Below are 72089 nucleotides of genomic sequence, written 5' to 3'. Positions count from 1 at the left end.
GAAACCTGGCTTACATAGTTCATCGAGTTCTAAACTCAATGCGTTTGACTTGAGTAATCTCTTAAGCATTACTCATACTTTAACCAAGTGTTAGTATTACCAGAAAAATTATGGTAACAGAACCTCTACGCACCTCATACGACATAATGTGGCTTGAAATAACGTAATCCCGTTATTTTCACTAGTTTAGTTAACTAGCACTATTCATCACTTCCATATATTATCGAATTCTTTATGGATCCGTTACTTTGACCCATTTAAAGGTCTTTAGTGAAATCTTTCACTTTTAGCAACAATTTCTTTTGTTTTAAAATTTATTTATTCGGTTCAGTTATACCGAATCCACCGCTTACAAGCAACCAAATTACTTAAATGACCTCAACCGGTCTCACTAACTAGACTTATTAGTCCAGTTACTTTTTACTCTTATTATTTACTATGGTTTACCTTATAAGGTAACCATTTAAAAACTCGTTATCTTTTAGTTAAAAGTTTTCATGTATACTGACGCGTACGTCTTTCATGTGTAAGGCCTCGCGGGCCGTTACTTACTGCTTATAACCCTTAATCTTTATTGACCGAGTTGTAACTTGACCACTCAGTCTCGTTAGTCTTTTAACAGGTTTATCACGCACTTGTCTTATATTGACAAGCGTTTTGTATTCTTCATGACATTTCCTTAACCTCGAATAGTTTTGCGGCTAGCCTAATTTGACGCCGTCACTTCATACCCCGTCACACGGGTATACTAATTTGCCATCTCCGGCCTTATGTGTGTCTAAGATTTTCTAAACCATCTTTTACTACTTATGTTTGTTAAAACATTGCTTTTAACTAAAAACTAAATTTTTAGTTTACATTTTCTCCTTGTCTTATATCTTTTTCTCATGTCTAGGAATTTCCGTTTTGAGTTTTATTCCTGACCGTTATTATTTTACACGGAGAATTGTAACCAGTTCCCCTTGCTTTACAATATTGACCCGTAGGTTTCTTTACTTAGCCTTATGGGCTATTTTTGATTAGACATTCACCTCTTTAAGGCGAAGTCCTTATAACTTCTTTCTAATCATGACCCGTGGGTCGTTTTGGTCCCGTAGACCTTTTGCTCTAATTAATACCTCGTAGGTTATGATGATCCCGTAGATCATCTTTTATTCGAGTCTTCCTTCAAATGTGTATACATTTATATACGCATACTGCGTTAAGGCACCATGTTTTTTTTTTTGCTTAACATCATTTATTATCGTTTTGATATTATCTTTGACCTTGACCGTAGTCTAAGGCTACATTCGTTTCTTTTCGGGCACATTTTCCGACTTTATGATTTCTCACGTCATTTATGCGTCGTTTTATCTTATACTCACCATTATCCAGTTTACATACATTCGTTTTTGATTATGTCCCATTGCCGGGCTCATTATTCTCTTGCATTTAACACTACCTTTATTTGGCTAGTGTTCATTTGTGCCATTCGGCGTTATATGGTATTCAACATGTTTGACCTATTAATGTGAAATCCATCACTTATAAACAATCCACTTTATTCTTTATTCGACCCATTCAACTTTGAATAGTTGAACATATTTACTCACAATTTCTATATACGAGATTTTTATAGTCATAACTCGTAATCCACGTTACTTTGATCTTTCAACCCACGTTCACGTCTCTTGGTTTACGCATGTGTTTAATTCTTACCCATCCACCGGGTGTTTTACCGAAATTGTTATTATTGCAACCCTCCCGGTATGCATTAAGACCTCGCTTCGGTTTTTATATTCTGACTTTATCCTTAAGTTCGACGTTTTACAAAAATGACCCGTTAAGGAACATATTTGCATTTTCCGGGTTCGAGTGTAGGTACACCCCCTCCCAATGCATATCTAACTCATCTTACATGTTTACATTCTCCGGGTTCGAGTGTAAGTATCACTCCCTCCCAATATTTGTCTAAATCGTTTTACACGCTTGATGTTTTCTGGGTTCGAGTGTAAGTACACTCCCTCCCAATACTTGTCTAAATCATTTTACATGCTTGATGTTTTCTGGGTTCGAGTGTAAGTATCACTCCCTCCCAATATTTGTCTAAATCGTTTTACATGCTTGATGTTTTCTGGGTTCGAGTGTAAGTACACTCCCTCCCAATACTTGTCTAAATCATTTTACATGCTTGGTGTTTTCTGGGTTCGAGTGTAAGTACACTCCCTCCCAATACTTGTCTAAATCATTTTACATGCTTGTTTGTCCCTTCACCCGGGCTCATTATCCTAATGTAATACGCTCCCGTCACTTGGTTGTGCGTTTACATTATTATCAAATATTTTGCTTATCAGATTCATTTGGGTACTTTTTAATTAGTCCCATTCACCCTGCCCTTACTACATCAGATGTAAACGTGTCCGCCATAAGAAGTTCATGGTATCATATGCCGCTACTTACTTGGCCAGAGTAAGCGATTAACACATGACACGCATGACCTTTTTACAGTTTTCACATCACGCCCTATGTAAGTAATACCTCTATCTGTTTTTCTTGGAAACAATATCCCGGATAGGTTTTCTATTCAGGTCTTTCCAAGTTTTCAATCTACATATGCAACTTTCAATCTCTACATATCTGTTGCATATTACTATTTATGCAATGATTTAAAACGTGCACCTGATAATGCTTGCCCTAACGGGCTTCTCTTGCCATTAGCCTTGTTCGCGGTCGTTACGCGATTTAGTCCTTGATGGGCATGTTCCTCTTGTCATGCCTCGGACTGTTCCTCTATCACATCTTGCATTTGTTTAACCTTTGCCATCTTTAAATGTAAGTGTCCTTCAGTCAAGACATTCACAAAGTTAGTAATGTCAACTTTACTAAATGCATGTGTCATAGTACAAGGCTTTTGTACTATATGTGTCAACGCACGAAATGTTGTTAACCATATCTATCATTTAATTTGGGGTAACGTGTATTTCACGATAACCCTATGTGTTGTTTTCAACACTTTAATACGCTAACGATTAACATACATACACTTACCGGATTTGCGATCAAGCCTCGAACCGAACACACCTTACTCTTTAACCTTGAGCTCTGATAACCAACTCGTAACACTCTAGTTATTATATTAAAGGTTTTCGTAATAATTACGAATACAGACATGTATTTAGTGTTATTTATCCTTAGGAAATTCCGAGTAAATTAAAACTTTTACAATTCATAAGCTATTCTACAAACGTGATTGGGTTCGTCGTTAAAATTTACAACGAGGCAATGTGCGGAAGCATGAGTCTTTATAGTGTTCGGTTCTTCATTGAGCTTGATCGTCTTCCGGCATCTAAAATGTACCTACATTTCATAAACATGAAATGCTTTAGTCATACGTGACTTAAAACGCGTCTAAACGAATTCGAGAAACAATTGATAACAAAACAAAGTTTTCAACCTGACCTCCACCGTAAATTACGGTGGCACCGTAATTTACGGTGGCCACTGGTAGTACAGGCCCCCACCGTAAACCAGGAGGGATCCACCGTAGCATTTTTCAACTCCACCGTAAATTACGGTGGACACCGTAATTTACGGTGGCCCCTGCATCAGCAGGTCTGCAGCTTAGTTCAGCTATGCTAGTTTTTACGGAAACGGCCATAACTTCTTCGTTATTGATCCGTTTTACCCGATTCCTTTTCCTACGCGTCCGTAATTTAATCCTCCATCTTATGAGGTTAAAATCCGACATTCGACTTAACAAAATTTAAGACTTCTAAGTTTTCGGCTTATTTCCCTTTTTTGCCAATTTTGACCCGTTTACGAGTTCACCATCAAACATGTTTATTTGACCCTTATGTCACATATACTTCTTCGACTTAATGTTTTCCTATCATATTAGATTTTAATCGCCGGTTTAATTACTCGAATTAAACCCATTTTTACTCGGATACTTATTTTGACCCGTTACGGGTATTTAAGCATTTTCAAGCCTAAAACGCTTTCGAATGCTTCTATATTTATTCTAAGTATTTACCTAATCATAGAACTCATTTCCAAACAACTTTTAAAGGTTGTTTGCTCGAATTAGCCAACAAGGGCGTTTTGGTCGATTATGTTCTTTTTACTACGAAAGACTCTCTATCCCATTTATTCGACCAAAATAGCATTTTAAACTACGACATGAATATGCATACCTGGCCCGGATCAACAAGTAGACCCGATTTATAAATACCTTGCTTTTTAATCGCTAAGTAAGAGCGATGCGAGTATTCATTGGATTTCTATTTTTGTAAGCATATATCTCGACAAAAGATCATTAGTCAATATTGTCAAAAGGTGATGTCTACACCTTTTGACCCGTTTGGCCGAATTGACCGTTTGTCTTTTCGAGATGATATTTATTATCATCTCAACTACATGACCCGCTCCGTTAACACGGTACGGTCAGTTTTACTTATAAACCTTTTATTACCACTTTCGTCATAATATGACCGAATTATCTATTTACTTCCTTTTTAACCATTATTATGGTTTCTTTCATCTTTGATTATCTAGTTCCGTACGCCTACACGACGGAACATCGTATTTTAATTGTTTAGTTATTCCATTCGTTATTTATACGCTAAGGGAATATTACACAATCTAAGACTAGTGTAAGCTATACTTACCTTGCATCCGAATAATGCTTTTCCACTATTCTTGCTTCGTTTGGCCCGCTTCCTTTCCAAGCCTCCACCTAGCTTGTCAAGCGTCAAACTATCATCATAATTCGTAAGACGGTTATATTAGTCATCATTAATTATGACTATTCCATCTTACATATTTTCTATCACAAATACCGTTCGATCTTATTAATGGTCGGTTTGACTATTCAAAAGTCAATTCACCAATTAACACTTATGATTGCACTATCAAGTTCACAAGACTCAATTAGGCACATTATCAACACTTAATTCTCAGTTAGGCATTTTAACAAACACCTAGTGTGCATGATTTTACATATTTACTAACTAGTCCATAACTAGTTATCTTTACCAAGATTTACATCAAAAATCAAACCTCTATGTCTAGTGTTCATGGACTATATCAAGAACTTATTTCAAAACAATCAATATTCATCAAATTAACACTCTAATTCAAGTGTTCTTCATATTGTCAATAAACCCATTTACCACACATGTAAGTAATCACCAAATCATTCAAGTCATAGCATCATATGTATGATTCTCACTTAGGGTTTCGTTCCTAAGCAAGTATTCATCACTAATCTAGCCATAGCTTCTCTAATTCATGCCTAATTCGCGATTAGGATGATTATCAATTTTTACAACTTCACGAATGTTAGAAATTCAACATACCTCACGATCCCCTTGACTTGGTGATCGTTTCTACACATTCATGCATTGATTTGGATCTTGATTCGAGCTTCAATTTGGTGAATTTGTTGATTCTAGGGTTAGCTCCCATGGAGCTTGTCTCCTGCTTCATCTCACGCACACACACACACTCTTGTGTGTGTGTTATGTTTTATTTTTTTAGTTTATAATTCCATTTTCAAGTTACCCGGCTTTGGTCCCTCATGTTTGGTTAGTTATTAATTAGGTCACAACCTAATTATTTTCAATGATATTCCCACTTATTAACTAGGTTTATTATTCCTAGTTAACTTAGCGGGTTCGGGAATATTTATGACTAAATTTATTTTAGGTCCCGTTAACTCGGGCCTTTTATCCATCTTATTCCTTAAAAGCTTTTATTCACTTCTTATTTAATATTAGGATTAATTATTTAAATCCTAATATTTACCGGGTAAGTTTTACCACTAACGGTATTTTACCCGTCTCTTAGTGCTAATGTGGTTTGATCACCAAACCCATTTTCGGGGTGTTACAGTAGCGTAGCGCGACCATCCCCTGCCTATTTCGTCGCGCTACGCGACGATCACATCTGGGCAGAAAGTTTGTTTTCAGCATCAGTTTGTAAATTCAGGGGCCAATCTTGCAATTTCTTTGTGTGGTAGCCAAGTTACCACCTCTCCAAGGCTTTGCACCTGCTCCTAACACTTGTATGGTTGTGATTCATTGCTTAATGGCTAAACAAACCACTTGTCATGATCTTGTTGATCACCAACAAGTATAAATAGTTGGCCAAACTCCTCAATTCTTTGCTCATTCCTCTCATTTCTCATCTCTTATCTGATTTGGGAGCTTTCTAATCTGCTTGGAACTTTATTCTTTGTAGAAAAGATAGTTAGGACCCTTTGTAAGTCTTCTTTCATGCTTGTTCTTTATGTTTAAGCAGAAAGTCAAACAGTTTGGCCAACAGTTTGACTTTCGGTTTTGACCATCAATTGGTCAAGTCAAAGTTCAATTGAACTTTGAAACGTGATTGTAATCACGATAGTTATAATCCTTCGTGATTATAGCCGTTGATTACCACGTTAGCTAGTTATAGTGTCGAGTCAAAGTTTCGGTCAAAATGCGTTTTAGCACGCATTTTGCCTCGGAACTACTTTAGGGTATCAAAACACTTTGTTTTGATACCAAATCCGTAGGTTAGACATGTTTTGACATGTTTAACTCGACACTATTAGTTTGTGCTTGTTTAGGGTCGTAAGGTAAGCGGTCTAAACAACCGCTTATACTTTCGAACCCGACCCATTTGGTCGATCTTTAGGATCCGACCAAGCACACTTAGTGATCATGATTACATAGGTAATAACCACTGAGGTTATACCTTATGATCACATAGGATTGGTTAGTCATATGCTTGTTAGCTTGTATGCCCATAGGAAATGACCAAAATGCCCTTTTGAAGCATAAATCCGTATTTTGACTATGTGAACATAATTTTGACATATAACCTGATTTAGTAACATGTTTAGGGATTATTGGGCATGTAAGACTTGGCATAGCACATAGTTAACCATCCGAACATAGTTTTACGCTAATGACGCCTTATAGTGACTTATGTCACCATAATGTGTCGAAACGGGTCAAAAGCACTTAGGTAGGCTTTCTAATCAGAATGTTGGGACTATTAAATCATACCATATGAGTTCAATTACTCATTTGATTTATAGAACCTCATTCTATCCTATCTCCCGATTTAGGAGCCGATTTATTAACATAGTTACTATACTAGGTGCCGGTTGATTCCGTGACCCTTGGAGCTTAAATTGGTCTTATTCTCAAGACTAATTAGCAATCCCAAGTGAGTACATAGTTCCCCTATTTTACTGTTTTCAATTGTTTTGGGGTGATTCATATGTACAAAACGAATTTCAAGGTTTAAACGATAATTTCAAAAACGATGGTTTACACTAAACTAATAACGATTTCAATAAGGTGAACAAGACTTGTTGGTTGTGATTACATAACGAATGACATTCATTAGCTTTGGCCGAGCCGACCAGTATTAGGTTATGGTACCATAGGATCTGACAAATCCCGTTATCAGACTACACCCATGGTTATGTGTGGGGGTTATGTAGCTAACGACCGAACCTGATGATTGTTAACTTACCCTTTGGTGGTTTGTTAATACGAAACGAGAAACGAGTTAGACGAGTCACGAAGGTTTGAATGTTGTTAACGAGATGACCAAAAGTAGTTTCACTATTAAAACGAATACGATTTTGGGACGAGTTAAACGATTTGAAACGAGATACACGATTTGAAACAAGTTAAACGAATTAAACGATTGGTTTTGGGTAGTGATTAGATAATGGGACGGGTGTAGTATGATAGAATCATGGTAGATACGCCGTTGGTACATCTTATATATAAGTGCTTCTATCATGTTACATTGCGTGTCATTATTTAGTTCACTGGGGAAACGATTTTGAAACGATGTCACACCACGAGGTTTTCGAAACGATATAAACCATACGAGTTTTATTAACGAGTTTTTACGAGATGTTTACAAGTTGTTATACTAAAACAAATATTTTTGAGTTAAGAGTCATGGCTACGAGATTTTATAAACTATAACCAATTTGATTTGTGTTGGTTATTTATGTTGCAATACACTTTTCAAAACAAGGTTTGTATTTTGACTCTTGTAGTCTAACGAGATACTGCAACATATAAACGAGCCATGAATCCGATACTCCCATAAAACCTATGTACTCGCCAGCATTTCTTTGCTGACTTTATTTTTACATATGTTTCAGGTGGTATTGCTTGATGTTGCTTGCTAGGAAGCGAGTTCACTTAGGATCTGGACAAGGCCTTAGTGACTTAAAAACAATTATAAACAATATGTAGTTTGTTTGTTTGGTTTAATGACAATGAACATTTCCTAATATTTCAATAAAACAAAACTTTTAACTACCATGGTTGTGGAACAATAATTCTGTCGCCTCACTCCCCGGCGTTTCCGCCGCGGTTTGTTGTTTTAACGCGGCCGGGGTGTGACACTGAAGCTTGTCGTCGATCCTCAATTCTTGCAACGGCACAACCAGTGACTCATCAGCTAGACACTTCTTTAATTGCGAAACGTGAAAGACATCGTGCACATTACCCAACTCAGCAGGTAACTCAAGCTTGTAGGCGACTTTACCGATCCGCTCCAAAATCTTAAACGGCCTAACGTAACGCGGATTAAGCTTGCCACGCTTCCCGAAGCGTACAACGCCCTTCCACGGTGAAACTTTCAACATAACCCGATCACCTGCTGCATACTCTAACGGTTTGCTACGCTTATCGGCGTAGCTCTTCTGGCGGTCACGCGCTGCTACCATGAGGTTCCTGATCTGAACAATCTTCTCCGAAGTTTCCAGTACAAGCTCAGGACCCGTAATCTGGCTGTCTCCCACTTCGGCCCAACAGAGAGGAGAACGGCATTTCCGCTCGTAAAATGCTTCGAACGGAGCTGCCTTGATACTAGTATGGTAGCTGTTGTTGTAGGAGAACTCTATCAACGGCAAATGTTTCTCCCATCCTTTCCCAAAATCAATCACACATGCCCGCAACATGTCTTCACTCTCAATCATGGTATATGCATCTACCAAAAATTGTTGAAACAATCTCCGAGCATTTAAAATTAGAGAAAAGGAAGTTGATCGATCCTGAATTCTATAAGCAAAGAATTCTCTCACTGTACACTTCGGTCGAATTTTCTTTAACGTACGTATACCATCTCTATGAGGAATGTCTATTCTATATCCAGCATCACCATTAGGAAACAGGATTGGATACTGAAGTGCTAGATATGATGGATGAAGTTCACTGATTCGTTGAAGACCTTCAGTGTGAGACTCAACAACATATATCACGATGATCAATAATTATATGTAGATCACCAACTATCAATGCAACAACTTCTGAAGTTGAGGGCAAGTTGTAAGTACGACCGTCAAGATCTCTGTTGTAAATGAGACGAAGCTTGAAATTTTCATTAGGATTCTCATTGAAGTGGTTTCTTGAAATTGTATAACTTTTAACCAACTCATTATTATGATCCAGGAAGTCTTTTAAAAACTTAATGAGCTGAATATCTAACTGCTTTAAATGCGAATCAGACTTATTTGTAGAGTCACTGAAAAAATATAAACGTATAAAGTAAATATGTGATAATATGTAACATCAAAATATTGGTATATTAAAAATACTAAATTAATATAAACTTTGGTGTAATATTACCTGAACAACCTTTTCCGATTTGAAACTTCATTATCAGTATCATAAATATAAAGCTGGGAGAACTTCGGATCTTTTCCAGGTGCAGGTACCAAACCACCTAATGTATGAAAATTCTGTCCACTAATACGAAATACATATGGTGCCTTACCCCTGTTGATGCTCGAATCTACCTTTCCACCCATTGATGTGAAGGAGAACATAGAATTGTATCGACGGATATTCTTTAAAAAGTACTTGTTGTTTTCATTAGAATTTCCAAATAGATCCTTGTATACTGAAGTAGGTTCTTTCAAATCTGGAAGCTCCACTTTGCCATAACCACAACATAAACTATAAGTTAACTTACCCAATGTAATTCTCCCTTTACCACCTTCGTCAGACCATAATAATGAATCACACATCTCACATCTAAGGCTTTGATTACCATGATCCAAGTAATCTGAAAACATAAGATTGATTGTCCAATTAAGATTAACAATAAATTAATAAAAAAAGATTATTTAACTTAAAACATATGTAACATTATTATTACATGTGGATACACCTTTAAAAGGGTCTTGAATGGAATGTAAATCTTCATTGTCGTCATCAGAAGTAAGATCTACCATTGGAATAGGTTCGATAATACGTTTTTTAGGTAAAACCTTTTGTTTACCAGATTTAAGCTTGGTAAACGTAGACGAAGATCGAAGAATGGTGTTACTGTTTTGTGTAACAATGTTTGAAACAATAGAAAACTGAGAACTGCTAGGTGTATGGGTTAATTGGTTATTCAAAGTAATAGCACCTGTGAAAGTCACAAATAAATGTTAGTAAAATAAACTTTTGATTTTACTTGTAATTTAATACATATATATATATATATAGATAGATAGATTTTCTTTTAAGATTTTATGAGATTACGTACCAGTTGTTATGCCACTTAAGGGTGTTGTTGTGGTTAAAGATTTAAAGTTACGCACTTTGTGAAAACTATTAGATGAAGAAGGAAGATTCGGATTATAATTTTCTTCGTCGATGAACTGGGAGTTGTTAACAATTTTAGAGGATCCTCTACCACTTGGTGCACTACTTCTTTTATTTGACTTTCTTCGCCTAGTATCAAGATAAATCTTGCGCATTTTTCTTCTATGAGCAGCAAGTAATGCTCAAATGTTCATATTAGTAATTTTTTAATAAAATAAAACAATTTATATATCAAATGAAAAAAACAAAAAACAATGTATAAACTATTTTCAGTCGAAAAACGTTACATTAACATATGACATACCGTTTGAGTTACATAATAATGGAACTGCATCATTTGTACCTAAATATATTAAAAAATACATTTCATCAGTACAATAAAAAAAATATTAAAGCAAAATGTTATAAGAAGACTTATACAATGTAAAATTTTACCATTGGTAATGTTCGACAATGGTGTTCTTCCAAGTGTACCTAAATAATTATATCATAATATAAGGGAATAAATAGATATTTAATAAAAAATGAAATATATTTAACCGTTAATGAAAAAGATAATGTTCAGACAAAACTTACTGTTAAATGATTCCGGAACTAAAGTGGTATCACTCAATGGGGTATTTTCTAATCTTCTCTTTTTTGCCATTTCCAATATTATATAATTGAAAACATATATAAGAATTAATTAAAATAATACAAAATAAAAAGAAAACAATAATCATCACATAGCCATTTATTAGCCTAAACCATCAAGTCAATATCTTCTCCCAAAAACAACTCATTATTACCATCTATACATCATTTCTCTAAAAAGCTATAACACAAAAAATCGTCTTCTTCAACATCTAGGGTTTTGAAGAAGCTTTCTACATAAATTCGAAGATAATCAAAGGGTTTGCAACATACCTTCTCGGATAATTTTAAACAAAAAGGTATGATTCTTATCATCGATATACTAATCAGTGACTACTCTTTGAATCATAATAATCAGTTAAATGTATAAGTAACTTAAATTCAGATGGAGTTAGAACAGAGTAACATTCTGAAATCATAAATCATACATATTTATAGGTTGCATGTTTTGAGTATCAATGATTTAGTGGATTGCTAAACTTTTTATATGATCTAACTCAAAAGAGGATTAAATACATGTTTAAATAACATTGACTCTGGTTAAAGTTATTAATTTTGGCTAAAAGTAGGTAACCGAATATGAGATTAACTTACAAAATACATTTAGGCATCAGATAAGTTAATAGTGAATGTCTCAAAAGAAATACTTAATTTTTTGAATAAATCATGATTAAGTTGTATTTGTCCTACACATTTTGTTGAAATACTTTGCTTTATACGTAAGTAATGTTTAATTATTAAATGTTCATAATATTGTCAAGTATGATTTTTAGTTAGAATATGATATTTATTTGGAATAAGTTACATTTATTTGTTCTTCATGTTTTAAAATAACTTTATAATACCAAAACGAACCATTTATTTGTTCAACTGATGGAAGAACCTAAATATCTTTCATTGGTATGTGTACTTTCCATCTCTAATTTGATTAAATTAAACATTGTATAAAATATGTAAAATTGACATAAGTATTTTTTTGTATTGCAAACAATGTTAATCCAGCTGGTACCTGTTGAATTTGTAATCAAAAAATGGGGAAAAGATTGGCAACACATGAACATAGAGGTTCCTCATGAAGACGGTAGACATTGGACTATAAGACTTAGACACATGAATAAGCTACCAGTATTAACATATGGTTGGAGGGCTGTTGTTAACAATCTTAATTTGTTAAAAAACACTTGGCTGCTCTTTAGAAGCATAGGGGACAAAGAGTTGGAGGTTTATCCTTTCTTAAATAACGTGTGTGGTGAATCATACATAACAATGAACAACTACGCAAAGTTGGGTCTTACGGTAAGCATACTGTTTAATAATTAATTGTCTGTCAAACTTTATAAAAAATTGATTTGAAATAGATATGTTAATAATAATACTTATATACTTATTTTAATAACTTGCAGGTAATTCCAACTGAGTTTGTTAGCATGTTTTACAAAAATCACGAGCTAAACGGCATTTACCAACTATATGCAGCTGGTAAGTACTGGGATGTGATGGCAGCCAAGGTTCATGTTACCTATGCTTTTACGGACGGATGGCCGAAACTGTGTGATAGGTTGGAAATTATGGATGTTGACACAATGATCTTTGAGAAGATTGATAATGTTGTATTTCAATTGAGGGTATTCAGGAATGGCATTGGCATTGAAGTTGTATTGGGTTTTCGTGAAAAATCCGAAGATAGTGATTTTTGTGAAATAATATCTAAAACAACATTCCAAGAAAGTGTTTGCTTTGTAAGTATTTTATTCTTACACACGCAATATCAAATAATTAAGATTGCTTATATTTTAATTTTTTTTCTAACAGAATTGAATCTGAAAATGAAAGGGATACAAGTGGAGATACATTGATGAATGAGGTACTGGATTATAATTTACATCTTGTTGATAATAGATTGATTAATGAACTATTATAGTATTGTTGCATTTTTATTGGTATATAAATGAAATTGAACACAAATTAACTATGAGGATAACATTATTGGAAATGAAAATGAGCAGATGTTGAATAGGACACAAGGCATTCTAGATTGTGACCAGTTTACATCACAAAAAATTAATGCTTCAACTTCTGAGGTTAACGTCAAAGATGAGGTCATAAACATTCAGTATACATTACTACAGCTTTACATATGATTAGTATATATATTATTTATACTTTTGATCTCTATAATTATATCTTTAATAGGTTTACAAGAAAGACAAAGACGTTGTAAAAGGGATTGAATCAACATCCAAAAAAGGAAAGGAGATTGACAAAACTCCAGAAGTTGTGACACCCGAAGTTCCAAACTATCGTTGATCATCAATCAAAAGAGAGGTAACCATTATTTTAATCACATGTATAATACACTTATCAGTGATTATTGAATACCATCAATTACAACTATTTAATGAATCTCATTAATATTTAATATGACAGATTATAAACTACAATGAGATGGTATCAAAAATTGGACAAGAAAAGAAAAGGAAGCGTAATAGTGGAACACAAACAAAGGCTGAAGTTGATACTGAAAATTATGAGTTTACTCGAAAAGGAGAAAACAGATTGGTATGAAAATTTAAATTCTAATGTATAACAAAATTTAAGTGTTTAATAGGGTACATTGTATTAATGCTATGTAACATATTTTATGTAGTGACTTCCTGTTGAGGTTGCCAAGAGATCAGGCCTTACTCAAGAACTTCATGAATTGAAGATTTAGACTTTGGAAGGCAAAATGATGTTTAATGAAGTGGAAACAGAACAAAATGGTGACGCACCGCGTTACAAAATGGTGAAGTGGGGTAAATTTATGTCTTCAAATAGTTTGAAGAATGGTGACATTCTACACTTCAACTTTGTTACTTCTAAACAGGTGCTCGAGTTAAAAAGTGTGGATCGAAAATAGTAATATGTGAAAGGATGGTAGTAGTGTTCTATTTTGATGGTTTATGGATTGTTAATGTTTAGGGTTTTTTGGTATATTCATATAGTTGGGTATGAAGACAATGGTGGTAGTTTTTTTGCTACATGAATAGGTAACATGTAGATCTATGGATTATGTTAAGTTAGTGGAACAATATATAAGAATATATATGAATGTTAATCATCTTGTTTCTGTGTTGCATTAAACTAACGAAAATATTGTATTTAAATAATAAAATGTAATAAACCATTGTCTATAAGATGAGCAGGTAACGTAATAAGAGTGGTAAACATACCTGAGAATAAATATTAAGCAGAAGGATTGATATGATAAGTAAATCAAGAGTCAAACAATAGGTAAATGGATGTAAACTTCTTGTTATAAGGATTCACAAGAAAAAACACATAATTAAAGTGAACAGGCTAAACCCACAAAAAAGTGAATAAACAAAATGATTGATGACATAAACTTATACACAAGTAGTCGATCATTTATAGAAAGTCGATCGACAAATTAGGCAAATTGATTATAAATTATAGCACGGACACTATGTAAATAATTAATTGATACTAATTATGATTACGTAAGTTTTTAATAACTGATATTTGTTACTATAAACTGATATTTTATAACTCTATAATTAAGCAATATATTTGATAATATATTTTAAGAAATATGCATAAGCTGTTATGGTTACATAGTGTACTAAGTTGTTGAATAAAACCGATATCTCCAATAGTAAGAACCATAATAAGATTTTTCATTATCCGAAAACCATATTATTTGATGAGAACAAAGTTGCTAATTGTCATCATCATAAACTTGATAAATAGTACGTTCACCATTTTCAATCACCACCATTTCCTCTATAACGTTTAAGTTTTTTTGACTTGCTTGTTGATCATGAAGGCCATAAAGTTCAATGAGTTCACGCGGCCACAACTCCATCAACACAGACGAAGTAATGAACAAACCTTGGTCTTGGAGCATTTCCTACAAAAATAGATTACAAACATATGAGATTAATGAGAAAGAAAGTTGTTAAAATAACTAATTGGATGGTACTGTAAATAATATAACACAATAAAAATTACCAGATAATCTTCAACATAACAACGACGTTTAAAAGCAAATTCAGGAAATGATAAGCCATCACGCCATTGTTTAGATACCAACTTGAATCGATGTATTGATTTGGTATCGATCTTGATTGAAATCTGGAAAAGTATCAAGTGAAAGGGAAGCTCAACCATTGTATTATTAATATCGAATACAAAAAGAATGATTTCATGATGCTATATATAAGCGTACAAAATTTCAAATATGGAATTGATAATGTCAAAAAGGGAGTTTTCCATAATTAAGATTTTAAAATAATAAGTTTAAATAAAAGATATACTAAATAGAGGATTTTTTTAATTTTAAGTATATGAAAAAAGCTTCTAAATTGATGATATATGATTCCAATTAAGTTATCAAAGACATTTTTACAAACAAATATATTCGGATAACTTATGTTTTTATAAAATTATTTTTTTTGTTATTTTTAGAAAATGATAGGTATCTATATATAAATCTAATCATGAAGATTTGAAATACATAATTTAATAAGTTTATAGTATATCGGTAATTATTATCACATTTAAAAATTAAAATTAAATAAACGATATAGTGATATATTTTTAAATTATTGTTTGAAGTTATAAATCATTTACAAATTTATAAAATTGACAGTAAGTATTTTGGGTTACCGTATTAGGGTTTAGGTTAAACAAAAAATAAGAATAAAATCTTAAATTTATGAGATATTATTAATAAAAACGTAATTGCGTGTTGAGTGGAGTTTAGTATATTTATTGATTAGAACCAAAAATAAGAATAAAATATAGTAATGTTATAAGATTCGTAAGTAGGGTAATAATTACAAAAAAATGGTAGGATGTAAGTAATCATTACTATTGTTATAACATTAACGAAACAAAAAAATACAGTAAAGCATGATTTTTAAATTTAGGATAATAGTTAAGTACTATTGATGGATAAAAACTACAAATACATAAGATTATGATTATACCTTGACAATGAAAATATCTATTTTTAAAATACACAATAAATATTTTAAAATTTTGTTTGAAATTTTATTCTACACTATTATATATACTTGTCGTGGTCCGTAAATTCACATTTTGTAACATGTAAGTAATAAATCTCAATTATTTTTTATCCTCTTTAATTTAAAGACAAAATATAACAAAGCAAATGACAATGTCATAAAGATTAACCAAAAAACAATATCCATTCAAACACAAGAATAATAGTCAAAGGCATAAGATTGTTTTGATAAGAAACATAACACTTAAAAATAATAAAAGTGCAAATCCATGCAAATCCATTTGGAGACCATACTTCAATACCTTTATATCTCAATCTTTGGGGTGATGAGGCCCAACTTGATAGAATTGTTTACTTCAACATTCCCAGGACTGTTAGGACGTTTAGTAGAAGAGCTATCAACAGCATCAACATCATAAACATCTTCAAGGTTACGTTTAATGTTTTCGAACTTTGACGGATCTTGATCATTAACATCAATAGGATCTGGCGTAACACTGTCACCCATCACAGATTGAGATTCTTGGAACTTATTAAAACAAAACTATCAGTTTGCTAATAATATTTTCATTGTAGAGTAAAAAAATGTAAAGCACAACAAAAAAAAATACCTTTGATAAACTTTTCACATTACCAACTGAATCGGACAAACATTGAACATTTGACTCAGACACATCAGACTACAAAAATTCAGAACAGTCTCAATATATGAATACAGAAACGTAAATATAATAATTGAATTATTACTATGTTTGGAAGAAAATAATAACCTCATTAATTTTCCATTTTTTCTCCAGAGTAGAAAGTAGATCCTCATCGAAAGATAACATTGAAATTCCATAGTTTTCTATCTGGTTGGAAATGTTAAAACTGGAAATTTTGATTTGAAAGGCAAACTTTTTGTTCAACAACACATCAAACTCAGATGGAAGTGACTGAAACGATCCTTCGGTGGAAGTGTCAACCTGTATAATGGGATGAAAATAATAACATATATATCTATTGTTTAATAAAAAACTAATAACATTTCTCAGAATGAAAACTAATTGTACCTTTGAGTAAATATCAAGTAGTTCTTTCGAGGTTTTCTTCAAAAGCTTAATAGCTTCATAATCAAACAACGTACAGGAAACGGTTCCGGTCGAATCCTGAACCCTTAGAGGTATCTTGTATCTATTATATGATAAAATGTTAATAATTGATAAGAAAAAAAAGTCTATGAAATTATATTTGACATTTAAAAGTAACTATAAAAAATGTATAGATAGCGATGAACAGGAACAATGTCAACAGCATCACAATCCGGGTTTATACACTCAAAAGACTTCTCATCCAATACGTCAAAGCTGCCATCATCTTTCTCAACCAATTCAGATTTCTCTTCCATTTGCTTCTTACAATGATTGCATGATAAATAATACCAAGGCTTATCATTTGAAATTGCTATAACAGTACCAACAATGATAACCTTTTTCTCCTAATAAGTAGATTGAGTAATAGTGAGGGATAAATATGATAAAATAAATAAGATACAATAACCTTTTTTTAATGTATACCACATCAATTGAAGCAATAAAACCGGTCAACACAAAATCTTCAGCATTTAGAAACTCATCTTCTGTATTCGATATCACTTGAGAGCATGACTGTTTACCGGAAGATGATTTAGATAACTCCTTCTCAAGATACCTATAACAGTATAATATATTAAAAAAATTAATTAAATTTAAAACCAATAATAAAATAATAAAGATGTACCTGTCTTTGAATTCTTTTATCTCGTGAATATCAGAATTTATGAAGACACGACCTGCTTCAAACATGTTAGTAAGGCCAACTTTACCTGATTATAACGGACATGTTTATTAAATGATACATAAAAAAAAGTTAATTATGTCGACATATTATCAAAAGATATAGATCGATATATATATTTAAATGACATTGTTAAAATACTTTGTCAAAAAATATAATTAATACCTTGATAAATATTCACTATGCCAAAATGAACAAGTATAACAACATGAGCAGGGCGGTTTTTATCATTCATGTAGTTTGACAAAGTGATTGCATAATTTTCCCACAATGTTACACTAATCTTCTGATCTCTGTATAAATAATATTTTTAAATTTAATATCAAAAGAATATATTAATACATATATAAATAAAAATAGATATATTATCGTGTTGTTTATAAAATAATTACTCGAGATCCTTTAGGGTTATGTTCATTCTCTTTGTTTTAGATCCATCCTTCCTATTTGCATCTTCAATAGGATATGAGACAACAAAATAACCAATGAAATATGTATAATAAAACAGTATGATAATATATAAACAACTGAACTTATTCAATTAAACAAAAATAATTTCAAAAATAGTTACCTATTGGTGTATTCACTTCAACTTTTTTACTCAACACAGATTTAAAATCAGTGAATTTAAAAAAGTACCGAGGACCAGACCAGTTATCAGTTTTCAGAACAGACGTGAAAGCATACAAAGATAGCTTCTGATCTTTTCCAGTAACCTTAATCTTGGTTGTATCTTGGGCTAGAGATGGTTTGTGAATCAATAAACAGTCATCATGTCACACCTGAGCAAAATCTGCAACAACCCTGATAATCACGTCGCGCCTTGGGCTTACTTGTCAAATTTCGGGGCGAAATTTCTTTCAAGTTGGGGATGATGTGACAACCCGAACTTTCAAGGTTAGCGCCCCTTCGTCACGCGATCCCGTTTTATTATTATTTCTTTCCATCACGTCTCTCTTCGATGATAAAAGATATTTCGCACTCATGACTTTAGTAAACTCGCTGATTATTAAATGTGATTGTGTATGTTGGTACTAGTGGGCTACGGGGTTGTGTGGGCCATGCAGAAGTCGTTAGGCCGCCATCACTTATAGTATCTTGGCCCAACCTCCATTAATAATTCTTAACCTAATCCTACTTGGCCCAACCCCCTTAATATTAGAGAACTCGGCCCAACTCCCTTCCCTATTATATGTATGCGTAGACTAGAGAGTAATGCATGACCACTATCATATTGCAAACCCTACACGTTTCAAAACTAGTGGCGGCAGAAGCTCCAATCGGAAAACACCCCTCTCTTGGTTAGTAAAATTCATCTCCATGCAAATCTTTGACTTTGTGATCTTGTCGTGTGTAACTGTGAAAAACCTGGGTACAATAATGCATGTTGAATTACGATTAGGAATCTCTGTTAACCATCTCATTGTATGCTATATATGAATCATAGTGTGTGAATGAATAAGATTGCTTGTCGATATAATTAATAAAATGATAATAGGAGATCGATATAACAGTGATGTGTTTAACGTATATATGATGCGAATAAACAATTGTCGTTTAGGGATCATGATAATCGGTAGCGTCGGTATGATCGGAGATGGATTATTATTCATCCGAACCGACCTCATGATGTCCGAATGATGAACCGTACTTGATAAACCTGTTATGATGCAGATTTTAATGCTAGAAAAATCTGGATTCGGTTTGTGTGATCGATAGGCATCAGGATTAATATGATTTATGGTTTGCCTAGATGGATGCTCGATTTATGGTCTCTATGATTGGTTGTTTTTCTAATATGAATAGGGTTGTGGGTCATGCATGTTAAACTGTAAAGGTATTACTATGATTTCATGCTCCAATTGCTCTTTAGAATGCATGTTGAATTGAACCTCGGACCACAGGAATAAGCACTGTGCACATGAATTGGACTTTGGTTTGGATTAAATACCCTAACAGGTTACATCGGGATTGTGCGAGTTATTGCTTATTACTGAATCGTTAGAGATTATGGAATAAGTTGTCCTATTGGGCCGCATATACTCACTAGGCACATGCATTCATGCAGAATAGTTGACCGTTTGGGCCGGTTTCACAACATGGTCGGGTCCAGGTTACTGTAGTAGCCGGGCCAGCCTTGTGGGCCAGCAGTCGGTTTCCGATACATGTTAAGTAGTAGTCGAGGAGTAGCATGTGTATTTGTGATTACTTGTGAGCCTATGCAAAATTAGTGAATTGGTGTATGATGTATATTTACTGCTATGAGTCGATGTTCGACACATCCGGCCGAGGGCATGCTTGTCAAATTGTTATAAATTAGCCAGTTAATAAATGCAATGTTATCGATTTATGGGTATGATATGATTAAGTGGTTGCATGCACAATTTTGACCAGAAAGTTAGAAGGGAATTGAGGGATGAAATTGATAATTGTTAAGAGAATTGCTGGTGTTATTGGATTAGTAATAAGGGCCGGTAAACGGGTGATATTGACTCTCTGTAAAATGATATGGTGAATGTATTTATAACTTGTAAATTTGTGTGTTACGCAATGTGCAAACAATCTGATGGTATGGCTGCTAGGTACAAGTGTACGTTCAAGGGAATGCTAATCACAATTTATTTAACAAGGATTTTATTTATACGTGATCTTATATGTTAACATAGTTGCAAATACGTGCGAAAAGTTGTGTAAACCAAACTGATTATTTATGGATAATCACGATAGGTACCAATTGACCAACTTGAGATACGTGCCCTAGATTTACCGAGCAAACCAAAGGTGAGTTCACTACATTCGAGCATGCGTCCCGGTGGTTGGGGACAGTCAGTGGGTATTCCATGGGGGGATAAGTCTTTGGGTAAAAACGGGTATATTGGTTAATATTCTCACCTATCATCTTTTGTAAGTCCCTCATCGGGTATTAGTTAGTAGCGCTACTTAGGTTTGGCACCCTCACACCGCTCCTGTAGAGGACGGAGGTGAACTAATGACCCAGTCTGGCCCAGTACTAGATAGGAGTACGTGGGAAGGGCAGTCGTGTATTTCAGGAGCCGTCATTGTTCGGAAACGAGATATTAACAATATTACTTGCATTGGTTATTGAACTGTTTTACATACAACGGGTAACAAACGTTTTCTAAAACTGTGAACTCGCCAGCTTTGTCTGATACGTGTGTTACATGCTCGCAGGATCTTAGGTACTGGGAATACAGGAACTTGCTGGCTGGAGGGCGAGAGTGGTCATGGTCATGCAGAGGACTTATTTGTCAAACACTTAATTATCATGAACGTTTAGTATTTACTTTATGGATTATTTACGCTTCCGCTGAACTTATGGTTTTGGATAATTTACGTTTGGGATTTTCAGTATTATTAAACAATGGAACTCATTTTAATCTTGTGATTCAATGTAATTGGTGGCTCATTACTAGTCGTCACACGCCTAACAGGGACACTCCCTAGGTGGTAATTTGGGGGTGTGACACATCAACTACCAAAAATTTAAGGAACGAATGTGTATTGACCCGCTCGTTTGAAGTGGTCAAACGAGAGGGTTGTATGTTTGACCGTGTGGGTTTTGCTAGACAAGTGGGTTTGGGTATAAATACCAACCCTTTGTCATTTGCAAAACTTAGAGAGAAGGGGAGCTCATTTGAGAGTTCCCTGTGAGCTTCATTGTGTGGGGGAGAGATCACCACTTAGTCTCTCCCCGGATGTATACTCCTTTGGTATTAGTTCGGTTATCATGTAATCGGGCCGATTTGTAATGTTATACTACTGATTAATACAAAGAAGTGTGTTTATCCATCTCTAATCTCTCCCGTCTTGAACCGATCTCACACTAATCATGGTTTTGGTCCCGAAAATGGTCCTACAATTAGCTTGGGCCTAAACTGTTTGGGCCAAAGCCCAAGCCGGCGAAACAAGTGGATGTCGACGAAACAGACTTGTTTTGTCGACCATATTTCGAATCTTCGATTGTTTCGTCATTTGTCAAGTGTTTCGTCGATGCTAATCTCATTTCGCCGGGTGCTCTTCTGTTTCGTCAATGCTGGTGCTATAAATAGCCCCTATCAGACAGAATAGAAGAGAGGAGAAAGGTCACAAGTGTGAGAGAACTAGAGAGAGTTTACAGAGAAAATTTGTAAACATTGTGCTGTAACTGTTTCAAGTATTAATATAAGGGTGTTAATCATTGAATCTCCGTGTTTTGTATCTTGTGTTTCCTTATCTCTATCTCGGTTTGCATCTCCGGTTGGATTCCGCACAACCGGGTGTGTTTGACAACAAGGATTAGGCGACTAGATCCTCCCCTAGCCGGACCTACAGTAATTATATATAATGACTTTTAGATCATGAACATGTAAAACTATTGATAAAAATAGGATATTAATAAAGATATAAGAACATTAAAATATGTTACGTCTTCATCCATCAACAACATGTTAATTCGATAGATCTGGTTTTCATAACCATTCATTTTTTTATCCCACATGGATATGATCTTAGCTTTGATGGTATAGTTGGTGGAATGAGCATTAAGTGACCTGAACATAGTAATCTGATTGTTCTCCATTTCACTGGTAAACAAAGAAAATGTCAGTACATGATTCTCATTCTGTTTTATATGATAATTAAGAAAATAATTGAAAACAGGGAAAATGGTTTACCTAAAAAAGTCGAAAATCAAAGCACAAGAAAGAAAAACAAATTGAATGTGAATACAACTCTTTAACTTGACGTCTTATTTATAGAATTCAAAATGAGTAACTTATGGAATAATTGGAACATATTTTTGGAAGTTATAAATCATTTACAAAAATATAAATTTGAGAGAAAGTATTTTCGGTTACGGTATTAATTTCCTAATATATTAGTACTAGTCTAAGTACCCGTGTAATACACGGGTGGCTAAACAACAAATAAATTATACTTTGAAACGTAAATTCTTTATTACAGGTTCGTTCGAATATTATGATGTATTTTAATCTACATAAATGTAAAGTTAGTACCTCAGAATATTAGAATATTATGATCAATGATGCGTAGTGATAATACCCGCGAATATCGCGATGTTGAACAATGATATGTTTCTTACTTTTTCAAAACAAAGTACATTGTTATCATATCAATTTAAATTTAAAATATAAAAAAAAAACAAATTCATCGTACTACAAATGTAAAAAAAGGGGATCGATGATGTGTATGTAAATTTTCGGATGTTCAATATAAATTGAAAATCTGTTACTCTAACGCTTATGGTTGCTGGAGTTTCGTAAGAAATAACTTCGAATTCGTTTTAGACCAATTGAAAAAACAATCAGTTGTACATTACTATACTTGTAAATAGATTTTACAATTAGTTGTAAAAATATTAAACATCTAATAATAATTTTATATCCTAAAATAAACAAAACAATAGCTATTAAAATTGTTTGAGTTAAATATATAAAAGTAAAAATTTGTTACCAAAAATTACCGTCGAATTTACTGTTATTTTAATAAATATTTACGGAAAATATCTATCAGGATAACATTTAAGTAAAAAATCATCATTACAAATATATCATATCAAGTTCTGCAAAATCAGCTTACCTTCTTCACATGCTTCAAGAAACATCAACGGCGGTTCAAAGAATTGGTAAGGGTAACTTCCGACTTCATATCCGATCAGTTGTAAGAAGATTGTTACTTTGATTTACCAACTAAATTTATCATCCGTATTACAAACAACTCACGAATTGTGTTTATTTCCAACGATTAATGACGAATTAGACGTGAAATCAGAGTTAGGTTTTTATTAAATTGAAAGTTCTGTATGTTATATGTATTTAAGAAGGAGTATATGTATTGCATGTGTTTGAGTGTATATAATTTCGGTTAATAGTTTGATTTGGTTGATAGATTTTGATGATATTGTTATGAAAAAAACGTTAGTTAATAGTGTGATTTGGATGATTGAATAGATATGATTATCATTTTAAATTTATGATCCAGAATTTTTTTTGTTGAATTGTATTCAAAATAAGATTATATTTAACACATATTGAACACTATCAAAGGATAATTTTTGGTAAAAAATAATTGAAACATTGAATTATTTGTAATATCTATATATATTAATAAAGGAGATGATTTGGGCTATTTGTCCTTGAATGGTGAAGCCAAATTGATGATGTGGCAACCATTGCTTGAGTAGAATGTGATTTTGGGAGGGAAACAACTCTAAATACTCCCTTTTTCTTTTGCACGCGGGATCCGTTTCTTTTTTCGGGTCAGAATCTGGATTTGAGTCACCCGAATATATAGTCTCTTTTCCTTTGCCATTCCTAACCCTAATTTCCTCCTCCAACAATTGATGCCACTGCTCTGCCGACATCATCTCCTATTTCATATTCTTCATCAAGAAATTTGAGGATTCTTCTTCGTGACACCATCTCTATTGAAACCCTAACTTCACCTTCTTCATCAAGAAATTTTTGGTTCATTGTTTTGCATGTTGCTTGCTATGTTATAGAATTGATGAGTATATCAATCGCTATTTGTAATTGAAATCCTAACTATCAAAAAGCGATTCTAATTCCATCAATCTTGCCTAAAATCTGGTGTGTTCTTCGATCTAAACAGGTATCTACTTAATCGTTCTCTCTTGGTTTCTTAAACGTTGGTTGTTCTTTCTCATTAGTTTCTTCATATATGTAGTTTGATGTCTTCATAATCCATTTCACATTTTCGGGTTTGATTAGGATTTATTTTTATTCAGATTTCGTTTTTTTACGAATTAGTTTCAGTTATGGCTTTTTTTTCCAGATTTATTACATTGATTTGTTCAGACTAGGGTTTGTTTTCTATCAATTGTTTTCATTGATTTGATTTTACTTTTGATGTTTATCTTACCGTTCGATTCCTCTCCATCAAATTTTTTTGTTAAGATTAGGATTTTTGATCAATTGTTTTCATTGATTTGATTTTACTTTTGATGGTTGTGGTTCAAGGCACAGGGCGGCGGCTAGGGTTCCACCACCACATAAAGCTGACACTTCACTCTCATTGTTATTGTTTTACCATACCCGGATTTTGACCCGACTACATAAACTCCTTAATTAACCTAATTACTCATTCGCCTCATTCAACAACGCTGCTGTGCAAAACACGGTATGATTTCGAAATTCTCACATATTATTCAAATTAGTATGTTCATCTAATAGATTTTGTTTGTATTTTCTATAGATGTATACTCGATTATATCGTAATGAGGGATTTTAACATGCCTTCGCCATTCTATTCTTCAATCATGTAATAAATAATTTTTTGGCTAATTGTTAATGGTTTTGTTAATATGTTATATTTTTTTTCACAAATTGCAGGCCGGCATCTACTTGGTTTTGCGATGAAGGTAATCATCAAATCCTAATTCCATTTGGAATTGACGTAGTCTGATTTTGGTACTAAATTGTTGCGTAGTTTGATTGTATATTGGTTATTTTAATCGTTCTTAAGTCTTATTTAACCATGAGAGGACCGATTACAACACTGGAATTGACGATTGTATATTGGTTATTTTAATTGTTCATAAGTCTTATTCATTTATTTTAATGTTTCAACCTTTTTTATTTATGCCTTTGTTCTTGATTGTGGGTTGACTAGAGTGCCTTTCCTTCACTAACACAAATTTACATGTTTGTTTTAGGTAAAATATGATAGATTTGGAGACAAGTTCTTTGCAATTCAAGAGTTTATTGTAAGATTGTCAGATTTTATTCACTGCCATTCTTGGTGCCTTTTGATTAATTATAATATATATTGATTATGAAGAATGCTCGACTTTATTTATTTAATAGTTTTTGTTTTATATGATTTAAAGGATATTTGTTACGGTTGATACTTTTGAAACCTTATTTAATTGAATAAAACGGATCAAATTTGATAAAGATCTAAGTATTGATTTTTACTTTTGTTTTTTCCCAGATGTGGGAAGGAAAACTAAAAGAGGGGATTATAATGGAGATTGTACCACCAAAATCATCTAAAACAGAGGTCCGAAGGTTAAAAGATGGCGAAACTATTGGCAAGAGTACACATTTTGAGTTTTTTTAATTTTCTTGCGTATACGAGTTTTCATGAAGAATTGAATTGTTGGCTCAAATTTGAGGAAAAAAAATGTCCAGCTTTTTTAGCTTAAAAAGATGGTGTTTGCTTTAAAAAAAAAAATCGTGACTAATGAGAATGCGTTAATGAGTGATGCTAATCTCAACCACCATGTATTTATCGGGTAGTTAACGAACTTACATTGTGATTCTATAGAAAGGTCGTGGCTAGTTAACGAACTTACATTGTGATTCTATAGAAAGGTCGTGGCTGTAGCAATAGTTAACCATCGCATCACTCGCTGGATAATTAGTTCGTAGATAGACGTATGGGGGTTGCTGGTTTTAATGGTCAAGATACTCAATTTTTCCCAGTGGTGTAAAGGTTTGTTTATGATACAGTTCACAATGCCAATTTTAATTAAAAAAAATTCTTGCCACATTCATTCTTTTTTTTTCCTTCATTTAAAACTGATCTTTCTCTTAATGTACCTGCAGGATGCAAGTGGAATCATTTACACAGCAACTGTTGTCTCTGTTACAATCTCCCAATGTGGAGGTATGCTTTTATTTATGCCCAGCATCCATTGTGTATTCTTTAGTGAAAGTGTGAAACCAGTTCATGCTAATCTTTTATTTATTATACACGATGAGAGTATTGAAGAGGCACTTATTTTTTTTATCAATTGAAGTAAACTTGAACTTAATACTGATTTCTTCATGTTATTTCACAACATTTGAGGCATGTTGAAAATTTGGTTTAGTTGAAATACATATATTAACCCGAAAGGGAACCAATTACTTGGAAAGAAAAGTTATGTTATTCCACATGAACATTATGTGAATCAGGTGATCTATTTTTTAAGTGGACAAGTCATGTTTGATTAAGAATCAGATAACCTCTCATACTTAATGGGCATACTTAAAAAGGTTGACCCACAAGATTTTTTTCGGTCAATGCAAATTAAAGAGATGAAACCTAGCCTACATGGGAATTATACTTAGGTGAAACATACGACCATTTTATACCTTTTTTAGCACTAATTTAAAGCCACACCGTTGTGATATTAAATATGATTTTTACTAAAAAAATTGAATGTTGTTGGTTATCAGGTGTATTTGATACATTCACATAAGGGATGAGCTTGGCACCAACCGGTACGGACCGGTATTTGAAGGTAAAAACCGGTACCGAAAACGTAAAATGTTGGTACCGAATCGGTACCAAAAATCAAGTCCGTTCGGAAATTTGATATCGGTTTCCAACCGGTACCCGATACTATTTTCTCATCGGTAATTCACAGTGAAAAGGCGTCTTCAGTTACTAGAGCTATAAGTTGAATGACATTATGTTTAAGTTATATATTCATGTATTTAGATTAAGTTATTGATATACTGACCTATTTTGATCTATTATACCTGATGCTAATGTATGGTGGTTCGGGTCTGCCATGACATGTATTACATGTATGCTTAAAAATTAGAAAAAAATAGTAAGTTTTCTAATCCATGTATTTCTGGTAATCGTGTATGCTTTAATATCACAAGCTAAGGAGTGAGTAACTAAGTTTCTAATTTAATCTTAGCATTTCTGGTAATTAGTCACACATAGACATTATTTTTGGAGTTACCAAAGAAGACTGGGTCTTCTATTAGTATGTAAAATATGGAATTCGGGTAGAAGTGGTTAGGTAATGGTTTTGTTCACATGAAGAACATAGCATCAGTAAAATATGTGTGCTTTACTATATCCCTAAGATTGATTCCAATGTCCAGTATGCGAGATGTTTCTCTTCAAAGCTCTAGGAAGAAACTAGAATTGACGGGTGCTGGGGTTTTCTTGCGACGTCAGCCCGAAGCTCCAATTGAGCCGGTTGAGAAATGAGGTATGTTGTTTCCATTGCTTAAGTTGTTGCATATGCTACCATGAAAAGAAAAAAAAAATATATGGTCTTCGATCTTAAATTGACTTTTTACCAACTTAAAATTTGGTCCCTTTAATCCAACAGATCATCATTCAACAGTTGTGCTTATCAAAGTAAGTGTAACTTTTTTGATAAATGAAGTAAAGAAAACAAAGTAAGGGTAATTTACTAATAAAGTCACTAAGTTGAACAATATTACTAATTGAGTCACCAAGTTGAACAGTAGGGTTGTTAATATAAGATTTCAATATTGATTAATAGGTGTCTAAATATTTTTTATAGTTTGTGTTTATGTCATGTTAGGATTTTAACTAAATAAAGTTAATCATGATGATGTGGCATTGTGAAATGATGTTGAGTTGGATCAACTTGCTAATGGAGAATTGGACTCGAAAGGGCGTTAGACTTTTATCCGACTTGCAATTATCAGGTATATATTTGTTACATAATATTCATGTTTTTCAGTTGAAATGTTGTGTATATTGTTGAACTTTATCAAATTTGATTAAAGCCTAATGTAGTAAAAATTATGTACAGATTGTTAATTTTTGTATTATGTATTCTCTTTATTTGTTAAGTTGTATTTTGTGATTATTCAATCTATGATATTTAGCCTAATAATACATTATTATGTATTGTATTAGTTCGTTGATTGTTATTTTGTGATTATGCCATGAATAATATTCATTATAATAATTCATTAGTATGTATTGTTTGCATTTGTTAACAACAATGGTTCCTGGATTTGTCAATATTATTATGGACGCTTCAACGTCTTACCTGGTGTATTTCATGTTACACAAATTAGTTTTAGTTATTACTTTTATATATTGTCTTAACTTTATTTCAAATTTTACTAATATTAATTACATTTACAGCCATTGACACCATCTAATACTATGGAGAATGATCCACATGGATATGTTGTTGGTCTGTTGTTCTTAAAACAGATGAAGGTGACCTTTGGACTGTTGTTGTGAGATAGACGTCGTCCAGATACCAAATGTCTAATGGTTGGCGTACTTTTGAATTTCTTCGTCGTTCAAAAAAGTGGGTCAATGCAATGGTTTAGTGAGTTGGGTTGTTGAAAACAAGGGAATGAGGAGTATGTATGTTGCATGAATGGAAAAGTGTGAAGAATCAATGTTTACAGCATGGGTACAACTTATGGATCATAAGGTACAACTTTTATAGCTCTAAACTTGATATGAAGATGTACAATTGGGTTTGGCTTCTAAATTTTATAAACAGACCCAAAATGAGAACTAATGATGGCCCAAAAGTTGATTTGAGTTTTATATTATAAGAATGTAGGGTCAAAAATAAAAGTTGGCTTTTTTTGTTAGAGTTGACCGAAAAGTCAATAGAAGTAATAAAAAAATATCTTGGTTAAAGATCTATGCAATTTATTGATGCATGTGGTAAATGGGTCATAGCTTAATTGAGCCTTAGAGTCAGAAGTACATTGGAAACGGCCATTGAGTTCTGGTTCGATCCCCCCCCCCTACCCAAGTGTATTTTTGAAGGAAAAAGGTCAAGCCCACTAGGTTAGGGTGTGTATTCTCATTATGTATATGGTGGTTTTGTTTTTTGGTAACCATGAGAACCTGTTACCAGAATACTCACAAGATCCAATTACGCATTTATTTATTTTTTTCTTTCTTTGTGTTCATCAGGTTGACAAATGATAACTAACAGATCATTTATTTTAGATTTGCTTCTTTCAGTAATTCTTTATTTGGCACCATGGGTTCATTTATGATTTATGTGAGTTCTACTTCATCAATTCTTTACTTTGGCACCATGCTTTCAAATTTGCTTTTTTTTGTGTTTATTATATAGTTTATCTTGGATGGTTTATATAATTACTAATTTGCAACATGGATGGTTTATATAGTAACTATTCGACTTCAGTCTTCTATGGTTACCCCTTCAAGAGTGGTTCAGTATGATGATGGTACATTGTACAGGTCTATGTGATTATATATGTTGTTTTGAATTTTTGAAAAGTGTTCATGTTTGATCTTTTGGTTGCAGACGGTGAAAGATGGAAACAAATTGATTTTGATAAGCAAGGAGCGTATTTATTTAAATAGGTGAAGATAAAGAAGTGAGCGCAGAATGCATTGTGCTCATGGGTGAGGGCGTACAGCGTGCATCGCGGGGAGTTGAAGAGTATATTCATTGTGAAAAAGCTTCATTTGAGACACGTGGCGAAAAGTTTTGCACTGAAGGAGCAGCCGTCCGTCACTGGTGGGGAGATCGGTTCAGAAGAAGCACACAGAAAAGAGGAAAAGGACACACAAAGTAAAAGAAGGTTTGAAAAAGAAGAGAAAGATGGCAAACCTGGAGGAGGTATATTCAATTATTCATTTGTTTTTGTTTTTTTTATTATTATTAAAAAGGAAAAAGAAAGAAGATATATAAAAATGGTTGGGGTGTGACAGGGAGATTGAGTTGGCAAATGAATGGTGAAAGATGATTGATGGTGAAGGTGCAAATTGCAAGCAAGCAAGCAGCCGGCTGGCTGGAAGGAGAATAGAATGAATGTTTTGACAACCACCAAAACAAGTAATTATATTACATTACTGAGAGTGAGATGATGGATAATGTTATTTGAGTTTCAATTGATAATTAGGTTCCTGTTAATACTTTGCGTTTCTTAAATTGGTGTAATGTTTGGTTTTTATGCAATTGAATTTGGTGATTTCAAATTGCTTAGGTGTGAACAGGTTCATGTTAGTATTATAGATAGCTCGATAATAATACATAGTTATATTAAGCCTCTAAGAATTAATTTATACTTTGTACTAAAAGGTCTAGATTTAGGTTTCAAATTGGTACTTCCTTTGAGATACAATCATCTAATGCCTTTGTTATGACACTAGTGGGAAACCCGCGCGTTGCCGCGGAGTCGATAATACATGACGCAAACATAACAGTAACATAATAGTGGGAAACTCGCGCGTTGCGGCGGAGTCGACAATACACGATGAGAACATGATATTCGTAATAGATTGTGGCTCAAATTTCTCTAATTGGCCAAAAAGATGGTTCAGTGACAAGTCGATATACTTGTCTGTCACAAGTGCGGCCAATTCTTCCCTGCCTTTACTCGGCTATAACATGGAAAATGGAGATATAAAATTTCAACGAAGCTTGTATTAAAAAAAAAGTAAAAACAACTAATTACCTGAGATTTAGATTGCGCGTATAAGAAGCGCATAATGCGATCACATCAACTACAATAAGATTTAGAGACCGGTGGACAAAAGGCATTTTGGTTGTCCTAACCCGTAGTATACTGGTTTAAACCTCCTCTAATGTTAAAGCTGCTACAGGAGCTTTACTTTGGACAAGCGATGGTTCACTATTCAGAGACTGAATGTTTAGATTTTTAAATTTTCATGAGGCAAACAATGTGAAGGAACAAATGGTGCCCTTATATTAAGATTTTTGTAAGCCCAAAAAAAATCCATACTGTCGATTAGTATTGATTGGTTCTAGTCTGATAGCTAACAAACCACAAAGATAAATGTTAAATTCTTTGTTCATCCCCTAATATCAATCCACTCATCTGCTTTGTAAACTGTAAACAATTTGACCAGTACTGCCACCTCCTGTGCAAACAATATGGGCAAAAATGTGTTAGAAGTTGCGTTAAGTTTCTAGAAAAAGAAACCATATCTTATAAAAAAGAATGATGAATGAAATACTTATTAGACATGGTCTTCTCATCAAATTTATAAGTCCATTATATCCCCTTTATTACAGCCTTCTGAAGAGGATGACCAACCTACAAGGATTGGCATCATTATATAAGCATACTTTATAAACCAGATGTGAACAATTAATATGTCAAGCTTAATCTATTTAAGACTTGATATTAGTATATTCTAGTTTTATTAAAACCAAAATGAAAATTATTTATCAAACAAGAATACAACAACAAAAGTTGCATATCAGCTTGTTGTCCACGATCACCAGTGCATTTCAAGAAGCAAGAATTATCCAAAGTGACTTTAACATTTTTTAGTATCTGTTTCTAAATCAAATTTTGGTACTACACATATCATAAAAAATGACAACTATAATAGTGTCACTTGGCCCGTTTAAGCCGTTCAATAGAAACTACTCATTTGACCCGTTCAATGAATAGTACCAATTTTTTTACTATTCGGGCCGTGTTCAGGTTCATATGTATGACACGATTTTCTGGTTCGGGTCTAGGTCGTGTTCATCTAAAATTTTAAGGTTTGGGTCGGCTTGAACCCGCCAATCCACGAACACGAACCGTTTAGCACCCTAAAACAATGTGCATAATTTGGGGTATAACTTTAAAAAATCAATTTCAAAAGTAAAGATAGGAAAAGAAACCTGCATCCACCATGCCTTCTTTACGTAAGACGATTGTTCTCTTCTTCTCATGGTCAATTATGGTGATCTTAGTAGGTGTACTTAAATATACACGATCAATCTAATAATAATAAGATAAAGTATCAGACCTTTATATACAGAAAAAACAAACTTCAAATGTAATACATTTGGAGGTAAAAATTAAACCATGTCTTACCTCACCATCAAAAGTAATGGTATCTGCCTGTTCTGTGTACCTTTCTCTCTTGGACATATTATCAAAATAGTCCAGCGTCTGTAAGCCCTCAACATGTACTTCACTGCAAAATCATATTTCCTATCTTTTAGAAAAAAGAAAATGAAAAGTATTAAAGAGGAACCTAATATAAAGTGCTGATAAGTCGGATAATGTCTAGCAGCACTTACAGTAATGCGGAGCCGCAACTCAAATCTGCGAAGTCATTTGCAAACAGACATGTAGCTCCATATAGCATTTAAAAGATATAAACAAACTATCAGAGTACCTGTATGGCCATGTTTTCAGATCCTCTTCTGTTGATTTCAGTAAAAGATCTGCAGTTGATTGATTGTTAGCTGGGGTTAAAAGAGAAGGGTCATCGTCTAGCGACCATAGCCTGTTCCTGGCCAATCCATGTTGCTCCCGTGTTCCAAAATTTGCAAACTGCAATATGCATAGATGACAGTTAATGAGTACATTATTGAGACGAAGAAGGTAATGAGAGATGGTTGTTCAGTTCAAACTTGTGGGAAACAAATGGGTATGCCACCTCTGACGGGTTTAGGTGGTTTCTGATTCTGTTACCCCACTCTTCAATTTCTTCTGGGTATCCTCTTTTTGCCAAAGGAAACATTAAAAGGTAAAGGTCAACGGATGCATAGAGTACCTTTGGATCCTTTCCATTTAACATTTTTCTAATCTGCCGAGCCATTAGTCTTCCTGGTACCAGGGGACCATCAATATAACACAGTTCGGCTTCACCAGTTTAAACAAATTCAGATTACCCAAAACTGAAAGCTGAAAACTCAATTTGGTTTTGGTTTGAAACTAATTCGAAATTTGGTTCGATTTTAATCGGTTAGAAACCAAAATTCAGGGGTGCAAGAGAGCCGAGCTACTCGAGCTTGACTAAAAAACACTCAAAAGTTACTGAAAGACAATAGATTGAAACTTTGTTAAGAAAATGTTGCATTTGTTTTGGGACATCCGTGAAAAAAATTCTATTTGACGAGTTGCACATACCCTTTTAGTAAATTTAAAACGGGTCAAACAGGTCAAAATCTACCAAATGACAATGTTTTAAAACGGGCAAACAGTCAGGTCAAAATCTTCCAAATGACAATCTTTTAAAACGGGTCAAACAATCACATTCAAGAATATTTTTTCAAGAGTTATAGACCAAGCATTAACTAAAACAATAGAAATAAAAGATCGATAAATAAAAAGCCAACCTTATGAGTGGATAATTCAGATTAAGGATGTGAGCTTGCTGAAACCACCAAATAGAGTAGTATCCTGATCAAGATGCAAAAAATTCAATCCAGTTATAATTATAAACAAAAAGTACCATTCCATCTCCAAAAAGATTTATAATCAAAAAGTGTTTCTTTCGATATTTTTACGTATCTAAGAGAATATACAAACATAAAACATAAACAAAGAGCATGGAACACTTAGAAGAACGCTATAAAAACATGTGAAACAAATGTCAGTTTTGTTTAAGCATTTCATCAAGCACTTGGTGTCCATCTTAAAACCATTCAATTGTAAAGAAAGTAATGGATATCAAATTTAATACATCTACATACAACAACCAATATCCAAAAGAATTTACATACATATCTAAAGTTAAAGAAAAACCATAACCAAAAACGAAATCAATAGCTAAATCCCAAAGACAAAACCTAAAATCAGTTCATTAAACCAGACACAACTTTAAACAATAAACATCTTAATGAATAAGGCCCTTATCAGCCAAATCAATTAAAGATAACATATTTAACCAGATGTTCCTATAAACCACAAATACGCCAAATTTAAACAAACAAATCTGCAGAAACTGATAAATAAACATAGATATACAGAAAATCGATACCTTCTGCTGGAATTGGTGGTTACACGGCAAAAATCATCTACTGTAGAAGAAGTAAGGGCATAATCCCAAAATCTATAAACCATTGAACCTTCTTATGTCACCAAAACAACGCTTATTCTCCAAATCAGCTATCCCAGGTGACGACGATGATGTAGTAACCAAATCAGATCTTACCCTCCTTTGAATATAATCAGCCATGGCGATTGAAGGGAGCTATGCGATTTTAGGTTTCCAGAGAGTGATACGTTGAGAGGAACCAGAAGATGAATTAAAGTAGGATCGAAGGAATTGAATGTCTGAGATAATCAAGGGATGGGGGTTTGATTCAGAGGGTGTCGATTAGGTTTCTTGAGGAAGAGGCAGCATTTAATCCCACTACAAAATCCCCATTTTAACCCTACAGCGTCTTAAAAATAAATCCAGATGTCTATTGTGGTGGCTTGCAAACTCTTGTATATCTTGCTTCAAAACTTGTATTTGTAGTAAAATTACAATTTGGTACATCACTTCTCCTTTTTAATATATTATAGATAAGTTTTGTGGTTTATTAATGTTGGTCTTTTTGGAGAAATGTTGGTTGTTATCTAGAAGAAAGAAAGACTACACTTTCATTTTGAGCATATGTCACTCTCCACATGTGGTTGGTCAAATAGAAACTCACTTGGTGATTTCATTTAGTATTTTCAATCTAGAAATAAGACTCAAAATAGTTTTAACTTATTGCAATGAATATGTGAGAGAGAATTTTATATAGGATTAGACGATAGACAACAATGGAAACTGATTGATTTCTAACATATTTGTATAATTTGTTTTTAGATTGGCAGATCCAAAAGGAAGCCCCTTTGAGGTTAAAAGTGTTATTTTTATACTTTTATTTGTTGTAAATTAAATTTTCCTACCCGGAAAATTTCCGGGTGATAACCTAGTTCTATATAAATATAATGGTCAGATAAAAGTTGCTTTAGTCTTGTTTATATGTATATTGTATATAGTAATTATATCAGCAAAATGTGTGTGAAAATCTGTTTAAGAGGCTATTTTCTTATTGATATGAACATATATGTATCGATTCAAGTTCAACACTAAATGTTTATAACATATGTTGGTATAATGCAGGTTTAAAAAATGAGTCCCTCATAGATTGCAATCTTAGAAGAGCCATCCTCGTTAAAACTTGTATGTATAAAGCTTACAAAATAATATATATAACTTGTATTACAAATTATGTAAAACCTAAATTTAACCGCAGGTGCTGCCAATTGATTTTGTTAAGAATGTATATGGAGAATATTGGCAAAGGAAAAAAGTAATGATAAATCATGAAAGTCGTAGAAGTTGGCCAATTTCTTTAAGAAGTGTAAGTGGGGAATCCATTATAACCGACGGATGGAGTAATGTAGTAAGGGATCTTGAATTGACAAAAAGGACGATATTGCGATTAAGGATAATGGAGGACAAAAGTATGGAAATCAGTTGCTTCGTTGAAAACATATGTGGTGAATCTTTTGTAACATTCAATCGTTACAACATTTTAAAGATAATAAATAGTAAGTATACTATTATTTCTTAATGAATATTATTTTGTCATACTTGAAATATAAATGATTTACATAAATATATATCAATAAAATGTTACATTACTTTTCAGGTGCTTCCAGAAACTTATGTCACAAAATGTTACTCGTACGTACCAGTGAACGACTGTAATAAGATAAATGCAGCAGGTCATACTTGGAACGTTCAGACGGACAAAATCAATGATAATTATGTTTTTACAAAAGGTTGTCCGAAGTTATTTCATGATCTTGGAATAGAAGAAGATGATTTACTGTTGTTGACGAAAACTGACAACGACACATTTGAGATAAACATATATCGTAGAGGAGTTGAGTTAGTTCTGAACATCAAAGAAGAAAGTGATGATGAATCTGTGCTGGAAATACCTAAAGACACATACTACAAAAACGTTGACTTTGTAAGTATTTTATACTAAATTATAAGAGTTTAGTAAAAATTCCGAATTACTTACGTATGTTATTGTATGACAGGCTTTCTGTGGAGATAATGATTCAATTGATCAGCTTATGTGTGAGGTACTAAACTTCCATTTATGTAGATTAATATACATTAGAATAAGCTTTTAGGATTTTACTAAGTATCAATGTATCATAAACAGATGAATGAAAGTCGTAACAAAGAGGAGGTGAATAAGAACGTTGTTGGAGAAGAAGTCTCGAACGTGGAAACAAAGAGTGTGATGAGAGAAGAGATAAACTAACAACCAAAAGAAGATGTAATAATTTGAATCATAATAATACATGAGTAATACTTTTAATAAGTTTACCCATATTTATTTTTTACTTCTTGGTTATTGATGTCAAACATAAGAAGTTGTGTTAATAGGTTAAGAAAAAAGGAAAACAGATTGAGGGATATTGTAAGGCAGACGACAGTAACGCGCTGATATGCGGAACAGAAGTGGAAATGCAAACTGTTTCAACCGTTGGAAAAAGAACACGCAGCCGGTTGGTATGTATAACAACATTTATTTATGATTAACTGAAACAAATTAAAATATATAATACATATTTTATTTTAAACATTATGTGTTTCTGTAATAATTAGGAAAAAGACATTAAAAAGAGATCTGGTAGTGAATTGAAGATATTAGATGTTGCACCAAAACGTGTTGCAAGGAAGAATTATGTTGATAAAGATGGTAACTATGAATTTACACAGAAGGGAGGTAACAGAATGATATGTTTTTACAATACTAATTGATAAACAGTAAGACTATAACATTCATAAGGCTGATTTAATTGTTAATTATCATATTCATGCAGAGATTGCCTGCTAATGTTGTAAGAATTGGCGGATTCAAAAACAAAGTGCATGAGTTAAAAGTGAGGAACATGAAGGGAAAAACAATCGATACGAATCTTAGGCGGCAAAAGAATGGAGATGATGTGAGGTATGCAATCGAAGGTTGGCCAATGTTCATGAAAGAGAATGGGCTTCGTTTGGGTGACACAATGCATTTCAAATTCGTAAGCACAGGAAATCTGCTCATCTTATCAGACGTGGATGAAGTTCCTGCAGGTTGAAAGGTAAATTTATAAGCTAATGATGAAGGTTTTTGCGTACTCGAAATCAGGACTATTTTATGCTACTTATGTTATGTTTACTTTTGTTTTGGACATGTAATCAGTGGTTATGATGTTATGTTTACTTTTGTTTTGGACATGTAATCAGTGGTTAACCTTAAAGACAATTAGTGTTATATCATGAACCAAAAAACCATATATTTGAATGTAAGTAACGTTGGTATCGTCTATAAAAGGTTGTTGATTAAGAATGTGTATGTATATATATTTACATAATAAGTTGTTGTTGTTTATATGTGAATCGGATTCTTTATATAATTTGAAAGTAATTCGTTTGTCAGACGGAGAAAGATTGATCCTTGGAATAAAAGTTCTTGTCCCAATATTATTACCAGAAATAACTTTTGCTTCAATAATACGATCACAAAGTGTAACGACTTGTAATCTTGTAATCGACAATTAGTATTATATCATCAAACCACGTACCATATTTTTTAATGTAATTAACAGTTGCTATCATGTCTACACAGTTGTTGAGAATCAATGTTTAAATAGATATATTTAGAAAGTAAGTTTTGTTTGTTTATATGTGATTCGGATTGCTTATATAAGTTGGAAGTAAAGAGGTACTACAAATGTAATATAGCACACGCCAATACATGTTATCTCCTTAATCATTATTATAGGTTCTTTCGGATTGCTAAATATTTAAATCATAAATACAGAATTAAAAAAAACATTAATTACAATTATGAAATGACTAAATATTTAAATCTTTTATTTTATAATGATTTGCAAATTGGAAATACGACACTTTAATAAAGTGTTAATATCGGTAACATCAACTCATAAATACTAAATAGGTGAGACAACGGTCTCTTCAAACGATGCTACTTTGTATAGTCCTCGAAAGGCCTCAGCGTCTCGTAAGTATTGAAAATCTTTCAGTCCAATTTGTATCTCAAGAATACCATAGCGATCGATCTCAAAATACCAAGTGTCACCTTTGTTCTCAGCTAATTTGTTACGCCATGAATCAAATGAAATTGAATTTAGGTTTGTAAAAGACGACACTTCTGACCATCGTTCGTCTTCAAATTTAAATAGCTTCACTTTTTTTCAGGGGTGTTTCCAAAAATAAACATATGAAGTGTGTTGCGGATTTTGAAAAAACTGCTTTGGCGACCAATAACATCAGTACATTGTGGTATGGAAACCTTTGAGAAAGTTTCAGAATCCACATCAAAAGCAATCGTATAACTTTTAGCAGGCGTCCAATAGTGTGGAGATGGAAAATATAAAACATTATTGCATAAAGTTCCGGAAGACAACCAATATAAACTTGAACCGTAATCCGGTCCTTTCAATAAAGTTAGAGTTTTCCATTCACATGTGTTACGAGAATACACACGCGGTACAACATCATCCTTACGACATTGGAGAAGTAATATTTTAACATCGTTAGATGAATCAATATAAATCCCAACTGCATCTTTCTTTAAATCAAAAAAAAATTTAGGTTTCTTATCACACAAATTCAAAAATTGGTTAGTTGTCGGATTCCAAAGAATCAATTCGTTCGGTAACCAATGGATGAAGATCAGTAAAAGACCATATTCAGAAGCAAGAATTGTTAGATTTGAAAGACAGGTGTCAACGGGGAAGGAAATAATCTTCCTTGAAGAAATGTCTACCTTTCCACTAATCAAGTTATGAAGATCAATTGATGACTTGGTCAGCGTGATAAGCTTACGATCTTCATATTTAGCGGTACGGCGATAGTGAATAATCGCAAACAAATGTGACGACAATTCGTATCGCCATTGTTTGGAAACACATCTTAATCGAGCAACACACTTTGTTGGTAGCCTTGATAGGATTTCGTTAGCAAACATTTGAAATTCAAGATGTTCCATCCTACAAAATATTTCATAAGAAACAATTGATGAGAATTATGTACTCGAATTTGTGAAGTAAGCAACCAAGTTGCATGAATGATATACAAAACATATAATATAGCAAAACTGATTCGTATGAAGATTATTGGCAAATTATAAAAAGAACATAATGAAAGATACATAACCAAACCGAAATTCCGAATTGGAGATAATTACCTTTTCTCTCAACACAAATAATCTGACCAACTAAAATGTGATTTATTTATAATTGCATTGGAAGGTAAACTTTATAATTAATGAGGATATTTTATTTTAAGAATATGATATATAAGATTTAATCCATTAAATTCATTAAATAAGAAAATAAATGAAAATATTGTCTCCAAAATTAGATAAATGAACCATTCAGAACCATGTAAGTTGGAAATGATGTACGTAATGATAATTTTAATTTCGACATTTATTAGAATATATAAATAAGTGTAACTAATTTTATGTGATTGACCAATTTCCATATTTACATATAAACTATAAATTTTAAAGTAAGAAAGTTTGGAAAATGATGTACATAATTGTAACTTAAACTTCGACATTCATTGAAATAAATAAATAATTGTAACTAATTGTATGTGATTGTGAAATCTCCATATAAACTATATATTTTAAATTTAAAAAATTGCCTAAAGTTAAACATAAGAATACAAATTTTTATCTTCTAAAATTTGTTTGAAAATAGTTTGTTCTATTTAAGATGCTAGATTAAATAAGGAAAAAAATAATTAATGATAACATATAGCTTATTAATCGTTAATCGATTAAGAAAGTAATTAATCGTTACTATATTAACATAGTCAATTCCTTGAAAAAAGAATTATAAATGGAATGATATATATCATTATTTTTTGTCAAATTAATTAATATAATATGAAGATGTAACAAATATAAACAAATAATAGAATATTCGTAAGGTAAGTTGTGCTAATTGATAATTTCCCAAATTTAATTAAAAAAACAGTTGACTTATTTCGGTTAAGTACCCGGGAACTACATGGGTGGCTAAACACCAAGTAAACACATAGAAATACTATACGTTTAAGCATTAAACTATTATTTCAAAACCAAAATATTAAAAGATTGTTAACCATACGTTTAAGCGTTAAACAATCTAAGAGTCACAAAGCCAGTACAATTTTGCACATGTATAGAAAGCCTAATTCTGTTGAATATACTTTAATGCGTAAATACTTCGTTATAGGTTTCTTCGAATATAAACAAAAATGATACAAAGTACGTGAAGTAAGATTAAAAGATGATAAACATAAAAACCTCACAATCCATTGAATATCTCTTTATATACAACATTCATTGTTTTATTTGTAGGCCTGCCTTCATTGTCAAGTATTAGTAACTTGATTCCATCTCGTCTTGTAACCCTGGATAAAGCTACGTACAATTGACCATGTGTGAAAACTGGTTTAAGTACAAACCAACCTTAGATAGCGACTGGCCCTGGCTTTTGTTAATCGTCATCGCAAAACATACCGTTATTGGAAATTGCCTCCTTTGAAATGCAAAAGGAATCTTTCTGTCCGAAGGTACCAAATTCATTCTAGGTATGAATGTCCGAGAACCAATATTTCCACCTGAAATTATCTCAGCTTCAATAACACGGCTGTAAAGTTTTGTCACCTTTAACCTTGTACCGTTACACAAACCATTTCGTTGGTCAGTATTTCGCAACAACATTACTGGAACACCAACTTTAAGCACTAACCTATGATTTGGTAAACCAGACACTTTAAGACCATTTAGCACGTCGGGTGAGTATATTTTTTGCTGATCAGCATTGCCATCTTCAGTAGGGCATAGACTGTCAGAACTAAGATACTCTTTTTCTTCACCTGGGAAAACTGCCAACAATCTGTCGTTAATCTCGTGAACAACCTCATTCTTAGGCGTAAGTATAGCTCTGGTACTAAAGTAATTACGACCATCGTAGTTCTCCAAGATTGACGGATAGACAAAATCAATCAGGCTAGAAATTGGATCAGATATGCTGTCAATTAAAAGCTCAGGTGGTATTTCAATTATTGCTTCTCCATCATTGGAACCACCAACATTTCCCTCACCAACGTCCAACAACCATTTTGCAAAATTACTGATCTCTTCAACTTCAGATGATGGTCTTCCAAAGGTTAACCTCATGTTTCTAGTTAACGTCAACAACTTACACTTACTCCACAGATAAGACGAACATAATGAGGCATTCACAATTTCTTGTCGTCTACCATTTGGAACAACAGGTAATATTTGCCTAAAATCACCACCAAATACAATAACCTTTCCTCCAAATACAACATCAGACATGGATGAATTAGATATATTGAAAATGTCATGCATAGTTCTATCCAAAGCCTCAAATGCATGTTTATGATCCATAGGAGCTTCATCCCATATAATGAGTTTGGTCTGTTGTAGTAATTTAGCTACATCATCGTCAGGTTTAATGTGACAAATGGAATCCTCATTTAGATTCAAAGGTATATGAAACCTAAAATGCGTCGTTCTTCCTCCATCCAACAGCAAGGATGCAATTCCGCTAGATGCAACGTTTAATACGATCTCACCTTTTGACCTAATTGCAGCAGACAATGTTTTCCATAAAAATGTTTTACCAGTCTTGCCATAACTGTAAACAAAAAATACTCCTCCATTGTCTCCATCAACTGCGTTCATAATTTCTTCATATACTGAACGTTGTTCATCCGTTAACAAATTCACCTGACCTTGATAAACATTTTGTAAATCTATTATGTCGTATGCAAGCTCTTCGTTAATCAATCGGCAGCGAAAGTTATCTAAAGATGAAGTATCCGGGTAAGGCATTGATACAAATCTTCGAAGCAATGAATTATTCCGAGTTAAAAACTTCTCGATTTCGCATAAAACATAGTTCTTTAGTTGCTCATCAGGAATTGATAAACCTGTTAAAAAATCAGAACCACATATAAATTTAATGGTAAATTTTTAGTAACTGTAACAAAAACATAATATGAAATTTTTAATTTTACATGAAACACGATGATACTTTGAGAATCTGTACAGAAAATCGTCTGTCATATACTTCCATGTGCTTTCCCAGACTACTTCAGGTCTTGATAAAGTGCTTGACAGTAACATGGTGGCGAATAAATTGCGAATATAACCTGCGCTATCTGATATATTTGCTTCTTTGATGGCCTCAATGTACTCCGAGTCGTCATCCAACAAACCAAGCGCATAGCAAGCATCTCTAAAAGTATCGTACACTCGACCATTAACTGTTTTAATATCATCAAACTATGTTGGTCCTTTAACTTTGTTAAGAAAAATTCTTAAATAGTACGCTTCACCGGTAGACGGAGAAACGGAATGAATTCTTCCAATTGTTTTTCCTTTTATTCTCGGAACCCATATACGCTGGTCAAGCTTCCACACATAAAAACGTGGAAACTGTACATATGTTAGTGTACGTGCAACAGTGTCGTTAGGATCTTGATTACGTTGCATCCAAGACAAAAACATTGATGAGTTCACAGATGGCTTGTTTAGCACCTGATTAATATCTTCATCAGGACCGAAACAAACTGTTTGTTGTCCAGGAAGATGGAAAGGCAACCTCATAACAGAAGGACTCCTATAATTAACTTCATTGGAAAAAATCCTCCAAGAGGCTTCACAAGCCGATATATACCTGCAATCATAATACTCTTTAATTTCATCATTTTCTGCTTGCTCGTTTTCATTATTGCTCGGAACCACAGCAACTGTTGCTCTATCAGGACCTTTATTAATATATTTGAACAAATACTTTATTGACGCCGCTTGGTTGCACCATTCAAGGTTTATATGCGCCTGATATCTTTTCAAAAGTTTTTTGTTGTAAGGTACAACACTTCTGTTGTCTAACTCAATTCTATTTTTTAAAACGAAGGAACCGTCATCTCTTCTTCTGTATAAGGGAAATCCGTTACAATCCAAGGTTGAGTGATCTTGAAATTTCTTGGGAAAACCTTTCGAACATTTTCTATCAACCATACATGGAGAGCTCATTCTAGCGTTACCACATGGACCATGAATCATATGGTCTTTCACAAGCGTATATAGTTCCGGGTCTTGGTTTATATCAGGGATTTCTACAAAAATAAACTAATCAACATGGTCTACAGTTGAAGTTTGTAATCATTCTCCATGAATAAGCACATATGCGCATGAGGCAATCCTCGCTTCTGAAACTCAATAGTGTAAACAACTACACAAAAAGGTAAGAAACTATTACTTATCATTGAGATCATGTTCAAAAAAAGTAAATTTAATAACATACCAGCTGAAGCTTTTCCAAACAAATGATGGTCTTTCAAATCTTTACAAATTGCATCTAGCTTTATTTTAAAGATTCGCGATAAAATATCAGGCCTATCCTCCGGATTATGATTTGTGTCCTTAAGAAACCTTTGAACCTCCGGCCACTTGGGATTGCAGGTAATGGTTATAAAAAAGTCGGGATAACAATACCATTTACAAATGGCCATAGCGTCAAGATAGTTTTGCATCATATATCGTGACCCGCCTGTAAACGAAGATGGAAGGAAAATACGTTTTCCAACCTTAGACAAATCTTGTTGGCCGTTATATCTTAGTTTTCGGATATTCTCATATGTATACCTGAGATCTTGTTGCTGAAATCTTATAAAGTTAAGTCGCTCGCTCTCAATCATCGTATAAGCATCAACCAAGAACTGTTGGAATAACCGTCGAGAATTTAGAATCAATGAAAACTGGTTACTACGATCTTGTACACGATACGCAAAAAACTCTCTCATTGTACAATTCGGACGTTTCTTGTTAGTAACATCAATGACACCCCTATGGGGTATGTCAATTCTGTAACCGTCGTCTCCATATGGGAACAAAATAGGATACTGAAGTGCAAGATAGGAAGGATGCAACTCACTTATTCTTTTTATTGACCCTGTTTGTGTCTCGACAACGATACCTCTATTCTCAAGAGCGTTATCAATATCTCCAACAATAAGAGCAGCAACCTCGAAGGAAGTAGGTAAGTTATAAGTCCGACCATCTTGTTCTCTTTTCCCAATAAGGCGAAGCTTTAAAGTGGTATTAGGATTCTGTTGGAAGCAATCGCTAACCATCCTATAAATTTTCACAAGCACATTGTTGGCATCCAACATTGCTTTGATTTGTTGTATCAGCTTATTATCAGTTTCGTCTGAAGAGGTTGATGGGGAAGCATTGTCTGAAGACCTGTTTCATAAAATTGAAATAGTAAGTAAATATATAATTAAAAAAAATGTTATTAAAAAATTAGTTCATGCATGGTACCTAAAAACTGATTGCCTGTTTGCCAACTCATTTTCAGTATCGTATATGTATAACTGACAAAATTTAGATTTCCCTCCGTTTTCTGGCACAAGACTACCAATAGAATGATAATTTTCACCATTAATTCTGTAGCAAAAAGGAGCATTACCAGTATTAACGGTCTGGTCAACCTTACAACCCATTGACGTAAACGCGAACATAGAATTGTAACGTCGAATGTTCTTCAAAAAGCGCATGCTTTCAGTGTCATTGGACATGAATAGACTTTTATAATAAGGTGTCGCAGATTTGTAATCAGGTAACACAACTTTGACATAACCACAGCATAACATATGACATATTTTGCCACCCTCTTTTCTTCCGCTTCCTTTCTCTACATCCCATAACTTTGCATAACAAACTTCACAAGTAATAACTTGATCACCATGATCCAAATAATCTGTTAAAACATACAACATTAGAGTTATATATACAACATTCATTACAATAATAAGATATACGTATTTTGTAACACCTCGAAAAATTTCGTCCAATAATGTCTTGACACGTGTCATAAGGGTCCGGTATGTGAAAACATACTTTAGAGGGACTAAAAGTGACAAACAGTGAAAACTATGGAACGTAAGGGTCCAAAGTGTCAACAATGGATAAATAGACTCTATGATAACCCAACATAATGTTTATAACCTTAAACGGATGGTTCATGGGTCATACGACGCGGAAATTGCACAAAAGTGAAGTATTGTAAACTATAGGGGCCAAAAGTGTCAACATGTTGAATTTATACCTCTGAGTGAACTTTTGGCAGACCCGAAGCTTTGTAAAGCTAAAATATACTCACTAGAATATGTGGTAAAAATTTCATGAAGTTTCGTCAACGTATGAGAAAGTTATGGCCAAAACCGTACTTGAGGGACTAAAAGCGTCAACGTCGAATTTCATGGCTTTTCGGTTGAGAGCAAAGTTATCCGAGGACATTACCATGTTGGTAAATGTCCCAAGGTTCCTAGAAACCAAGTTTGGGGGTTTACGAGTCAAGAAAAGTGGCCAAAACCTCGTAACCAAAGTGCAGGGACCAAACTGCAACATTTAACAAAGTTTTGGGGATCAGACAAAGCCAGGCGGCCCGCCTGGCACCCCAAGCGGGCCGCGTGAGACCCCCAGTAACATAAATTCGCGAATTTTGCATTTCTGGTCCGAATTTGAAGTTGGTAACAGCTCATGGCACCTCCAAAAGCTCCAATAAACACCCTTGCATGCCTATGGCAATAGTAACCTATCCTCAAACCTCTGAATCCATCTTTAAATCAGATCAAAACCCCATTTCTTGGCATTTCCTTTTGTGATCAAGAACACTCTCAACTTGCAAAACTCTCTCAAGCATTTCTGGAGCATTTCTGATCATCAAGGCAACATCCTAGTGTTCTCTAAGCACCTATAGGACCTTTGTAAGCTTCCAATTCGTTCTCTAATCCGTTCTTGCTTTGATTATTGCTAAAAGTCAAACTGTTTGTTCATAAGCTTTGACTTTCTGATTAAACGGATTTCTTTCAGTCATTTCTCGAATTGAAACCTGATATATGTTGGTATTTATGTGGGAAACAAACCCTCTAAAGGGTACTATCTGAATCCCACTATATGCATGCTAATTGTCGAGTCAAACATGTTTCTAAAAGGTCAACAGAAGTGATTTTTGCAAAAATAAGCTTGAATGTTAATATATTAGACATGCAATCTGATTGATCATCATAAATAACTTGTAATACATATAAGAATGTGTTTTACCATCATCAACTCGACAATCTATAGTATAGACACGAATCGGAACCGAAAGTCTTGTAAAACGATTATCTCGTAGACTATCGATTCGGATTCACACATGCATGTTCGAGATCTGTATTGGAAAGTATTTTTGACCATTTTTATTTTGGTAAAACTTTCTGGAATTTTTGTTGATTGAGTCTATACTTAGCCGATTCAAATGCATGTTTCCGATTTATGCATAAAGTTGACTATTTTGCCCTTTTTGAGATAAAACGTGATTTCTGGAAAAGTGAAAGAGTAGAAATCTTTATTTCTAATATATAAACTTGCACCGAAAATTTCGGATCAGTTGGTGGTCCAGATTTTGAGTTATGGCCATTAGCGTAAAACTATATCTTAAAGTTACATAAACGGCCCTTTTCGCATATAACCCATTTCTGGCCACGTTTTGATATAAAACTTTTTACCCACTGATGTATTATAATATTTTGGGATTTTTGATGATTTTTAATTAATTTTTGGCTGAACGTATCTTAGATCGCTTAGTCGATTCGGTTTATGTCGGTTTTTACCGTTAAAGCCATAAAATGAGTTTTATACCTTCTTTTGACCCGAAACCTTTTCCTACTGTTTTTATTTGTTGAATAAAGTATTTCAAGTATTCTGGAAATATAAAAATCTCAGCTTTTCTTTGAAAACCCGAAAACGCCCTTAAATCGCATTTTTAGCGTTTTAAGCGTATAGTAAGCGTTATACTCGTTTTAAACATATAAGACTTATATCTACTGATGTAATTAGTATATTTTCATATAATAACAGTAAGTATAAGTATATGAACTCAGATTTCCAGTTTGGCATTTTTAGCCCTTGTGAAATTTCTAAAATACCCCTACGGTGCATAGTTTGGTTTTAAATGATAAATTTGACATATGGGTCATACCCTACTGTTATAACATGTTAAATTAAGTATATTTACTGTATGAACCAGACCCGAAACTCAGACTTCTAATTTTACTCTTTTATGATCTTTTAAATGACCAAAATGCCCTTCTAAGGCATAAATTGAGTTTAAAATTATCCCGGGCAATATAGAACATAACTTACTGATATTATGTCATATTTAAAGCATATTATCTCAGGGAACTTGCATTTGACTTATTTGGCTACCCGTAACGCCCTTTTTGCGTTCGGTTCGAGTTACGTAACTAGTTTGCGTAAATTGACCGAAGCGGGTCAAACGTTATCATTTTTATCTCAAAATCCAGGATGTATTTAGTATACCCATATTATACAAGTATTCAAGCTTGTCGGGTCTAAATCACATTCCATCTGGTCTTTCGCTTAATCGTGCGTTTAACCGTATCATCCTTAAAACTAACCGGTCAAAGCTTAGGCTTAATTAAAGACCCGTTAGTATTCTAATTGGTTATTTATACCATCGTTCCAGACTAGAGCTTTCCAGTAAATTGTACCTACGCTTACTTAGGAATACGGCTGAGTTATTATTCTTGCTATTTAAGACAGGAGCTAGCTCAGGTAAATACTTTTAACTTATTTTCCCTTATACGGGCTTGGGATACGGTATTATAAAAATACCGCTTGGTCGGGTGTAGAAACTGTTTAATCGGAGATGATTAAATTGCATAATCCCGTTTTAATTCTGTGTTGATTGATAACAAATAACATTGGGGGTTAATGACCGTGTCCTGGATATCCTTGGCTCATTTTAAAAAGTGAATGGCCACGACGTAAGCACAAGGTGTAGGCAAAACACCTCCTGTTGCATATGTATAACGTATACTCACTCGTGAGATTATCTTCTTGTGAGATTATATTTGTGGTGTGTCGATTAATCTTGTCCGGCTTGTATTGTATAATCACCGGCCCTAAATGTTGGACAACCATGTAAATCGGATACAAGATTTTTATTAATAAAATTGTCCCAAGTATAAAGATTAATTTTGCCTCTGTGCATCTTAATCAATGTGTCAAGATGTTTTGTGCCGTTTGCACTCGAATCACTTTTCAAACTCTTTTTCCAAACTGAGTCAGTTAATTGTATTTACCAGTGTAAAATGACGTATTTTCCAAAAGGTTAAGTGGCAGGTACTATGCGTAATTGGCTGGGAGCTCGGGGCGTTACTAGGGAATCTTGCAAATCCTAGATGCCTAAAGTCTATTGAACAGTTTTCTTTTATTGATCCGCCTGTGGATCCTTTACCTTCCGTTGTAATACTTTTACATCACTTATATTCGGAATGTAATATATTTATCTTCTGCTTCCGCTGTGCATTTATATATTGTGTTGTTTGTCTATGATGATGCCAACTACGTCACTATACTCCCCACCGGGCCCACCGGTGACACGTGGAAAAATTGGGGTGTGACAGGTTGGTATCAGAGCCAACATTGAGTGAATTAAACACTAGCTTTTGTGTTTAATCTCAATGACACAATTGCACATTCCTAAATCTTCTGAGTCGAGACTTAACATAGGAATACTCCCGATTCTAATCTGGAATTTACTGCTTCCGATTATTTTCATATTGGATACGTCGCCAAGCGAAGAAGCCGTAATAGGAGTTCTCCACACCGGAGCCCGAGATGCTGAGTGTCACACCCCAAAATCCACCTGCGGAGTATCACCGCTTGGGAGCGTGACTGACCAGGATCAAGCCACCAATCATATTGAACATGCATTTAATATTAAGTAAGATAAAAGAAAACCATCCATTCAATACAAAAGGTGTTCAAAACATATCAACGTTTTAAAGTGTAGCGGAAGCATAGTAAAGAAACCAACAGTAGTAAATAGTTTAAGCGTTGTAACAGTTCAACATAAGAAACACGATCCTCGTCCACAACGACCCGCTTCTCCAATGCAAGCTCCCAGTACCTAACGATCTGCAAGGCATGTAACAGTATGATCAACAAACTAGTTGAGCGAGTTCACAGTAAGTAAATGTGTAACAGTAAGTAACAGGTGGCTCTACAGGGCCGATAGTAAGTTATGCTGGTGGGGGCTTCCCATGTTGAGTGACCACTAGACTGTTCGTATTATTATCCCTGTTCTTCGTCCGAGAACAGAAGTGTGTATAAAGTGTGCGTAGGTTTTACGCACGTATCCTTCGTAACCTGAGGATAGAAGTAAGTAATGCGTACACGTAGGTTTTACGTGCGTATCCTTCGTAACCGAGGATAGAATGGCATGTGAACCCGTAGGTGTTATCCCAACCTACGTAACCGTCCCGACATCCGAGGACATGATAGGTGACAGTCTAGTAAAGCATATGTACGTTCCTTTCAATAATAACCTTTAACCCATTCCCACAACCCGGGAATCCCATGCCTTAGTAGGAGTGTGAACTCACCTTGGTTTGCTCGGTATGCTAGGTTATGCACTCACAAGTAATTAATCACGTCCTAGTGTATGCACGTATAACAAATCAGTTCATGTTCGCAATTGTACGCATGCAGTTAATTGTTCACATAGCAATCAGTTTGCATATCGGCACAACACGTAGTATTACACGAATATGTTCATCACCAAGCATGGCATAACAATTAATTCAACATATGTTCTACTGTTCAAAGCATTATCAAAACCCTAATATCTTTCGATTCATAATTCATCCTTCGACAGTCCATTATCACCATTTTCCTTCGGACCGAAGGTTATGCTTCGGACCATGTCTATCTTTCGGTCCAACTATCTTTCGGTCCAACTATCTTTCGGTCCAACTATCTTTCGGTCGAACTATGGTTCGGTCAACAAGTATCCTTCGGTCAAATGATGGTTCGAACAGCTAATATCTTTCAGTCAATATCAGTTATGTTTATCCCTTAACACAATTTTCACAATTTAGTAAATATCAACCAGATCAAACAAGCATGATTCCCACGTTTATCTAGAACCCTAATCTGATTAACAAGCATAACACTTTATCCTATACGATTCCGTTTTCAAGAACAGTGAACAATAACAATCCGTAGTGTATACATCACAACCAATCCACAAGCTTTATCATTAACCCTAATCACAACAGATCCAATTTGCATACAAATCCGATGAACATCCAAATCCTACCAATCATGCACAACCGATTAACATACAACCCTAGCATCTTTCAAAACATCCATACTAACCGATCACGATATGAACAATTCGATTAACATATATCCGATTAGTATACGTATCCGGTTAATCATACAGTCAACATATTGCAAGTAAATTGGTAAATCATGAAATCACATACACCTTAAATACTAACCGGAATTGAAAGCAAAAAGGGAATCGTTCAGCAAGAAATCTCCGGTTGGTTGTGATTGCCGTCACACACACAATGAAAACTAGGGTTCTTAGAAAAACTGCCGACTTGCATGTAATACTCGTATATAAACATTTTACATGAATGGGCCAAGCCCATTAGAATAACTGGGCCGAAGGATATGTTTCGAGATTCATCATTCCGAAGGATGATCTTTCGGATCGAAGGATGTGTTTCGACATCCTTCGATTCATGCATCATGTTTCGTGGGACATCCTTCGAAAGTTGGGCCATGTTTCACACTAACTAGTTAACACATAATACAAGTTTCACAATATGGCAATCAAATGTGCAATTAAACAATTAGTCAATACATGTTCGTGTAATACATATGAAATCAAATCTTGGAATTTCGAGTTGTCACATTATCCCCAACTTAAAAGAAATTTCGTCCCGAAATTTGGTACGCACTTACTGAGGAAGCTAGGTAAGTTACATCGTTCACTGGTTTTCCTGGGGTGTCACATCATCCCCCCGTTGATTTGGAATTTCGTCCCGAAATTCAGTAGTAGTAGCTTCAGCCTCAGAAGTGGATGCATTGGTTTCGAATAACTGAGGATACTTTTCTTGCATCTGATCTTCGCGTTCCCAGGTATACTCTGGACCACGCTGGGAGTTCCAACGAATTCGAACAAGAGGGATTCTCTTGTGCTTGAGGACCTTAACATCCCGGTCCGTGATTTCAACTGGTTCCTCGACGAACTGCAACCGCTCGTCGATAGTGAGTTCCTTAAAAGGAATTATAAGGGTCTCATCTGATAGGCATTTCTTCAGATTGGACACGTGAAATACATTGTGAACTACACCGAGTTCAGGAGGTAGGTTTAATCTGTAGGCTACCTTGCCAATCTTTTCTAAGATTTCGAATGGTCCGACGTACCGCGGATTCAATTTGCCTCTTTTACCAAAACGAACCACACCCTTCCAGGGTGAAACTTTCAATAAGACCCGGTCCCCGACCTCAAATTCCAATGGCTTTCTACGCTTGTCCGCGTAGGCTTTCTGACGGTCGCGTGCTGCCGCCATGCGTTGTCGTATCTGTGCTATCTTTTCTGTGGCGTCCACAACAATATCTGGACCCGTAATTTGACTATCTCCCACCTCTGCCCAACAGAGAGGTGACCGGCATTTACGTCCGTACAATGCCTCAAATGGAGCGGCTTGAATGCTGGTGTGGTAACTGTTATTGTATGAGAACTCCACCAAAGGGAGGTGCTTTTCCCAGCCGTTGCCGAAATCGATAACACACGCTCGAAGCATGTCTTCTAGAGTTTGAATAGTTCGCTCAGACTGCCCATCCGTCTGAGGATGATATGCTGTGCTCATGTCTAATCGTGAGCCGAAGGATTTGTGCATCGCTTGCCAAAGCTCTGACGTGAATCGTGCATCGCGATCCGAAATAATAGAAGTGGGCACTCCGTGCCTCGAAACAACTTCTTTAAGGTAAACGTCTGCTAGGGTAGAAAACTTATCCGTTTCTTTGATAGCCAAGAAGTGAGCAGACTTTGTGAGTCGATCAACGATCACCCAAATAGTGTCATTCCCACGCTGGGATCTAGGTAAGCCCGTAACGAAATCCATGGAAATTTCTTCCCATTTCCACTGCGGTATCTTGGGCTGCTGCAGTAGGCCTGCTGGTTTCTGATATTCAACCTTGACTCTCGCACAGGTTAAGCATTTTCCAACGTACGTAGCGATGTGAGCCTTCATACTAGGCCACCAATAAGTAGTGCTGATGTCGTGGTACATTTTATCCGACCCTGGATGTACCGAATAGCGAGACTTGTGAGCTTCATCCATTACCAGTTGACGTAATCCGCCATAGAGTGGGACCCAAATACGCCCCGTTACATAGTAAGCACCGTCTTCCTTTTGTTCCATGCGTTGCCTTGAACCGCGTAAGGCTTCAGCTTTGACGTTTTCGGGTTTCAGTGCTTCTAACTGAGCAGCTCGTATCTGTGCAGGAAGACTGGACTGAATGGTAAGCTGTAGCGCTCGCACGCGCTTAGGTAGAGTGTCTTTCCGACTGAGGGCATCAGCCACAACATTGGCCTTGCCTGGATGATACTTGATGGCGCATTCGTAGTCGTTCAGAAGTTCAACCCATCTTCGTTGACGCATATTCAAATCCTTTTGCTTAAGGATATGCTCGAGACTCCTGTGATCGGTGTAAATCGTGCACCTGGTACCGTACAGGTAGTGTCGCCATATCTTAAGCGCGAAAACAACAGCTCCCAGCTCTAAATCGTGCGTCGTGTAGTTCCGTTCATGAACCTTGAGTTGCCGAGAGGCGTATGCGATAACTTTATCCCGCTGCATCAATACACAACCAAGACCCTGTATAGATGCGTCACAGTATACCACGAAGTCATCTGTGCCCTCGGGCAGTGAGAGAATAGGCGCGCTGCAAAGCCTATCCTTTAAGTACTGAAAAGCGGTCTCCTGTGTATTACCCCATCTGTAAACGACACCTTTCTGTGTAAGCATAGTGAGTGGTTGCGCGATCTTGGAGAAGTCTTTAATAAATCGCCTGTAGTAACCTGCCAAACCCAAGAATTGGCGTATTTCTGTCGGTGTACGTGGTGCTGGCCAGTTTCTGATCGAATCAACCTTGGATGGATCGACATGAATCCCATCCTTGTTTACCACATGGCCTAAGAAGTGGACTTCACGAAGCCAGAAGTCGCATTTTGAAAACTTTGCGTACAGTTGCTCTTTTCGAAGAAGTTCCAAGATCAGGCGTAAGTGCTGCTCGTGTTCCTCCTGACTCTTGGAGTAAATCAAAATGTCGTCGATGAAAACGATAACAAACTTATCAAGATACGGTTTGCACACCCTGTTCATGAGATCCATGAAGACTGCAGGTGCGTTTGTAAGCCCGAATGGCATGACCAGAAACTCGTAGTGACCATAACGAGTTCTGAAAGCAGTTTTGGAGACGTCCTCATCCCGGACTCTCAGCTGATGATACCCTGACCTCAAATCGATCTTGGAATAGTAACACGACCCTTGCAACTGGTCGAATAAGTCATCTATGCGTGGAAGAGGATAACGGTTCTTCACCGTCACCTTGTTGAGTTCACGGTAGTCGATACACATCCTGAACGTACCGTCTTTCTTCTTCACAAATAACACTGGAGCTCCCCAAGGCGAAGAGCTTGGACGAATAAAGCCCTTTTCCAAGAGCTCTTGCAGCTGTTTCGACAGTTCTTCCAGTTCGGTTGGAGCTAAACGATATGGTGCGCGGGCTATTGGCGCTGCTCCAGGTGCCAATTCGATCTGAAACTCGACTTGACGATGAGGCGGTAAGCCTGGTAAATCTTCAGGAAACACCTGAGGGAAGTCACGTACAACTGGGATATCCTCCAGCTTCTTTTCCTTTGCTGATGCATCTGTAACGAGAGCCAGAATGGCAGTATGCCCCTTTCGTAAACATTTCTGCGCCTTCAAGTAAGAGATGATGCCAACCACAGCACCACTTTTGTCACCTTGTACTTCGAGAGGTTCTTGACTGGAGCGAGGAATACGAATAACTTTTTCCTTGCATAAGATCTCTGCGTGATGTTGAGATAACCAATCCATGCCGATGACGACGTCGAAGCTACCCAAGACTATGGGTATAAGATCAATCGTGAAAGTCTGACCCGCTAGAACAATGCTACAACCCTTGACTACATGAGCGGCTTCTACACTTTTACCATTTGCTAGTTCTACGACGTGTTTAGTGTCTAGAGGTGTTGGTGTACGTTTTAATAAGTTACTCATTTTCATGGACATATAACTCGTATCAGCACCCGAATCAAATAAGACAGTAACGTAAATATCGTCGAGAAGGAACTTACCCATAACCACGTTAGGATCATTCACTGCATCTCCTCGACCCAACACAAATGCTCGACCACGAGCTTCATTGCCGTTGTTGTTGTTGTTGTTGTTGTTGCCCCCATTATTGTTGTTATGGTTTCCGTTGCCCTGATGGTTGTTGTTGCGGTTCTGGTTCAACTGTGGGCAATCGCGTTTGAAGTGACCTTCAGCCCCACACTTATAACACCCCCTGTTGCCCTGTTGCTGATTCTGCTGATTCTGTGGAGCTGGTTGCTGAGGCTGCTGATTCTGATTTGCAGGGCGAGCGCTTCTACAATCTTTGGCCTCGTGACCCATCTTTAAACACCTTTGACAACGGCCCTTATTGCACTGGCCGCTGTGATGCCTGTTGCAGTTGTTACACTTTGGAAGGTTTCCTCGATACCCTCCCTGTCTGTGGCTGCTCGATGAGTGCTGACTGGGACTTTGGTAACTATCCGTCTTTCGCTGCTGAGACTGTGACTGTACCGATGCTGATCCCTTGCTAGAATCCCCCTCCCATTTTCTCTTACTTTCGCTGGGAGTAGCAAGTGTAGTAGCAGCAGTAGCGGTATCGGTAGCACTGATACGCTTTGGCAGTTTGCCCTGGTCTACTGCCTGATCTGTGATGCGATGAGCGAGGCGCTGAATTTCCTAGATGTTGTTGAGGTTAGCCGAGGTAACGTGGCTCTGTATTTCTGGTGCCAAACCTTTGAGATACAACTCAATTCGCTTGTATGGAGGGTCCACCATAGTTGGACATAACACAGCCAACTCATTCGATCTTTTGGTGTAAGCTTCGATTTCCGAACCAACCATTTTCAAGTTATACAACTCGTCCTCCAACTTGTGAATGTCTTCTCTAGTGCAGTATTCCCTCTTGATCAGTTCTTTGAATTCATTCCAGGGTGTGGCGTTAGCAGCTGCCAACCCTAAGATCTGCACTTGTGCGTTCCACCAAGTGAGCGCAATCCCTTCAAGTGTGCCAGTGGCGAACTTCACCCTGCGAGCCTCAGGGCATTCACACATTTCGAAAACCGACTCGATCTTTTCAAACCAGTGGAGGAGTCCGACTGCCCCCTCCGTGCCACTGAACGAGCTAGGACGACAGTCCATGAAAGTCTTGAAGGTACACGCAGGTTGTTGCTGAGCGGGTTGACCTATTGTGTACGAATAGGGCAAAGTTAAGTACGAGAATTAATGTAGGATCTAAAGATCCTAGTGTCTATACTGCAGGGTATACTACCTGCTTGGGCGGCTGCAACTGCCGCAGCAACGAGAGCCTCTAGCTGGGCTTGAGTCATGGTAATTCGTGCGGCCATTGATCTTCACATCAAAGGCAACATAAGTGAGAAAGGTTCGCGAATAGTGCGATGACAGAAGAATGTAAGCACATAAGTATTCTCATGCAATGTCAAGTCGTGAGCAAAGTAATGTAAGCATACTACGAGCAAAGTTCTATGCAAATTCTAGCATGTAGGCAATAAACATAAACCTTATTACCTAGGAAGTTGAGTCTTGCACGTGGAGCGAAGCGTCGTTGTGGATCGTTGAGAGCACTGTTCTGGTTATAGTCTGGTTTTAATAAAAACGTTTTCTCATATTAAAACCAAGTTCTCTATAACCAATGGCTCTGATACCAATCTGTCACACCCCAAAATCCACCTGCGGAGTATCACCGCTTGGGAGCGTGACTGACCAGGATCAAGCCACCAATCATATTGAACATGCATTTAATATTAAGTAAGATAAAAGAAAACCATCCATTCAATACAAAAGGTGTTCAAAACATATCAACGTTTTAAAGTGTAGCGGAAGCATAGTAAAGAAACCAACAGTAGTAAATAGTTTAAGCGTTGTAACAGTTCAACATAAGAAACACGATCCTCGTCCACAACGACCCGCTTCTCCAATGCAAGCTCCCAGTACCTAACGATCTGCAAGGCATGTAACAGTATGATCAACAAACTAGTTGAGCGAGTTCACAGTAAGTAAATGTGTAACAGTAAGTAACAGGTGGCTCTACAGGGCCGATAGTAAGTTATGCTGGTGGGGGCTTCCCATGTTGAGTGACCACTAGACTGTTCGTATTATTATCCCTGTTCTTCGTCCGAGAACAGAAGTGTGTATAAAGTGTGCGTAGGTTTTACGCACGTATCCTTCGTAACCTGAGGATAGAAGTAAGTAATGCGTACACGTAGGTTTTACGTGCGTATCCTTCGTAACCGAGGATAGAATGGCATGTGAACCCGTAGGTGTTATCCCAACCTACGTAACCGTCCCGACATCCGAGGACATGATAGGTGACAGTCTAGTAAAGCATATGTACGTTCCTTTCAATAATAACCTTTAACCCATTCCCACAACCCGGGAATCCCATGCCTTAGTAGGAGTGTGAACTCACCTTGGTTTGCTCGGTATGCTAGGTTATGCACTCACAAGTAATTAATCACGTCCTAGTGTATGCACGTATAACAAATCAGTTCATGTTCGCAATTGTACGCATGCAGTTAATTGTTCACATAGCAATCAGTTTGCATATCGGCACAACACGTAGTATTACACGAATATGTTCATCACCAAGCATGGCATAACAATTAATTCAACATATGTTCTACTGTTCAAAGCATTATCAAAACCCTAATATCTTTCGATTCATAATTCATCCTTCGACAGTCCATTATCACCATTTTCCTTCGGACCGAAGGTTATGCTTCGGACCATGTCTATCTTTCGGTCCAACTATCTTTCGGTCCAACTATCTTTCGGTCCAACTATCTTTCGGTCGAACTATGGTTCGGTCAACAAGTATCCTTCGGTCAAATGATGGTTCGAACAGCTAATATCTTTCAGTCAATATCAGTTATGTTTATCCCTTAACACAATTTTCACAATTTAGTAAATATCAACCAGATCAAACAAGCATGATTCCCACGTTTATCTAGAACCCTAATCTGATTAACAAGCATAACACTTTATCCTATACGATTCCGTTTTCAAGAACAGTGAACAATAACAATCCGTAGTGTATACATCACAACCAATCCACAAGCTTTATCATTAACCCTAATCACAACAGATCCAATTTGCATACAAATCCGATGAACATCCAAATCCTACCAATCATGCACAACCGATTAACATACAACCCTAGCATCTTTCAAAACATCCATACTAACCGATCACGATATGAACAATTCGATTAACATATATCCGATTAGTATACGTATCCGGTTAATCATACAGTCAACATATTGCAAGTAAATTGGTAAATCATGAAATCACATACACCTTAAATACTAACCGGAATTGAAAGCAAAAAGGGAATCGTTCAGCAAGAAATCTCCGGTTGGTTGTGATTGCCGTCACACACACAATGAAAACTAGGGTTCTTAGAAAAACTGCCGACTTGCATGTAATACTCGTATATAAACATTTTACATGAATGGGCCAAGCCCATTAGAATAACTGGGCCGAAGGATATGTTTCGAGATTCATCATTCCGAAGGATGATCTTTCGGATCGAAGGATGTGTTTCGACATCCTTCGATTCATGCATCATGTTTCGTGGGACATCCTTCGAAAGTTGGGCCATGTTTCACACTAACTAGTTAACACATAATACAAGTTTCACAATATGGCAATCAAATGTGCAATTAAACAATTAGTCAATACATGTTCGTGTAATACATATGAAATCAAATCTTGGAATTTCGAGTTGTCACACTGAGTCTCGTACCACGGCTAAAATGGAACGAACATACAAGGAGAAAGCATTCAGAAATGAGATGAAGAAGAAACTCCTTTTACTGAAAATCGTTTTCCTTATTAGTCCTTATAAGGACATAATTATCTTTTAATGCCTACGGGCCAAACTTATTTAAAACATCCATTAGTGATGTAGTGCCCGCGGGCCAAACTTATTAAACATCCAATAGTGATGTAGCGCCTACGGGCCATACTAATTGTCATATAAGACAAAAGGCAGTGGTGGTCTATGACTCCCTGTCAAGAAAAGGTAATGAACTTTGATTCACACCTAAATGCCTTGATCCCAGACGATCATGGCTTATAAATTAAACCTGTCCGCGTGACTAAGCCTTTTGTGCTATTACTAAATGCCTTGATCCCAGACGATCATGGCTTATAAATTAAACTTGTCCGCGTGACTAAGCCTTTTGTGCTATTACTAAATGCCTTGATCCCAGACGACCATGGCTTATAAATTAAACTTGTCCGCGTGACTAAGCCTTTTGTGCTATTACTAAATGCCTTGATCCCAGACGATCATGGCTTATAAATTAAACTTGTCCGCGTGACTAAGCCTTTTGTGCTATTACTAAATGCCTTGATCCCAGACGATCATGGCTTATCAATTAAACTTGTCCGCGTGACTAAGCCTTTTGTGCTATTACTAAATGCCTCGATCCCAGACGATCATGGCTTATAAATTAACTTGTCTACGCGACTAGGCCATTTGTGCTATTATTAACTTATAAATTAGGATTTATGATAAAATCCTGAATAAAATAAATATCCTTCCTTCCCTGCCAGTAGGCAATTTTTTAAAAAGAATCTTAAAGGTGAAATCTAGCCTACGCGGCCAAGATGGTGAAACCTACCCAAGGGATTCAGATCCTTGTTAACGCCTAAGAACGTGTTAGCACTCCTGACAAATGTGATTCGATAAATCACAACAATCAAACTTATATTGGATTCTTCCAATTTTCTTATCTAGCCTAGTGATTTAGAAATCATGGCTTGTGTCATCCTATAAGATGATCACATTATAAACATCCGATAGTGATGAAGTGCCTCCGGGCTAAACTTGTTGTCCGACAAGACAACGACGGTGGTGGTCTTTGACCTCCTGTCTAAAAGTGTTGGACCAGGTCCAAGCATAATAGTCGGTAGGATCCATACGATCTCGACTAATAGCATCTGAGAAGATGATCATATTATAACCATCCCTCAAGAGGGGAACGCCCACGGGCTATGCCTATTGTCCTAAAGGACAAAAGACAGTTGAAGTCTACAACTCCCTGTCAATAGAAGGTAATGAATGTGATTCGAACCTTAAATGCCTCGATTCTCTGAAATCATGGCTTACAAAAAATTTTAGAACTGTCCTTGTGACTAGGCCTTATGCGCCACTTTAATATCCTTAATGTTTTATAACTAGGATAAATTATAATGGAAAATACTAATTAAATATAACTAACAAGTTAACCAATATGGTTTATATTACCATGGTTGATAAATCGTCAAAGATGATGATTTCATAATAATCTCTGAATAAATCATTGTTAATAATTATGTAGCAATCAAGCTACATGGCTGGGTTAGATGAAGTTAACAGTCGTGTGAAGGAGAGCAATGATACTACCAGAATTAGTGTAACTGGAGCAGAACTGCAGGCAATGATAGATTATGCTGTTACTCGAGCTCTCGATCGACAGAATGATGAATCAAACGATACCCACTCCAAGACTCTATCTATGGCTCGTAGTGAGCCCCCTCCTGAAACACATGAGTCAAGGAAGGACGATGACCATAACTTGTCAAATCAAAGGAGTGTTCCATCTAGACAAGTTGTGTTTCATCAAGAGGCACCAGTTAAGACCTGTTCATATAAATATTTTATCTCCTGCAAGCCCAGAGACTTTACAGGAGAACATGGGGCCATCGATTGCATGATATGGCTCGATGAGATGGACGCTGTTGTTGACATCAGCGGTTGTGCGGAGCAAGATGTTGTGAAATTTGTTTCACAATCATTTAAAGGAGAAGCGTTGGCATGGTGGAGATCATTGCTCCAAGCCACGGGGAAAGTTCTACTCTACAACCTATCTTGGGGTAAATTTGTTGCTTTAGTCAAGGAAAACTATTGCCCTCAGCATGAAGTAGAAAAGATAGAATCAGACTTCTTGACTTTGGTCATGGAAAATTTGAATTGTCCGGCATATGTGACAAGTTTCAACACTATGTCCCGCCTAGTTCCTTATCTAGTCACCCCTGAACCTAAACGCATAGCGTGTTTCATTGGAGGCCTAGCACCAGAGATAAAAGGAAATGTTAAAGCATCTAGGCCAACCACATATAGGTCCGCGGTGGACTTATCCTTATCTCTCACCTTAGATGCAATCAGACTTAGGTCTGTTAAGGCTTCTGGCGAGAGAAGAAGAGAAAGAGAGGAGGAAAACTCTCATCAAACTAGTAAGAAGAAGAAGGGAAGCTCGGAGCATGGGAAAGATTCCGAGTTGAGGAAGAACTCGAGTCAGTCTGATAACAGACCCAAATGCAATAACTGCAAAAAGCAGCATTTTGGAAAATGTACAATAGACCCACGCGCTAAATTGTGTGGAATTTGCAAGACCAAGGGCCACAAAACCTTAGATTGCAAGGGGTTAAAGAATGCCACATGCTACAACTGTAACGAGGAAGGACACATCAAAACCAACTGCCCAAAGCTTATAAAGAAGCCTGAGAGGCCAGGAAAAACAAATGCATGAGTCTTCCGGATGAATGCTAGGAAGGATAACTATATAGCAGGTACTTTTCCTTATCAAGCAGTTTATGCAGAAATTTAATTAATACTGACACATGTGATTCAATAATGAACGATCACTGTTGAGAACTGTTGTCTCCGTCTTAGTAGGACTTCGGTCATTTTATACGAAGAAGGAACTGGCCGATGATACTTTAGAAAATGCTCCAACAAGCCTTAGATGGATATTTTATATCTAAATAGGAATCACTCTTTTCTGATATTCCTATGGAAAGCTTTCAAGCTCCCTAAATTCTTTAATATAATAAAGTCAGATGTGACGTTTTGATCCTCTGTCAGAAAGGTAATGGACTAGGTCCAAACCTTTAATGCCATTGATGGTCTTTTGCGACCTAGGCTAAGTAATATTAATATATTTTAAATAACGTTCATTAAGAATGTTAGTGCTATAATAGCCTGTATAGGTGATTGACACCATGGTTAGTATATATTAAGGCCATCAGAGTGAAAAATAGCAGTTGTTGGATTTCAACTAAGAAATTGTTTTATTGGTATTAGGAATCAATATCGAGTATGGCAAACTCGGGTAAGATAACAGTCAATCGCGCCATTGATGACGCGACACATGCTAATGATGCTGAAATTGTAAACCTTAGAATTTCCAAAGATGTTCTTCAGACTATGATAGACGCAGCCGTTGGAAAAGCTGTAAAGAAGGCTGTGAAAAAGTTAAAGGAGCCCCATGCTGCTCGGTCCAAGTTTTATCTAGGACCACATTTCCTTGCTCTTGAGGAGGATCTCGTTCATGCCTCGGATGCAAAGGATGAACTAAAAAGGAAAAGGGAGGTAGATAACTCCCAGAGTTCTAAGAAAAAGAACAAACAAAAGTCTGACAAGAAACCAGTATGTGAGACCTGCAAGAAGCGCCATTATGGGAAATGCAGGTTCGAACTAAGATCCAAATCACAGCCCAGGGCTTGTGGGATCTGCAAGTCTAAGGGACATAAAGCATTGGACTGTAAGGACATGAAGAATGCAGTTTGTTTTGGCTGTAATGAGAAAGGCCACATCAAGACTACGTGCCCTAAAAATGTCAAAGGAAATGCGACGGAGGAAGTAAAGCCAAAAATTGAAAACGCCTAAAGTGCCTAAGCTGGCCCATAAATAATGACATCAGGTACAATTCCTTGTCGTTTTATCAGTAATTTAAATGCTAAGAGTTTTATTTTTGGTTCGGATACCAGTAAACCCTTCGTAAGCTATAAGTATGTCAGATTTTTTTAAAAAAAAAAAAAAAAAAAAAACTCTTCATAAAAACTCCATATATTAAATATGAAGTATAAAATTACCAATGGAATCTTTCATGACCTCTCTCGCATCCTCGGAGAAAATCCTTTCATAAGAATCTGGAGTACTCTTCCCCAGAAAGAGTACGACAATATATATTATTTATTTTATTTTATTATTTTCTCTTTGTTTTCTATCGTCTGCGAATGCCAAACTATGTTTGATAAGAGTGCCATATGAGGATTTGTGTATCCTAGTGCGTCCCATAGATTGCTTCCATGCCTGATCAGTATGGAGGTTTAATGCATGGGATCCCCGAAGATGTCCCAATAGTCATATAGTACTAAAGTCGACTAGTAGTATTCAAAGAAGATATCCTATATAAAAATGTCCTTATAAGTATCTCTACTTAGGGCATCTTTGCAATGGTAAAGGGGAATGTGTCATTTATCTGACACCAACAGCGATAGATGAGCCAAAGCCTGAGAGTACGGAAATCTCTGACATCTTTATGTATCATAATTAGCTTCCTTATAAGAATTGCCATGTTCACCTCTTGAGAGGCAAGTAGAGTTAAGATCTATATCCCATTTCGGGTTAGTCTGTTATGAAACCTTCAAGGTAGCTAGTACCAACATTGGAAGAATCGAAACCCCGAATAAGTAAGTTTTAAAGTAAAGGATTCATATAGCCTAACTCGATATCCTGAAGAAATCGGTTTTGTTAATTAAGAAAGAAGGTTCATTCTGCTGATGCATTGAATACCACAACCCAAATTAGGCAACAATTAAGAATTTCCATCAGCTGCCCAGGATCGTCGATTGTTCGACTAACTGAGAGAATTAACTATCCCTTAAGATTAGTTTTAAGTAATGGTTGGAAGAACCATTTCACATTAAGATAAGCATTCCTATAATAGTGATGTATAAGTATCAAGGCTGCTCCTTTGCAGACCTTGCTTAGATGGGATGTTGATTATCTATTGTTAAATAGAAGATTGGTAAGTCCAATCATCCGGTCTGATAGTTGCCTTGGAAACAACGAATAAGATCAGGCAAATCCATGATCATCTGTAAGCTTGCCGGTTTTGGCAGAAAAATCAAAGAGTTGTGAAAATAGCAACCCTCCTAAGTCCTTGTTAAGAAATAAGGTTCATCAAAGACATCACTATGGAAGGGTGTGCCAAATTAATAAGTATTAGGCTAGTTAAACTCTGATTATATATAAAAATCATTCGAAGGAATCGAATGTATCATAGATCATATAACTTATGAGCTAAAAGCCTATTTAAGGAGCTTGGTGGAGCTCGCAATGTATTACACCCTAAGGATTAAGGGATGTGTTTCGCCAATAAGTCAAGGAGCACTATCACATAACGGTTGGAAGACTTGTGATATAATGATAAACCCGTATCGAATGCGGATTCAAGACGCATAAATTTTCACTTCGAAGTAGGTGATAAAGTGTTACTTAAGGTATCGCCCTAGAAGGGGGGGTGATGCGATTTGGTAAGAAAGGCAAGCTAAGCCCGAGATACAAAGGACCTTTCGAGATTGTCGAACGTGTCGGGTCAGTCGCTTACAAGTTAAACTTGCCTGAAGAGCTTAGCGCTATTCATAATGTGTTCCACATCTGTAGTTTGAAGAAGTGTTTCACTGACGAATCACTGGTTATACAGCATACAGATATACACATAGACGAGAGTTTGAAGTTCATGGAAAAACCTTTGTCGATTGAGGACCGACAGGTGAAGAAGCTTCGAAGGGAGCATGTGCCTATTGTTAAGGTCAAATGGGATTCCCGTAAAGTTCCCGAATATACGTGGGAAGTGGAATCCACGATAAAAGAAAATATCCCCAATTATTTCAGTAAATCTCAGGGACGAGATTTCTTTTAAGGGGGTGAGGATGTAACACCTCGAAAAATTTCGTCCAATAATGTCTTGACACGTGTCATAAGGGTCCGGTATGTGAAAACATACTTTAGAGGGACTAAAAGTGACAAACAGTGAAAACTATGGAACGTAAGGGTCCAAAGTGTCAACAATGGATAAATAGACTCTATGATAACCCAACATAATGTTTATAACCTTAAACGGATGGTTCATGGGTCATACGACGCGGAAATTGCACAAAAGTGAAGTATTGTAAACTATAGGGGCCAAAAGTGTCAACATGTTGAATTTATACCTCTGAGTGAACTTTTGGCAGACCCGAAGCTTTGTAAAGCTAAAATATACTCACTAGAATATGTGGTAAAAATTTCATGAAGTTTCGTCAACGTATGAGAAAGTTATGGCCAAAACCGTACTTGAGGGACTAAAAGCGTCAACGTCGAATTTCATGGCTTTTCGGTTGAGCGCAAAGTTATCCGAGGACATTACCATGTTGGTAAATGTCCCAAGGTTCCTAGAAACCAAGTTTGGGGGTTTACGAGTCAAGAAAAGTGGCCAAAACCTCGTAACCAAAGTGCAGGGACCAAACTGCAACATTTAACAAAGTTTTGGGGATCAGACAAAGCCAGGCGGCCCGCCTGGCACCCCAAGCGGGCCGCGTGAGACCCCCAGTAACATAAATTCGCGAATTTTGCATTTCTGGTCCGAATTTGAAGTTGGTAACAGCTCATGGCACCTCCAAAAGCTCCAATAAACACCCTTGCATGCCTATGGCAATAGTAACCTATCCTCAAACCTCTGAATCCATCTTTAAATCAGATCAAAACCCCATTTCTTGGCATTTCCTTTTGTGATCAAGAACACTCTCAACTTGCAAAACTCTCTCAAGCATTTCTGGAGCATTTCTGATCATCAAGGCAACATCCTAGTGTTCTCTAAGCACCTATAGGACCTTTGTAAGCTTCCAATTCGTTCTCTAATCCGTTCTTGCTTTGATTATTGCTAAAAGTCAAACTGTTTGTTCATAAGCTTTGACTTTCTGATTAAACGGATTTCTTTCAGTCATTTCTCGAATTGAAACCTGATATATGTTGGTATTTATGTGGGAAACAAACCCTCTAAAGGGTACTATCTGAATCCCACTATATGCATGCTAATTGTCGAGTCAAACATGTTTCTAAAAGGTCAACAGAAGTGATTTTTGCAAAAATAAGCTTGAATGTTAATATATTAGACATGCAATCTGATTGATCATCATAAATAACTTGTAATACATATAAGAATGTGTTTTACCATCATCAACTCGACAATCTATAGTATAGACACGAATCGGAACCGAAAGTCTTGTAAAACGATTATCTCGTAGACTATCGATTCGGATTCACACATGCATGTTCGAGATCTGTATTGGAAAGTATTTTTGACCATTTTTATTTTGGTAAAACTTTCTGGAATTTTTGTTGATTGAGTCTATACTTAGCCGATTCAAATGCATGTTTCCGATTTATGCATAAAGTTGACTATTTTGCCCTTTTTGAGATAAAACGTGATTTCTGGAAAAGTGAAAGAGTAGAAATCTTTATTTCTAATATATAAACTTGCACCGAAAATTTCGGATCAGTTGGTGGTCCAGATTTTGAGTTATGGCCATTAGCGTAAAACTATATCTTAAAGTTACATAAACGGCCCTTTTCGCATATAACCCATTTCTGGCCACGTTTTGATATAAAACTTTTTACCCACTGATGTATTATAATATTTTGGGATTTTTGATGATTTTTAATTAATTTTTGGCTGAACGTATCTTAGATCGCTTAGTCGATTCGGTTTATGTCGGTTTTTACCGTTAAAGCCATAAAATGAGTTTTATACCTTCTTTTGACCCGAAACCTTTTCCTACTGTTTTTATTTGTTGAATAAAGTATTTCAAGTATTCTGGAAATATAAAAATCTCAGCTTTTCTTTGAAAACCCGAAAACGCCCTTAAATCGCATTTTTAGCGTTTTAAGCGTATAGTAAGCGTTATACTCGTTTTAAACATATAAGACTTATATCTACTGATGTAATTAGTATATTTTCATATAATAACAGTAAGTATAAGTATATGAACTCAGATTTCCAGTTTGGCATTTTTAGCCCTTGTGAAATTTCTAAAATACCCCTACGGTGCATAGTTTGGTTTTAAATGATAAATTTGACATATGGGTCATACCCTACTGTTATAACATGTTAAATTAAGTATATTTACTGTATGAACCAGACCCGAAACTCAGACTTCTAATTTTACTCTTTTATGATCTTTTAAATGACCAAAATGCCCTTCTAAGGCATAAATTGAGTTTAAAATTATCCCGGGCAATATAGAACATAACTTACTGATATTATGTCATATTTAAAGCATATTATCTCAGGGAACTTGCATTTGACTTATTTGGCTACCCGTAACGCCCTTTTTGCGTTCGGTTCGAGTTACGTAACTAGTTTGCGTAAATTGACCGAAGCGGGTCAAACGTTATCATTTTTATCTCAAAATCCAGGATGTATTTAGTATACCCATATTATACAAGTATTCAAGCTTGTCGGGTCTAAATCACATTCCATCCGGTCTTTCGCTTAATCGTGCGTTTAACCGTATCATCCTTAAAACTAACCGGTCAAAGCTTAGGCTTAATTAAAGACCCGTTAGTATTCTAATTGGTTATTTATACCATCGTTCCAGACTAGAGCTTTCCAGTAAATTGTACCTACGCTTACTTAGGAATACGGCTGAGTTATTATTCTTGCTATTTAAGACAGGAGCTAGCTCAGGTAAATACTTTTAACTTATTTTCCCTTATACGGGCTTGGGATACGGTATTATAAAAATACCGCTTGGTCGGGTGTAGAAACTGTTTAATCGGAGATGATTAAATTGCATAATCCCGTTTTAATTCTGTGTTGATTGATAACAAATAACATTGGGGGTTAATGACCGTGTCCTGGATATCCTTGGCTCATTTTAAAAAGTGAATGGCCACGACGTAAGCACAAGGTGTAGGCAAAACACCTCCTGTTGCATATGTATAACGTATACTCACTCGTGAGATTATCTTCTTGTGAGATTATATTTGTGGTGTGTCGATTAATCTTGTCCGGCTTGTATTGTATAATCACCGGCCCTAAATGTTGGACAACCATGTAAATCGGATATAAGATTTTTATTAATAAAATTGTCCCAAGTATAAAGATTAATTTTGCCTCTGTGCATCTTAATCAATGTGTCAAGATGTTTTGTGCCGTTTGCACTCGAATCACTTTTCAAACTCTTTTTCCAAACTGAGTCAGTTAATTGTATTTACCAGTGTAAACTGACGTATTTTCCAAAAGGTTAAGTGGCAGGTACTATGCGTAATTGGCTGGGAGCTCGGGGCGTTACTAGGGAATCTTGCAAATCCTAGATGCCTAAAGTCTATTGAACAGTTTTCTTTTATTGATCCGCCTGTGGATCCTTTACCTTCCGTTGTAATACTTTTACATTACTTATATTCGGAATGTAATATATTTATCTTCTGCTTCCGCTGTGCATTTATATATTGTGTTGTTTGTCTATGATGATGCCAACTACGTCACTATACTCCCCACCGGGCCCACCGGTGACACGTGGAAAAATTGGGGTGTGACATATTTAAGACTTGGTATTTTTACACTATGTAGCACTACTTATCACCAAACCTAACCTGTGGAAACACCTTTATAAGGATCTCGTTCGACGGTTTCCTCTGTGGTCAAGTCGATCATTGGTATAAGAGATGAAATACATGGTTTGGATACCAACTTACGTTTCCCAGATGATAGCCTTTGCAAATTACAGTTCAATGATGATGTGCAGGTGGTTGAAGTGATGCCAGTTGAAATATTAATTCGAAAACCTTTTTCTCTCGTTGTCCGATTGTTGGTACTACAAATAATGTTACCTACTACAATTGACAAAAAGCATACTCAAAATATCGATGCAAAACAATACAAACATAAAAAAATATAAAAACATTAAATTAAAAAATTACTTACTTGTTACCATACTTGATGGACTTGGAGTAACATTATTAGCCACATCAGGAGTGGATTCAAAATTGTGACAACCAATTTTGTTGACTATGTTATCCGATGTAACACCTATGGTAGTAGATCTTCTTTTGTCAATAATAGATCTAGGTAATCGCATGCTATCTCTATCCTTGTTTTGTAGAATCAGAGTCACTAATAGAAAATATTAAAGCACCCCAAATAAATTCGTTGTCACGTATTTATAAAAAAGTTAATTATTTCTAAACGTAACTAAAATAATATACAAAAAATTAAACCAATGTATAGCGTCTAAAATAACATACCATCAGGTGAAACTCTGGACGATGTTGTGTAACACACGGAGTGGAAGTGGAATTAATATTGGTGGATACAATATTGAGGGATGACGATGTAGTTCCCCCATTTGATCTCTTATTATCCAAGTATAATTTTCTTAATTTTCTTCTATGAGATGCCTCGTCTCGAGTAACAATTGGGAGGACAGCTAACAGAAAATCGTAGACATATTGACAAAAATTATAATGAACAAACAATAACAAATCAAAATAGTTAGTTGTAGATAAGGAAAAAATAATTTTCAGTTTGTTACAAAAATATATAGTTAAAATAATACCATTCGTTATGCTTGATAAAGGTCTTCTGCCTCGTCGAACTTTGAAGAGACATAAATAAAAAAAATGGAAGAATTAATAAACAATTCGAGCATAATAGTTAGCTAACTAAGTAGGTGTAAAATAATATAAATGGACAATGAAATAATAAGTGTTATACCGTTAACAATGTCGGAGGATGTGTTTCCATTTCGGTGAACTGCGGATAAATATATATATATATATATATATATATAATCAAATAATTGAGAAGGAAAAAAACTGTAAAACTTTAAATAACTTACCATCCTGAGTGTTTTCTTTATCAATGTCATTGTATACGGAGTCAATCTTTGGTCGTTTAGGCATTGCTGGGAATTTAAAAAAAAATGTTACATTACAGAGTTGGTATGTTGGATCACATGTTAAGTAATATTTAATCAATCAAGATTCATATATAAACTGTAACAAACCATTATGGTGGTAATTGTGTACATCGATCTATATTTTATACGGACTCATAAATCATAAAATTTATGTAAACGGATATAAACAAAAAGTAGTTGCACAACACTGTATATCAACAATAGAATGAATTCACATTAGTGAACAAAAAATAATATGAAAAAAATAATAATTTCTAAAAACAAAATAAAACAAATAAATTATATAATAAAGTGAGTACTTGGGAACAATAAAAACAGAACCAAAACAAATTATATAACTTCTAACTAAAAGGAGAAATAATAGTCTCTATAAATAACGCTCCATTATCTCCGTTAAATGTATCAACATCTTGTAAATAATGCAACTCTTCGTCCGTTACTTTAACGGTAACCATATGTCCCCAATCACTAATTAAAATCCATGTGTTGTACTCCATTATATGTGGTTGGTGCCGCCTACTTTGGAAAGAAACTGTTTGAGAATTCTGAAAAGATAAAACCTTATGCCATACTTCACCTTTGAGTTTGAAGGGTTCAACAATATGCTCTTCAGGTTCGGAAACAACAAACATTTGAATATTCTGGTTCAATGTGATAAGATGCCCTTGGCTAGGAATAAGATCTTTAGTCAAAGGAAAATTAATAAGTTTGAATGTTTCAGATAAAACATCAAAAGCAACTATAAACTTCTTTCCAATTACCCACCAAGATTGTGAAACAATGAAGTATACAGTCTTAGCGGATAGTGTTCCAGCAGACAACGCATAATAACTTGAACCAAAGTTAGTTGTATTGATGAATTCGACATCTCTCCATATACCAAAACGTCGAGAATAGACACTTGCAAATACATTATTGTAACGACGCTTGATGTGGAGTACTATAAGGTCGTTAGATTGGTCGTAGTACAAAGTGAAGTCTCGATAGGAAAAGATATACTTTTCATTGAACCAAATTCAATCTTGCCACAGATAACCTTATCAACATCTATTGACATATCATTCAAAGATATTAGCTTCCGATTTTTAGATTTATTAAGGCATACACAATGCAAAATGGCAAACTGCTTAGTTGATAATTCTACACACCATGCTTTACTAACACATTTGAATTGACAAATTGATTTTGCAGGGAGCCTAGACAAAACTTCCACGACTAAGGTGTCAAAATCAATAGCTTCCATGATCTGAACTACATCGGAACAAAAAAAAATATGAAATACATAACAATTATGATTTGTGTATTATATATGTATACATATATTACTATAAAGATACACTATAATGACAGCATGCAACTTAAGTGAATGATACTATGTGAAAACAAATATTGTGAAAAAAAATAGATACAGGTTCAAATAAGATGGTAAATCATTAAATAACAATAGATTAAAATACAAAGTGAACAAACTAACCGAGTTCAAAGGTTGAATACCCATGAGCAAATTAGCAACGGAAGATAAGTGTTTTGATCAATTCTTATTGAATCAGCCAATACAAAATGAAAGGGGGATATAGAACTAACAAATTGGAACAAATCTATATCAATATATAGAGATAGAACATACAAAAAATGGAAAGATATTTATGTAATATGTTACTTTTGGAAGTGATTAAATTGTAATATAGATTTCCATAAATGAATTTACTTACCTTATATTCAATATTTTTTTTAGGAAAATGAGATTGATCGCATCTTTCCAATTAAATAAAAAAAATGTATTGTGGAAATATGAAGATTGTAACTACTTACTATAATAGACATATCAAACACTAACAACATTAAAAACCTATTACAAAATAAGTTATTGGTATCATTACAAAACATCTAAATAAACTAAACCATAGGAAAGTACGCAAAGTTTTCATGTTCATCACCACAACCACCAAAATGTATCTATTTAAAAGACTAACAAACAACTTACCAAACCATAGCTGTTTTAAACACACTTTATAGCAGTCTTCGTTAGATTGAAGTTACATCGTTCAACACAATCTTCCTCTGTGAAGTTACATATGTGAAGTGCAACATGTGTCCAAACTGCAACTGGTTATCATCCATGAATTTCCTCCATCCATCAACGGCGTAACGTAACGTACCACTGTTTAACTCTGTCTTTGTTTCATAAACTTCAACATCACCATTCATGTTTTGCACAGATATAGGTTGCAATGTGACAACCCGGGCATTTAAGGTTAGCATTGCTTGAAATTCCACAACTTCTTGTGCGTGTCTCTATGCAACTAAATGATTACGTGCGATTGACTGATTAAAAGTATGTTTAACTGATTAATTATACGGGAAATTGTTAAGCGTTTTGTGTGTCGTTCGACTGATTTAGAAAAACCGAATGAATTGGGCCGCACGTATATGGGCCAAGTATTCACCTCATGACCTTGGCCCAATTCACACTTTGTGAAACCCAA

At 35.3% G+C, this 72089-nt stretch overlaps 3 protein-coding genes and 1 long non-coding RNA gene across 21 annotated transcripts; 1 reads left to right on the top strand and 3 right to left on the bottom strand.

The window, feature by feature from the left end:
* Positions 1–14940: 14940 nt before the first annotated feature.
* Positions 14941–18484, bottom strand: LOC110888846. The gene is made up of 11 exons (XM_022136348.2): positions 18459–18484; positions 18232–18359; positions 18010–18094; positions 17808–17940; positions 17577–17728; positions 17304–17424; positions 17022–17216; positions 16863–16931; positions 16607–16780; positions 15234–15356; positions 14941–15132 (listed from the first exon to the last, which is right to left on the bottom strand). The coding sequence occupies exons 1-11, from the start codon at positions 18482–18484 to the stop codon at positions 14941–14943; spliced, it is 1398 nt and encodes a 465-aa protein (XP_021992040.2).
* A 6954-nt stretch (positions 18485–25438) lies between these two features.
* Positions 25439–30795, top strand: LOC118484292. Of its 6 annotated transcripts, XR_004873222.1 has the most exons (13): positions 25439–25465; positions 25760–25810; positions 26038–26377; positions 26421–26541; positions 26655–26715; positions 27270–27334; positions 27933–28042; positions 28385–28511; positions 28960–29260; positions 29794–29848; positions 29979–30038; positions 30119–30436; positions 30529–30795. It is a non-coding gene; the product is annotated as an uncharacterized LOC118484292 (long non-coding RNA). The 6 variants fall into 6 exon arrangements; XR_004873223.1 differs by lacking the exon at positions 27270–27334 and having other exon boundaries at positions 26038–26106; positions 26417–26541; XR_004873221.1 differs by lacking the exon at positions 27270–27334 and having other exon boundaries at positions 26038–26143; positions 26417–26541.
* A 175-nt stretch (positions 30796–30970) lies between these two features.
* LOC110888847 (putative glucose-6-phosphate 1-epimerase) lies at positions 30971–35042 on the bottom strand. 13 transcript variants are annotated; one of them, XR_004873215.1, is made up of 8 exons: positions 34552–35039; positions 32962–33971; positions 32864–32888; positions 32655–32757; positions 32459–32558; positions 31798–31877; positions 31275–31701; positions 30971–31200 (listed from the first exon to the last, which is right to left on the bottom strand). XR_004873215.1 is itself a non-coding variant. In XM_035980304.1 (8 exons), exons 3-7 carry the CDS (start codon positions 33385–33387, stop codon positions 31825–31827), a joined length of 576 nt encoding a protein of 191 aa, XP_035836197.1. In that variant the 5' UTR covers positions 33388–33431; positions 33908–33971; positions 34552–35016; the 3' UTR covers positions 31461–31701; positions 31798–31824. The 13 variants fall into 13 exon arrangements, 6 of the variants coding, with proteins under 6 accessions (XP_035836197.1, XP_035836196.1, XP_035836201.1 ...); XR_004873216.1 differs by having other exon boundaries at positions 32655–33119; positions 33226–33289; positions 33908–33971; positions 34552–35030; XR_004873214.1 differs by having other exon boundaries at positions 32655–33119; positions 33200–33289; positions 33908–33971; positions 34552–35028.
* A 3725-nt stretch (positions 35043–38767) lies between these two features.
* On the bottom strand, positions 38768–71811 carry LOC110888848. The gene is made up of 14 exons (XM_022136351.2): positions 71644–71811; positions 70921–70975; positions 70752–70854; positions 69950–70434; positions 69523–69588; positions 68930–69111; positions 68610–68775; positions 44954–45377; positions 43920–44860; positions 42942–43731; positions 42628–42848; positions 41115–42540; positions 39353–39575; positions 38768–39154 (listed from the first exon to the last, which is right to left on the bottom strand). Exons 1-14 carry the CDS (start codon positions 71809–71811, stop codon positions 38768–38770), a joined length of 5637 nt encoding a protein of 1878 aa, XP_021992043.2.
* Between the last annotated feature and the right edge of the window lie 278 nt (positions 71812–72089).

This window comes from Helianthus annuus, chromosome 11 (assembly GCF_002127325.2).
Source record: "Helianthus annuus cultivar XRQ/B chromosome 11, HanXRQr2.0-SUNRISE, whole genome shotgun sequence".
In the NCBI taxonomy this organism is placed as follows: Eukaryota; Viridiplantae; Streptophyta; class Magnoliopsida; order Asterales; family Asteraceae; genus Helianthus; species Helianthus annuus.
This window is presented reverse-complemented; position numbering and strand designations above follow the sequence as displayed.

Excerpts from the sequence above, each read along its gene's own strand:
- LOC110888846 (XM_022136348.2), bottom strand. The coding sequence starts at position 18,484 with ATGAACATAACCCTAAAGGATCTCGA. Across the intron at positions 17,729-17,807 it reads TTATTGCTTCAATTGATGTG|GAGAAAAAGGTTATCATTGT; the intron begins GTATACATTAAA and ends TCTACTTATTAG. Across the intron at positions 15,357-16,606 it reads ACAGTCCTGGGAATGTTGAA|ATTTCAATCAAGATCGATAC; the intron begins GTAAACAATTCT and ends ATACTTTTCCAG.
- LOC110888847 (XM_035980304.1), bottom strand. The coding sequence starts at position 33,387 with ATGGCTCGGCAGATTAGAAAAATGTTAAATGGAAAGGATCCAAAGGTA. Across the intron at positions 33,120-33,225 it reads ACCACCTAAACCCGTCAGAG|TTTGCAAATTTTGGAACACG; the intron begins GTGGCATACCCA and ends TGCATATTGCAG. Across the intron at positions 32,758-32,961 it reads CTGAAAACATGGCCATACAG|TGAAGTACATGTTGAGGGCT; the intron begins GTACTCTGATAG and ends ATGATTTTGCAG.
- LOC110888848 (XM_022136351.2), bottom strand. The coding sequence starts at position 71,811 with ATGAATGGTGATGTTGAAGTTTATGAAACAAAGACAGAGTTAAACAGT. Across the intron at positions 70,435-70,751 it reads AAATGTGTTAGTAAAGCATG|TTATTATGCGTTGTCTGCTG; the intron begins GTGTGTAGAATT and ends CTTTGGTTCAAG. Across the intron at positions 68,776-68,929 it reads GTCCAGAGTTTCACCTGATG|GATAGAGATAGCATGCGATT; the intron begins GTATGTTATTTT and ends CTACAAAACAAG.